General features: G+C 56.2%; 7 protein-coding genes across 16 annotated transcripts; 5 read left to right on the top strand and 2 right to left on the bottom strand.

The window, feature by feature from the left end:
- Positions 1-28,304: 28,304 nt before the first annotated feature.
- Positions 28,305-29,983, top strand: LOC311164229 (uncharacterized protein). The gene is made up of 2 exons (XM_084223592.1): positions 28,305-28,339; positions 28,826-29,983. The coding sequence occupies exon 2, from the start codon at positions 28,902-28,904 to the stop codon at positions 29,538-29,540; it is 639 nt and encodes a 212-aa protein (XP_084079718.1). The 5' UTR covers positions 28,305-28,339; positions 28,826-28,901; the 3' UTR covers positions 29,541-29,983.
- Positions 29,984-33,083: 3,100 nt separating this feature from the next.
- Positions 33,084-34,720, top strand: LOC311164131 (uncharacterized protein). Its single transcript, XM_084223465.1, has 2 exons — positions 33,084-33,149; positions 33,636-34,720. The coding sequence occupies exon 2, from the start codon at positions 33,712-33,714 to the stop codon at positions 34,348-34,350; it is 639 nt and encodes a 212-aa protein (XP_084079591.1). The 5' UTR covers positions 33,084-33,149; positions 33,636-33,711; the 3' UTR covers positions 34,351-34,720.
- A 3,117-nt stretch (positions 34,721-37,837) lies between these two features.
- LOC311164194 (uncharacterized protein) lies at positions 37,838-39,556 on the top strand. Of its 2 annotated transcripts, none has more exons than XM_084223542.1 (2): positions 37,838-37,932; positions 38,419-39,556. In XM_084223542.1, the coding sequence occupies exon 2, from the start codon at positions 38,495-38,497 to the stop codon at positions 39,131-39,133; it is 639 nt and encodes a 212-aa protein (XP_084079668.1). In that variant the 5' UTR covers positions 37,838-37,932; positions 38,419-38,494; the 3' UTR covers positions 39,134-39,556. The 2 variants fall into 2 exon arrangements, with proteins under 2 accessions (XP_084079668.1, XP_084079669.1); XM_084223543.1 differs by lacking the exon at positions 37,838-37,932 and adding an exon at positions 37,948-38,005.
- Positions 39,557-39,710: 154 nt separating this feature from the next.
- On the bottom strand, positions 39,711-45,136 carry CSAD (cysteine sulfinic acid decarboxylase; the record flags this gene model as incomplete). Its single annotated transcript, XM_084223571.1, has 14 exons — positions 39,711-39,884; positions 39,992-40,081; positions 40,578-40,629; positions 40,697-40,896; positions 40,981-41,062; positions 41,173-41,237; positions 41,311-41,427; positions 42,020-42,074; positions 42,151-42,230; positions 42,631-42,746; positions 42,849-42,955; positions 43,324-43,414; positions 44,073-44,199; positions 44,993-45,136. The coding sequence occupies 14 exons, from the start codon at positions 45,134-45,136 to the stop codon at positions 39,711-39,713; spliced, it is 1,500 nt and encodes a 499-aa protein (XP_084079697.1).
- A 2,464-nt stretch (positions 45,137-47,600) lies between these two features.
- Positions 47,601-55,539, top strand: ZNF740 (zinc finger protein 740). 5 transcript variants are annotated; one of them, XR_014616850.1, is made up of 8 exons: positions 47,623-47,647; positions 49,164-49,295; positions 50,430-50,516; positions 50,621-50,680; positions 50,824-50,938; positions 51,055-51,173; positions 51,263-51,680; positions 55,444-55,539. XR_014616850.1 is itself a non-coding variant. In XM_084223700.1 (7 exons), the coding sequence occupies exons 1-7, from the start codon at positions 47,753-47,755 to the stop codon at positions 51,353-51,355; spliced, it is 615 nt and encodes a 204-aa protein (XP_084079826.1). In that variant the 5' UTR covers positions 47,601-47,752; the 3' UTR covers positions 51,356-52,350. The 5 variants fall into 5 exon arrangements, 3 of the variants coding, with proteins under 3 accessions (XP_084079826.1, XP_084079825.1, XP_084079827.1); XR_014616851.1 differs by lacking the exon at positions 55,444-55,539 and adding an exon at positions 51,816-52,350; XM_084223700.1 differs by lacking the exon at positions 55,444-55,539 and having other exon boundaries at positions 47,601-47,761; positions 51,263-52,350.
- RARG (retinoic acid receptor gamma) lies at positions 53,105-61,358 on the bottom strand. Of its 4 annotated transcripts, none has more exons than XM_084223695.1 (8): positions 61,001-61,337; positions 58,473-58,618; positions 57,746-57,887; positions 57,201-57,355; positions 56,212-56,388; positions 55,436-55,640; positions 54,970-55,128; positions 53,105-54,305 (listed from the first exon to the last, which is right to left on the bottom strand). In XM_084223695.1, exons 1-8 carry the CDS (start codon positions 61,119-61,121, stop codon positions 54,130-54,132), a joined length of 1,281 nt encoding a protein of 426 aa, XP_084079821.1. In that variant the 5' UTR covers positions 61,122-61,337; the 3' UTR covers positions 53,105-54,129. The 4 variants fall into 4 exon arrangements, with proteins under 4 accessions (XP_084079821.1, XP_084079822.1, XP_084079824.1 ...); XM_084223697.1 differs by having other exon boundaries at positions 54,166-54,305; positions 55,546-55,640; positions 61,001-61,358; XM_084223696.1 differs by lacking the exon at positions 58,473-58,618 and having other exon boundaries at positions 57,765-57,887; positions 61,001-61,358.
- A 3,906-nt stretch (positions 61,359-65,264) lies between these two features.
- MFSD5 (major facilitator superfamily domain containing 5) lies at positions 65,265-67,249 on the top strand (the record flags this gene model as incomplete). 2 transcript variants are annotated; one of them, XM_084223539.1, is made up of 2 exons in its annotated part: positions 65,265-65,303; positions 65,909-67,249. In XM_084223539.1, exon 2 carries the CDS (start codon positions 65,933-65,935, stop codon positions 67,247-67,249), a length of 1,317 nt encoding a protein of 438 aa, XP_084079665.1. In that variant the 5' UTR covers positions 65,265-65,303; positions 65,909-65,932. The 2 variants fall into 2 exon arrangements, with proteins under 2 accessions (XP_084079665.1, XP_084079666.1); XM_084223540.1 differs by having other exon boundaries at positions 65,298-65,372.
- Between the last annotated feature and the right edge of the window lie 281 nt (positions 67,250-67,530).

Raw genomic sequence — 67,530 nt, 5'->3', positions numbered from 1 at the left:
GTCTTGCCTTTGCAGGCCTCCCTCTCCTTTCACTTGCCTGTCTTGTCTAGCCCAACCTTGCCATTCTTACTGACCCTTCCATGTGTTTTCCTTGTCCTTCCTACCACTCCATTAATTTCCATTTTCTTACTCCCCCACCCCCACGTTGGCCTCCTTACCCTTTTTTCCTGGACTCACCTTGCCTTGCCTAGCCCACCTTGCTGTTGCCTTGTCTTGCAAACTCAGCCCTGGTCTTTTCTTGCTCTGCTACCCCTCCCTTGCCTTTCATTCCCCTACACATCCATCCTCCACCATGAGCAGCTGTCCTAGATTGTAAAACAATGTGTATTCTATTTGCCATCTGTTAGAGGTGTGGCAGTTATCTTATGGGCCATTGACTGTCACTGAATGACTGATAAAATCACAGCATCCCATTGTGAGATGCTCTGCCAAGAAGGAGGAGCCAAGCATTCCCAACTGGATAAAATTAGAGATTTTGGGACAGCAGAGCAGCATTTCCACTGGATTCCCAGAGGAACAGCTGCCTCTTCCACTGGATCTTCAGAGGAAGACTACACCCTTTTCTACAGGATCACTGCTCCAACAGAACTACACCTGACATTCCAGGAGGGCTGCATCCACAATTCCAATTTGGCTGCTACCAACACCCCGACCCACTGGGTGTCAGGTTGTATTCTGATTCTGTCAGTGTGGTTTTGATTTACTGCATTGTTTATTTTTTTTTCTTTGTTATTTCTTTGTTATTCTGCTCCCATATCTTTGCCTGAGAGCCCCCCCTTAATTTCAAATTTATAACAATTTAGAGGGAGGGGTTTACATTTTCCATTTCAGGGGAGGCTCCTGTCTTCCTTACCAGACACCTGTCTTTCCAAACCAACACAGCAGCCTACTGCTTTCTTCCCTGGCCTTGCTTTGTTTTGCCATTCTCCTCTCTTGCCTTGCCTTGCCTTTCCTACACACCCCTGCACATCCTTGCCATTCCTGAGCATCCCTTGTTTTGGCACTCAATACCTCATTCTCTAGCCCTGGTGTTTTTAAGGCTATTTTTTAAATTAGTCCTATTGTCTGACTCAATTCTTTCATCACTGCCATGTTGCCTCTGGACTTGCTTTCCAAGGCCCCAAGTGGTGTTCCAGACACTTGTGTGAGGCACAGGATACATTTCCAGCCATCCTGTGGTGCCTTCTACCATTGTCAGCACATAAACTCTAGCCTTGGAGGGGTTGCAGCAGTGCGATGCCCTTGATCTGCCAGGCCACCCCGTACTTATATTTAGACCACTGCCCCCTAGACCACAGACGCTTTACCCACTTGGCCTTCTTGATCACAGTGCACATACCAGTCATGGGCTACCTGGGATATGGTGTCCATGGTTAGGTCCATCCCTCAGTCATGAGCCCTTTGGTATGTTGCATCTCCTTCCTGATGATCTGAGACATCATGGGCTCACCAAGGTAGAAATAACTGTCCCTTGTCTTACCAGTCCAGACCTACCCATGAAACTTTATTCTTGGCAGCCCAATACACCTGTTCATTGTTGTGATGCTGCTCATTAGGCAAGCTCTTAGCCACATGACAGACTTTTTCACAGTCGGTTTCTTTAGCCAGGCAGTGATGTCTTGCCACAGTTAGGCAGCCCAGATGGGTTTCCCTCTGCACTGCTTGAAATAGGAGCCTCCTTAAGCGAGGTCTCATAAGCTCTTGGAGGTCTTTTTCACACCCAAGATAGCTCAGCTACCTTAAAGGGCATAAAATCAGCAGGATGGCTTCTGTTGCAGTGTTGGAAACAAAAAGGTTTTAATAAAAGGCAAAATAACAAACAAAGAAAAACCGAGCCAGGTGCAAGAGGCCCTCCTGCCTCTGGTAAATCACCTCACAAAAGTGATTAGTTCCTTTGTTCTTTTCTTTTTGTAGTAAATTGCCCACGTGGGCCTTTTCGGCTCCTGTCCAATTAGCTTTCCTTAAGTTTGAGGTAAAGTCCCCCAGGTCCTATGAGATGCGTGTTTCACCTAATCGAGGAGAGAAACTTCTGGGCTTATTTCCGTTTTAAGGGGACAAAGGATAGTTTTGTCACTCCGTCAACAGGGGGCACATTAATACAAATGCCAACTCGCCTTTTTCCATCATGCCAGCCACTCCCATAGAGCATTTCTTACCATCCAGGAGCCAGTGTAGAGGTAGAGTGTTGGCCACTTCTCTTGCTCAGTGATATTCAAAGACAGCTGGACAGCTTTCAGCTCGGCAACCTGACTTGATCCACCTTGTGTCTCAAAAGTTTCCTCGAGTCTCCCAATAGCATAGACCCTGGTCTCCACTGGCAAGGCATGAAAAATGTTATAAATGATTGAATCCGCAGCCAAATTTTAAAAAAATTGACAAAGATTTATTATATTAATTACAAATTATCAAAAATCTGCCACAGCCAAGACAGCGTCAGTTCCGGAATTTGGCACTGGGTGAATCTGGATCCGACTGACAGAGTGCCAGCATTTCCCCGGTGGTTCACCCCAACCTTCTTGTATAGTCTGCTTATATACCCTATATTTTCCCTGAGGCCTGAATAACAGGATGTCCCTTGTGTTTCTTCATATGCAAAAGGCAAGCCTCCATGTCTGTATAGCTGCCTTTCACATGTACTCGGGTGGTGCCGGTGCTTCGGGATAACTGATGTAATCTGTTCCTGGTGCGTTTCTCCTGAAAGGCTTAATCATCTCAAGGAAGACGACGTTCGTCGCCCAGGAAGGCTTCATTCTTAAGCTAAGGACTTGATATTATCTTTAGCGTGGTCTGGGAATTGATTGAATAGAAATGGGACTATGTTCCCAGCCGGAGTGGTCAAGGGCATGCGGTGGATTCATGTAATATTTTATACAAACACATATTTACTTATAGCATGAATTTACCATACATTTATAACAATCCCTCCCCTTTTATTTCACCCATTTAATTCATGCTACTCTTTTGTCAAATTTTTAATTCCTACATCTTTACCCACCACCAGTAAGGGTTTCCCACTAAGGAAGCACCATTTACACTATCCGGTATTCCCCTTGTGGGATACCCTGATATACCACATAACTTGACCCCTTCTTGGTTTGTTCTTCAAATTTTGCCAATGCCTCTGCTGCACTGCTGGCATATTGTTTTCCTCCCAGTCGCATAATTTTGGATGTGTCGCCTCCCAAAGCTCCCTCCGAGTCTATGGGGACTATTGCAAGTTGCATTCCCTTGACCACTGAGTGAATCAGGCTGATAAAACAGGGTATCAGGCAAGGGAGGAATAGGACTCCAGCTACTGAACAGAGCACAAGAAATATTATTTTGTTCCACCATGCTCCATCAAATAATTTGTCCCACCATGAGGACTGTAATATAGAATTCCACTTTTGGAAGGGGACATGGGCCACCTTTTTGATCTCGGCCGCCAGACCTCTTATGGTCTCCCCATAATCATCAATCTCAATACAATATTCTGATTTCATTGAATTTTCCACACACTCCCCCCTCCTCGGCCAGCAAGTAGTCTAACATGATCCAGTTCTGGTACACAAAAGCCCGTACCTGGGTGTGCTGCCAACTTAATAGATCCAGGGCTTCGGAGGTGTGGTTTGAAACAATATCCATCACCGCTTGTAATCTGATCAGTCTGTTCAGTAAGTAAATTGGAGTCCTATACTCATAGCTTCCATCCTGGGCCCACGTGGCCGGCCCATAATAATCAATTATTCATGCCGCTGGCCACTCCTCCACCCCTTAGGTTTGTTTCCCACTTATCACCGGTATGATTTTCTTCAGACCTATCCTCTCTCTTCTCAGGGTCTTGTACAGTGGAGCCCCTAACAGGTTACTTTTTGTTCTGGGGAGAGTAAAGAAAACAGGTTGGATCATGCCAGGGTGCATGACCCTTTCCACCTCGAAGGTAATTCACTGTAAGCTTTTTTACCACATATCCAATAATTTCCATCTGGGGCTTTCCATCTCTCATTTATTTTCCCTGGGTCCTCCCAGTATTTTCTAACATTTTCCAGGGATTGGAAGGGGTTGGCTCCGGGACTTTTGACCCAGCACAATCACATTTTCTTATCTCATTTGCAATTGGTGTTGTTTTTGAGGCTCCAGTACCCCAAGGGAGGGGTTGGATGCCATGCTTTGCTTTTTGAGTCTGAATTCACCATCAGGGTAGATATACAGAGAGTATATCCCACCATCTCAGTGTATTCCTTCCCTTCCCGACTGACACAAATTGTGCTGATCACCCTCTGTTCCAGAATCCATCCCTTGGGTCTCTGTGCCAATCTTGAGACCCTCGGGTTATCCCACTTCAAGAGTTGCTCCGGAGCCAAACTTTCCCCTTTCCAAGGCCACTTCTCTGCCAATTTCAGCCCCCCGCAAATCCAACAATTTGACAAAACTCGTTCTGTTGCTATTTCTTGCACCAAATCAATGAACAAATTTCTGTCAGGGGAGGGTAACTCCCCCTCAACATATTGTCGTTCCAGTACCTCATACTGCTCGCTCAAGGTTTTTAGCCTTTCCTCTTCGATTTTCTGCCTCCTTAACTATGACTCCTTCCATTTCATTTCTTGAGTTATATCTTTCATTTTCTCCTCAGGATCCTCGTTATTTTTGTTTCTCATGAAACAGACCACCTTGTCATACTGTGGGCATACCCTTTCCTCATTTACTGAGGCCAGATCCAGTATAAGCGGGTCTTGTCCCCAAGAAGCCTTACTGTTAAATTTTGTATTTTCAGCTTCCCAATACATGCTCCCATTCATCACACATGTTCCCACCCTTGTGTTGTCATAACATAATGGATTTACCTGGTGGTAAGCTATGAACATTGATTCAGCCTAACCCCCGACCCACATGGTTCAATTGCACTGATTACAAATGGGATTCAGTTGCTGTCCTACCTCTTGTTTCTGCCTCGGATTCCTGGGAGCAATTGACTGTCCATTCCTCAGCCCAGCCTCGGGATCTACACACCAAGTCCCAATCTCCAATTCACACAATTTCACCCTTGTGCCATTCATCCAACAGTATCTGCCAGGTCCTCTGAGACATTCCTTGGGGGCTTGGTGTGCTGAGTGTAATAAATGGGCAGGAGACCCTTCTCCTTTTGATGCCTTTATTAAAAGTGATCAGCTCAGGACTCAGAGGAGGAGGAATGTGCAGCAGATTAGTCCCTTGAGGGGCAGAGCTGGAGATCCCGTCCTCACGAGAGTGCTAGGGTGTTGCCTTTTTTGTTGTAAGGCAAGGCGACCTGGTTCTATGGAGCAGCACGGTGGTCCAAACCAGCTCAGGACCATCTGGACCAGTGACACGCGTGGCATCAATGTGATGGACAATCAAAGGCCTTTATTGTCTCATATCATGGGGTTATATAGGTTTGGGGGTCTGCATTACATCACCTAGGGGTCTTGCATTACCTTCTATGGTTAGTAAGGGGTGGAACTTTACTAGGGTTAGTGGAAAGTTACTGGAATTGGGAGGATCACATTCTTTTGGCTTATCTCTTATCTTAGGGAATTGGGAGGAAAGGAATGTCTAGCTTTCCGTTACATCGCGTAATCTTCCGGGGCGCCTTGCCTTGACCTCTACACTAGGGTAATACCCGTGCTTTCTGCTGGCCAGTCCCGGGGTCCTCACTTGCGCTGTGGTCTTCTTCAGCTAGGGTGAGGGACGACCGAGGCTTCCAGCATTCCTGCAGGCTTGGGACTCTGTCCTTGATATCCAGACCCCGCTCTACTCTTAATTGAGTTGGCTCGTTGTTTTGGGGGGTTTATTAGACGAGTTTGGGGGTTTTCACCCCCGTTGCACCTTGGGTCTAGGATTCATTTACATGTTTTGATATCGCCCTCCCATCCCATCGAGAAACAGTCGTTTACCTGTCTCAGGCAAGGTGATACTGGTACAATACAGCGTTAACGACTACATTAGCATATTAATCTGTCAGGGCTGCCAGCACTTGGGAGACAGTGGGCTACGCCCAGCAGCTGTCCCTGCAGGGAAGGGACTCGGGGCCAGTCTCTTCCCCCCCCTTTGTCACCCCCGGAGTGCCCCCTCCCCCTTGGTACCCGTGCCCCATGGCGGGGGCAGCCCGCCGCTCCCGGGACGCTCCCGGACGGGCTGCTCCCCGCTGACACCACCCTCAGGGGCTCCCCCGGCCCCGCCGGGACCCGCGCTGGGGAGGGGCGGCTCCACATCATCCCCGGCCCCGGCGGGACCGCGCCGAAGGTGGGGGGTTGGCCCCCACCACACCTGGGCGGCCCCGCAGTCACTGAGAACAGGCAGCAAAAAGTACATTGTTAACAGAACATTACAACAACTTGAAATTATAAACTTTCAATAGGACTCCCACTTGGCAGTTCTGGGTTTTAGTTGTAAACTTAGCAATCTAAGAAAATGGATAACCTTTTTCTTGTTTATAACAGACCCCCCTTTTTTACTTTGATGGAGCTTAAACCCAAGCTCGCATCAACTTGCAATCTCGGACTTATGAACATCAAATTTTCTTTAACTTTTTGTATTGATTGTAAATCTCTTGAGCAGACTCATAATTCTGGTTACTTAACTTTGTTACTTTCTTTAGCTTTTTTAGGTTTAATTTTTTTTTCTTTTTTGAAAACCTTATGTTGGTTTTCACAGCAGATATTAATATTTTAATAAAGCAGAAACATAGTACAAGAAGCAATCTCCCAAATATACTCTCAGTGGGGAAAGTTACTGTTTCCCAAAAACCTTTTCTTAAATTCCACAGGCCATCCCACCAACTGGGATCAAGTGTAGGAGTTTGTTTTTGTTTGTTTTCATATGCTAGTTTTTTTATTTCATTTGAGATGTTTCTAATGATTGCATTCTTTGCTTTTAATACGGCCTGAAGCCTGATGATTCTGTTTAACATGAATACTGGGGTTTGAACCTGACTTTTACACTTTTGGATTCTCTTAATTTCTATTGCATTTTTCTTTTTGTTTGGTTTCTCTTAAATCTTTGTATATAGGGACTCCTGAACTTGATCTAGATTCTTTGGGTAACAAAAAGAGAGCTGGTTTCATCATCTTAATGGTGTAACTGTCGGCCCAGTCTTCTGACAATTTAGGGTGTGCTGCAGTCTCAGCGATCAAAACTAGGCGTTTAAGGTTTTCCCAAAATTTACTTAGTTCTTTCATTTCTCAAAAGGAATTTATATCTTTTTCAGTACACTCATAAAGTTCATATACTTCATGGTAGATACACTTGTCTTTTTTCCTTCCACTGACCTAAATTTACTTGGATCTTTTGGGATCCACTGAGTAGCGAAGTTTTTTTTCTGCTAAATACCTCTTACAAAACATTTTTATTATTGCTTTTCTTTCTGCCAGGTTTACTAAGCTTACTTCAGTAACCTTTTGTTTAAAATTCCAACGTTCTTCTTCTACAGGGCACTCTCCCCAGAGTTGCTGCCTAAAAGTGGCAGTATTCTAGGCCATCCAATACCTTTTCTCTTCCTTTTGACAAAAGACCAATTGGGAGAGGCTAACACAATCAGGGTAAAAATTACTGTGCACTCTTGACAAGGAGCTTACTTCTTCATCAAGGAGTTGGTAGCACTTACAGCACGGCCCTGCTGGGATTTCCAGACCACCAGCAATGCAAGCCATCATCACTACCCTTCCCAAGAGTCCGGTATGGGTCATCTCACACAGACTGCCCACCCGGCCTTGCCTCTTGGGGATTTTACTGAGAAGAAATCTCCAAGCCCCTGTGGAGTTCCTTTTACCCATTTCTGTTTAAGCCTCTCTTGGTCTGTTCCCTACTAATTTGGTCCATCCTGGGGAGGGTACTCTGTAGAAGATTAACCTAGAGCCTTTGATCTTAAGTTGGGGGAGCTTAACTACTTATTAACCGCTTTTTAACTTCTTACAACTTTTTGCTCAAACACAGAACCCTCCCAAAACCCCTTTAAGATATGCTATGGTTCAATACCAATCAATTTCCTTATACAGTCCATTAGTCTCTTTTTTATAACAGTATACTTGCAATATGGATGAATATTGTCCAGTGCCCAGAGGTGAGAGTGGTGGACTCTGGCCCAATGCCAGAAGAAGCCAATGCTGTACTCAGTCCAATGCCAGAGGATGTGAGGGAGAAAGTGATGTGGAATCTGGTCCAATGCCAGGTGTACCAATGCCAGGGGGTGAAACTGGTGTGGATTCTGGCCCAACTGGTGTGGATTCTGGAAGAAGCCAATGCTGTACTCGGTCCAATGCCAGAGGATGCGAGGGAGAAAGTGGTGTGGAATCTGGTCCAATGCCAGGGGGTGAGTGGTGTGGGATCTGGTGATGTGGGTCTAACTCTTCTGGTCTGCACAGTCGAGGCTGCAATTAGGAGTACCTGAAAGGAGCTTGTAAAAATAGGCATTAATGATCTACTAATTTTATGGTTTTATAAAAACTCCATCTCCTGGGCTAATGTTATGTAAAATTGGTTAATTTCTCTTTTTCCATAGCTTGCATCTTTCTCTGATCAACTTTTACATACTTTATATTTTGCAAGGAGCTGTATTTCTTGCATTTCTGTTATCTTATTTAACTCCAAGATGTTCTTTGGGAATTATCTCTTCTAGTACTTTTTCCCTTTTTTTTTTTTTCCCTTGTATCTTATTTACTGTTTTTCTTTATGATTTATCAGATCTTATCTATTCACCTTTTGTTTTTGTTTCTCACTTTCACTTGTAGCTTAAATACTGCTTTTCTACACTACTTTTAATCTCATTTGTCCACATTCACTCACTTTTCTACATTCACCATCACACATACCTTCACACTCTCAAGACACCGAGTGGATCTTTCTCTGGGCCTCCTGGAAGGCCCCTGACTCTGCTTGCCTCTGGTGCCTGTTCACCTGTGAGGCTGTCTGCCTGTCACTCACTCTCCAGCCTCGGCTCTCTCACACGCTTAGGGAATGCCAGGCTGGTTTGTAGGTCACACACACGCCTCAGCTAAAGCTCCACCTGCCCGGGGACAATAGCCTGGTTTGCAGGTCACCCTTTCTACTGCCCCCCCCCGCCCCTTCCCATCTGCTCGGGAAGTTGAGGTTGGTGCTTTGTGTTGCTTACCTTCACTCACGATGACATTACAATCATGAGGTACCTTTTAAGTTCACATCATCTGTTACTAGTTACTAGGTGTTGCTGGCCAGTCTCAGAGACCTCTATACTTGTGTTGTCTAACTCTAGATGCTTTGGGGCATTTTCTTTCAGCTTTCTTGACTGCCAGTATAGGGGTATTATGCTGTGACATACAGGGTTCCAAAATTCTCTCTTGCAACAGCTCAATATCAATGGCAAGCCCTTTCTTTCCTTCTAGGGAAATTGGATACTGTTTAACCTGTATGGGTGAAGTATCATCCTGCATTTTTATTGTGATTGGTTGAATGTCCAATAAGCCCCGCTTTCCCCCTTCAGCCTACACCTCGGGGTTTATCTCTGCAACATCTCCTTGGGATAACTTCATTATCTGTACCACCATCTTACCTTCTCTTGGGACAATCCCTACCCCCAAATGAACTTGTAGATCCCTTCTTAACAAACTTTTTTCTAGATTAGGCAGATAAATAAAATTTGCTTCACCCTGTCTTGAGTTACCAATTATTTTTACATCTTCAATCACTGATGCTCTAAATGGTTTCTCTTCAGCCCCTAACACTTCACAAAACTTTCTCTTAATTATCATACCTCCTGGTACTTTGTTGAGACAGGACTTACCTGCTCCTGTATCAACCAAAAATTTAAATTCCTCATTTAGGGGTCCCACCTCAAAGTTTACCAAGGGCTCCTCTAGATGTTGCATTGGGTCCCCTAAAGTATAGAGCCCTTGACACCCCTAATCATTCTCCTTAAGAATCCTTGCCTCCTCCTGGTGGTGGAACCGCCCATTCTTTTGTTACTTCCGATCTTGGGATATATTTGCTTGCCTTTACAATTTCTCTAGCTACTGCAACCATGATCTTAGCCTTGGTCTTTGCTCTTTCTTTTTCCTTCCCTAAATATACCTTCAGTGCTTCTCTCAGAAAGCCAACACCTCCTACCACTCCTCCCATAGGAACTTCCCTGAGAGGAAAAAGTCTCTCTGCCTTGGAGGCTCTGGATCGTGTACTACAGTATGGCCCATCTCTAGGCAAACTACTAACCAGAGAGATGTTAATATTACTTTTAATTTTCTCTAGGTCTGGAGATGTCTCTAGTGATAACTGAGGATGAATGGCAAGGAGCCATTCATGTCCCAACTAGGAGGAGGTAAAGGGACAGCAATAGGAGGGGGAGAAGAACCTGCATGCATGTTAAGCAGGGGTAGAGAAAGGGTGGAGAAGACAGCAGGTGGAGAAGATCCTTGTGGTGGTGCAGAAGCAGGTGGAGGAGCCAAAGAGGATGGTATAGGAGTGCTTACTCTTGGAGATGCCCGGGGAAGAGGATTATAAGGTGGAGGGGCACTCAGAGGCAAATAATCTAGGGGATCCCATCTCTTACTAGTTCCAGTCTCCCCTCCTTCATTCCCCTCTTTCTTCCTCTGCACCCTACAAATTCGCACACCTTCATCCTCTATGGCACTCTTCAGCCAGCAAGCTGCATACAATAATTGCTCAGGATCGGTATCCTCCCGAGCTGTCAGATAGTGGTTTAGCTGTTGACACATCCACTTGTCCCTCGTCCCACACCAAGGCCATCCTCCCTGCACCTCCAGCTCTGGCCAGACCTCTACACAGTAATGGATTATCTTAACTTTGTCTAATCCTTCCGTGGCCTCTATGGAATCCCATTTTTCCAACAATTCTTCTAAGGGACTATGGAGAGGTATATTCCTTAATCTTTGGCCTGTCTTCTTACTATTACAACCTCCCATTTTTTCTCACTCAATTCCCTCCGCACGCCCAGAGGTGGGGGCCCCCCTCCCTCTACACTACTCTTCAGAAAAATCTTGTTTGAGGAGCTTTCTCCACCAAACTAGATTTGCCTGACCCCTCCGGACTTTGGCCTAAAACAACTGCCTGATCTCTTGACTGCCCCTCTTAGGTCTTAGGTCTATCAGGACTTTAAACCACGAAACCCCTTGTTCGTGGCCCCGACGCCTTCGTCAGGTAACAACCGCCCAATGTCTCTAATCCATCGGGACTTATAAACAAACCCCGACCACCTTCGCCGAGATTTGTGCCTGACTCCCTTTGTCAGGATTTGATGTGCCTGCAGGACTTGTGACACTGCTCAAATCCCTTATCGAGCCTTACAACTTGCCTGACTTCCCTTTGTCAGGACTTCCAGGATGCATCCAACTCCCAACTCAATTCCCTCCGCAGGCCCGGAGGTGGGGACCCCCCCTTTACACTGCTCGAATTCCCTATCGAGCCTTACTGGCCTGACTCTCTTGGTCAGGATGCGTGCTACTCCTAACTCAATTCCCTCCGCACGCCCAGAGGTGAGGGCCCCCCCTTTACACTGATTGGCCTGACTCTCCTGGTCAGGACTCCTAAGATGCGTGCCACTCACACTCAGAATTTCCTCCGCCCTTCTATCACCCCGGGAGGCGACTTACTCACTCCAATTTCATTCACTTCCCTCCGGTCCCGGCCGGGTCCCTCGCGGGATACCAAAAACGCGGTACTAGGAGGTCCCACTCACTTCGAGAGTCTGAGCTGCCAGCCCTCATCTCATTCACACTCCACTCGCTCGCCCCCACTCCCACCGCCGGATGTTTCTCACCAATCCGACGCTCCTCTGCGTCACTGGTCCTGAGCCAATCTTCTCTGGTCCCGATAGCCAGCTATCCCAGAGGTCCTAGAGTGGGCGGCCGTCCCGATTCCTGGTGTCCTCTGCAGGTGTGGCTATCCTGGATGAGTCCCCAGCTGTAATAAATGGGCAGGAGACCGTTCTCCTTTTGATGCCTTTATTAAAAGTGATCAGCTCAGGATAGGGGCATTCGGCAGGTCTGCGGCTCCTGTCGCCGTTCCCAGGGTGACTCAGAGGAGGAGGAATGTGCAGCAGCTTTGTCCCTTGAGGGGCAGAGCTGGAGGTCCCGTCCTCATGAGAGTGCTAGGGTACCCGTGCCTTTCTGCCGGCCAGTCCCGGGGTCCTCACTCGCGCTGTGGTCTTCTTCAGCTAGGGTGAGGGACGACCGAGGCTTCCAGCATTCCTGCAGGCTTGGGACTCTGTCCTTGATATCCAGACCCCGCTCTACTCTTAATTGAGTTGGCTCGTTGTTTTGGGGGGTTTATTAGACGAGTTTGGGGGTTTTCACCCCCGTTGCACCTTGGGTCTAGGATTCATTTACATGTTTTGATATCGCCCTCCCATCCCATCGAGAAACAGTCGTTTACCTGTCTCAGGCAAGGTGATACTGGTACAATACAGCGTTAACGACTACATTAGCATATTAATCTGTCAGGGCTGCCAGCACTTGGGAGACAGTGGGCTACGCCCAGCAGCTGTCCCTGCAGGGAAGGGACTCGGGGCCAGTCTCTTCCCCCCCCTTTGTCACCCCCGGAGTGCCCCCTCCCCCTTGGTACCCGTGCCCCATGGCGGGGGCAGCCCGCCGCTCCCGGGACGCTCCCGGACGGGCTGCTCCCCGCTGACACCACCCTCAGGGGCTCCCCCGGCCCCGCCGGGACCCGCGCTGGGGAGGGGCCGCTCCACATCATCCCCGGCCCCGGCGGGACCGCGCCGAAGGTGGGGGGTTGGCCCCCACCACTCCTGGGCGGCCCCACAGTCACTGAGAACAGGCAGCAAAAAGTACATTGTTAACAGAACATTACAACAACTTGAAATTATAAACTTTCAATAGGACTCCCACTTGGCAGTTCTGGGTTTTAGTTGTAAACTTTGCAATCTAAGAAAATGGATAACCTTTTTCTTGTTCATAACACAGAGTGTTCCTCGTCCCCTGTTACAGGGACCACCTGGGTGCATTTTCTGCACTCCTCCGCGGAGCCTTCACCTCCGCCTCCTTTTTGGTCTTCAGTGCCCAGACTCGCGTCCCGCACATGACTAGGCTCAGGCCAATCAGGATTCCCACCAGGTGTACTCCTCTGCCTTTGCCTCCGCCCCCTGGGGTGCCACCAGCGGCGAGGAAGACCATCTTCGCGGCAGCAGGAGAACTCTTCAGGGAAGACGCCTTCGAACCTAGATGCATACCTCCTCTTAAAGGTGCCCCACCTGGATACCCAAATGGCATCGGAACTGCACGGGATTCTGATGGTTTTCTGGCACTCCACATCCAGAATCTCGGCTTGTGCCTGAGCTTTCCATGCACCCCGTTTTGGAAAATCCAAAACCACTCTTGTGAATCGAGTTCAATGATACCTAAATTTGTGGCTAAGGTTAGGATATGGTCAGTCAATTCAAGCTCCTGCTCCAAGCACTGGGTACACAACCCCTTTGGTCTTTGCACCCTCCTGCAATGAACCACGAAGACCCCCTGACAATATTTACATTTAAAATGTACAAACCGATAGCATACACAATCTGACAGTATACAACTTATCCGTTCGTTGATTGTCATTGATGAGGAGGTTGGAGTTTGACTTTCAAGTCGCAGGCGAAGAAGTGACCCTCCACTTGGGTGCTTCCTCCTGTAGTTCAGCCTTTTTCACCCTAGACGCGTGTGTCCAGCCTTTCTCCACTGTCCGAATAGCCATGTCTGTTTTCAGGAGCACAAGAAAAGGACCTTCCCAGTGAGGGGAGAGTGGCACTTCTTTCCACACTTTCACAAACACCTTGTCCCCCGGTTGGATTTTATGAATAGCAAACCCCAGAGGAGCACTCTGGGCTACTATTCCTTGCTTTCGGAGTTCCTGTAAGTTTCTGTTGATTGCAACCAGGTATGGTTGAATCTGCCCGTTCTCAAACCTGGGGTATCCCACCAGCATTCCATGCTTATATGGCATTCCATATAGCATCTCAAATGGTGAGAGCCCTGTGTCCGAATGAGGCATGGTTAGGATATTAAACAAAGCCAGGGGCAAACACTTCAGCCAGGACATCTTTGTTTCTAAGATTAATTTAGATAACTGTGTCTTCAAAGTCTGATTCATCCTTTCCACCTGTCTTGAACTCTGGGGGTGCCACGGGGTGCGGTACTCCCATCGGATGCCCAGCGCATCAGCCATTTGCTTAATAATCTTTGATGTAAAATTTGTTCCCTGAACCGAATCGACATAGTTCACTACCCCATATCAGGGTACAATTTCTTCTAACAATTTTCTGGCCACGGTCTCGGCTGCTGCTTGTGAGGTGGGGAAGGCTTCCACCTAATGAGTCAGTTTGTCAACAATTACCAGTACAAATTTGAACCTCCCCACCTTTGGCAGTTCCGTGAAATGAACTTGAATTCTTTCAAATGGTCGGTACACAAGGGGACGACTCCCCAGGGCAGCCTTTTTGGCCCTTGATTTGTTAATCTTTTGACAAACCAAACATCCCTGTACTCCTGTCTTGCCAGTTCATAGATTCCTTTGCACCCGAAAAATTTCAAGAATTGTTCTGCCAACGCCTGTGTCCCCCAGTGCATTCTTTGGTGCAATCTCCGTAAAATTCTTCTGGTAAAACCTTTGGACACCAATTCCCTTTCGTCAGGTAGTCTCCACCTACCTTCCTTCAGTTCACCTCCGATCTTTTCAAAACATTCAATTTCTTTTTGGGACAGCTGGGGAAGGTCGTCCTCCCTCCCGATCTCAGGGGTACTTACCACCATCAACGCTGCAGTTTTGGCCTCCTGATCTGCCAAATTGTTTCCCCTGGTTCGGAATTGAGTCCCTGTCTGATGCCCCTTCACATGGACCACTGCAATCTCTTCTGATCCCCTCAAGGCTTCTAAGATCTGCCTAATTAACTCCCCGTGCAGCAGTTCTTTTCCCCTCGTGTTGATCAATCCCCTCTCTTCCCAGATTTTCCCAAACGTGTGAACTACCCCAAAGGCATACCTCGAGTCGGTGAAAATCGTCCCCTTTTTCCCTTTCAATCCCTTCAATGCTCTCAAAACTGCATATAGCTCGCATGCTTGTGCTGACCAACTTGCATTCAGAGGACCTGCTTCAATTACATTCCCCGTTTTCCCATCCACAACTGCGTATCCAGACTTTCTTTTTCCTTCCACAATTCTGCTTGACCCATCAATGAACCATTTTCCCCCATCCTCTAATTCCTCTTCCTCCAAGTCCTCCCTAATTTTGGTTTGTAATTCAACAATTTCCAAGCAGTCGTGAACTAATTTTTCCGCGGCTTCTCCAAACAGAAACTGCGCGGGATTCTGCGCAGTCGCGATCCTTAATTCCAAGTCCTGTGAGTGAATCAAAATAGCCTCATATTTTAACAACCTTGCATCTGTGATCCATTTGTCCGCCTTTTGTTGTAGTATTCCCCTCACATTGTGAGGTGCAAATACTACCAGAGGTGCCCCAAAGGTCACCTTCTTTGCTTCTTCCACTAACAAAGCCACAGCCACAATCGCCTGCAAACATGTGGGCCAGCCCCTGCTGACCGGGTCTAAAAGCCGGGATAAGTACTCCACTGGTTTTCTGACCCCCACCCAGTCCTGCGTCAAAACTCCGTGTGCTGTGTGATTGCTAGTGTCCACAAACAACTGAAAAGGTTTCCTCACATCTGGGAGGCTCAGCACTGGAGCTGCTATTAGTGCCTCATTGACTTTCCTGAATTCTTCTTCGTCATTTTGTGTCCATTTGATTCAATCTGTGGTGAGTTTCTCATAGAGAAATTTCATCTTTTCACTGTAACTTTCGATCCATTGCTGGCAGTATCCTAACAACCCCAGAATCTGCCGTACCTCCCTTTTTGTCTGTGGAGGTGGCAGGGCAATAATTCCTGCCACCCTTTCTGGATCCAGCTTTTCCTTGCCCTTAGTTAGCCAATACCCTAAATACCTGACCTCCTGTTCCGTGAACTGCAACTTCGACTTTGAAACTTTCAACCCCTTTTCTCCTAAAAAATTTAGAAGCTCGATTGTGCTCACCCTTACCTCCTCCTCCACATGTCCAGCGACCAGTAAGTCATCACGTATTGTAAAAGCTTTGTCCCCCTGGTAAAATGACTTAAAACTTGTTCCAGGGCTTGTCCGAATAGATTTGGAGAATCGACAAAGCCCTGCAGCAGAGACGTCCACCTAAGTTGCTGCTTCCTGTTTGTCTCTGGATCTTCCCCCTGAAACGCAAAATAATCGCAGCTGTCCTCAGCCAGAGGACAAGTCCAAAAAGCGTCCTTTAAGTCAATTACACTGTACCAAGTGTCCTCCGGAGAGAGATCATTCAGCAATGCGTAAGGGTTAGAAACAATGGGGAGCAAAGCCTTAGTTCTCTGGTTCACAGCCCGCAAATCCTGCACCAGCCTGAAGCTGCCATCGGGCTTTCTGACTGCCAAAATTGGGGTGTTATGCCTCGACATGCACGGTTCCAATGTGCCCTTCTTCCCCTTCTTCACTAGTTCATCAATTACTGATTTCAAATCCCTCCTCCCTTCCATGGAGAGGGGATATTGCTTTACCCTTATGGGGTCTTCTGGTCTCTCAACTTCCACCCAGATTGGTTCTATGTCCAACCTCCCCGCTTCCCCAGGGACATACCACACCCTTGGATCTATCTTTTCCTCATCCAGACCCATGAGGCTGTAAAGCCTGACTTGGAGTCGAGATTTTTCAACCGCCAGCCCCACCCCCAGAGCAACCATCATATCCCGCCCCAGTAAGTTGAAGTCAGCGTCTTTTGCTTTTGAAATTCAGTACAGCCAAGGATTTCTTACAGACAAAAGCAGCCAGGACAGACAGGCCTGGCTGCTCTTGATCTTGTATGTGCCACCTCAAATATACACCTGGAACAGCCTGGCTACGTGCTTTGGTTCCTATGCAAAAGATCTGTCATTCTAGTCCCGGAGCCCAAGGGTGAAATGTGGATTGCGTGTCCAAAATTCAGGACTTGCCAGGATTGGTGGCAGACAAAAACTGCTGAGGACAGATAGGTCTAACCTCCCCTGGGCCTCCTGTCATGTGCACCTGAAATAGTGGGTCTACGTGCTTTCCTTCCTGTAGAAGAAAATGTCATTCTGTGTCACATTCATATTCTATGAAAAATCCCTTCACCCAGTGTTGAGAGTTTTTTGCAGGACAATGGACATATACAGCATATGCCAAATCCAGCCTTCCTAGAGACTGAGTAAGGTCACCATGCCCTTGAAGGACACGAAAGGAGAAGAACACGCTCAAAAGCGGACAGTTCAGGATGCAAAGGCAGACAAGAAAACCTCAACGAGACACATGAAAAAGGAAGACTAACTAAAATTAACTAAAATATTAAAATGCGTGCGTAAAAAGGATTTAACCAATCATGTATTAGCTTGAGGCGTGAACAATAGAAAACAGTATAAAAATGACTTGCTTTTTGTAATAAATTGGCTTCACTTGATCATATTGGTCATGGCGTGATGTCCCGTTACTGTTCCTCCGCAACCCAGGATTTTTCTCCTGGGAAGCTGAGAAGCCTCAGAGAAAAAGGAAAACAGGAAAACAACTTTATCTCATTTTCTTCTCCTCTGTTTTGGTCATGTGGAATGTGTTTGGAGATTGTTTACCAACAGGTGATTGTTTCATTGGTTTCTGCTGTGAATTGTTTCCACTCAATGGCCAATCAGCGCCAAGCTGTATTGGGACTCTGGAGAGAGTCACGAGTTTTCATTATTACCTTTTTAGCATTCAGTAAGTATCCTTTCTGTATTCTTTAGTATAGCATTCTTTAATACAATATAGTATCATAAAATAACAAATTAGCCTTCTGAGAACATGGAATCAGATTCATCATTCCTTCCTTCATCTGGGGGCAACACAAATACAATAACTCTTGTTCTGGAGCCCACAGATTGTCTGTGGCAAAATGTGGATTGCCTGTCCAAAATTCAATACAGCCAAGGATTGATCCCAGAAAAAGCTGCCCAGACAGACTGGTCTGGTTGGATGGGGCCTCTCCTGGGCTGCCTCTCATGTGCTTCTGAAACACTGGAGTCTGTGAAGGCGTTGAGAGCCCTTGCAGGATCAAGCAGGGCAGGGCAAGGCCAGAAAATACATGGAGAAAGGGGGTCTTGATTTCCAGCAAGGTAAAGCAAAGCGAGGGAAGGCTTCAAAGACAAGGCAAGGCAAGTGGTGGCTTTACAAGGCAAGGCAAGAGAGAGATAAGCAAGGCAATGAGAGTCCTAGTCCTAGAAGGACAAGGAAAGGCAAGGCTGGACCAGGAAAAATGGCTAGGAAATTCAAGGTGGTGGATGAGCAAGCAAGCCAGTGCTAGGCAGTGGAGGGAATGAAGGGCAAGAGAGTGTTCCAGAAGGGGCAACAAGCAAGGTGTGGGTAAGCAAAGCAAAGTAAAGGAATGGCAAGGAAATGCAAGGTAGGGTAGGAAGGCAAGACAAGGCAAGGCAAGGCAAAGCAAGGCAAAAAAAAAAAGCAGTTGGGAAGTCAAGGTGGGGAGTGGGTGAGGAAGTCAAGGCAACGCAATGGAGTGGTAAGACGGGCAATGGAAGGACATGGATGGATTCAGAAGACAAAGGAAGGGAAGGGATTGTCTGGAACTGCAAGGAAACAGGCCTAGCAAAGCAAGGCTCTAGAGTAGAGCAGTAGGCAGGTCAAGAGTAGTAGTTGGCATGCAAGGCAATGCAGGGCAAGAGAGGGTGAGCAGAGCAAAGCAAGGAAATCATGCTTCCAAAGCAAGGCAAGGTACATCATAGTACCCTCCCAGATGAAATATGCCAAGACAGACAGGTCTTTCTGGATTTGATCTTGCTTGGTTCACCTCTAATCTGCTCCTGAAACTCTGGGGTGTGGAGGCCCATGACCTTACTGGGGAGAAGGCAATGGTGGTGCCCTGGAGAGATGCCCTGTAGGCTCTGGGCATTCCCTACAGGTTGGGGTGGGGACAAAGGCTTCCCCCATGGTGCCCCACAGCACAATGTAAATTATCCCCAGTTCTGTCCTCCCCATTGGCCCATTGGCCTTCCCTACCCCTTTTACCCTCATACGTACATGTTCCAGCAAGTTCTTCACTCCCTATTCCACCCCCCACTGGCTCCTGTAACCCTGCCTGTCCACCCTGGCATCCCCTACTGGTCCCTTCCCTGTGTACTGCCCCTGTGCCCTCAGATCATTAGCCCTCTGATGCTCTGCTCTGCCCCCTCTTTCACTGGTCATCAGACCGCAACACTTCTGTTCCTGGACCCCTTCGGCATTGGACCCAAATAAACACTCACTGGAACCGCACACAGAAGACCCTCCTGTGTTTCCTTGTGGACAGCTATCCATTAATGTCGCTTTTGGGGAATTCAGGGTCTCCCAAATCCCAGCTGCCGTGGGTGCCCAAGACAGAGAAGTCTAATTAAGCACGACCTGTCTGGGCCCCTCAGGCAGGCTCCAGAGCCGCAGGCAGTCTTAGGAAGCTCAGCTCTTAAGTAAGATCAGCTCTTAATGATTATCAGCTTATTAGTGATTTCAGCTCTTGGCTTGCTAAGTGCCTTTGGCAGACACTGGGAGAGAGAGGAAAAGGCTGTGTGAGGTTCCACAGAGACGTCTTTATTGATGTCTTCTGTGAAGGGTCGGAGTGGCAGCTATTCTACCAAACTGGGCAGGAATACGGGATTCTAGAGGGTACAGGAGTTTTAGAAAACAGTCCAATAGTAAGGGTTGAGGCATAAGTGACCTATCATCTTATAGAGAGATAAGCAGGGGTCCGAAGGCAGAAGAGTGGCTTCTTAGGTCCAGTCATCATGACCAGGCATTTCCTATCTCAGGCTGCTGACTGCCATGGAGGCCTTGCAGGCCCTGTGCCTGCTACAATCCGTGGCGTGTTTGAGTGCAGCTTCTGTGGGTGTGTTGTGAGCCTGCCCAAATGTGATCTGCCCAAAGACACTTTTAGGGAAGGTAGCAGCACTTCACCACCTTGTTTTGCCTCTACACTGGGGCTGTATGAAGTCAATGCGACAATCAAGCAACAAGGCAAGAACTGGGAAAATGGGGTAAGAAAGTAATGGTGTGGGATGTGTGAACTGATCAAAGCAAGGTGCTTGAGGGAAGGAAGGTGTCTTGGTTTGGAAAGACAGTTGCCTGCTAAAGGAGACAGGAGCCTCCCCTGAAATGAAGAATGCAAACTCTCCCCACCACTCCGAATTGCTATGAATTTTAAATTAAGGGGCTCTCAGGTAAAAAATATGGGAGCAGGAAATAACAGTTCTTTAATAGGGAAGAAAAACAATAAAATGATAAGATAAAAACAATGCAATACACTAGAACAACACTGCCAGAGTCAGAACACAACCTGACACCCTGTGGGTCAGGGTGTTGGCAGCAGTCCAGTTGGAAAAGGGGCTGCAGTCCTCCTGGAGTGTCAGGCGTGGTTCTGTTGGAGCAGGGGAGTCCTGTAGGAAAGGGGTGTCTTCTTCCTCCGCAGATCCGTGGAAGTAGAAGCAGCTGCTGTTCTTCTGGGGAGTCCAGTAGAGAAGAGCTGTGTGGTGTGTCAGAATCTTCCAGGCTATATCTGTGTAGGAATGCCTGGCTCCTCCCTCTGGGCGGAGCATCTCACAATGGGATGCTATAGTTCTTATCAGTCATGTGGTGACATTCAATAGCCCCTTATCAGCAGATGTTCCCTGCTGAGGGACCTTGATTATGATCACTCAGGAAGAGAGATAAGGAGAATTGCCCACTTGACACCAGACAACTGCCATACAGATGGCAATAGAATACATCTTGCCTTGCAATCTGGAACAGAAGGGAATATAAATTGCACAGAGGGGTCAGAAAGGCAAAGAAAGCAATGTTCAGAAAGGACAAGTAAATTCAAGGTTGGGTAGGAATGGCAAGGCAAGGGAGGGATAGATAAAATGATGAGAGTCTTTTAGACAAACCAGCAAGGCAATGCATGCAAGATCTGTAAAAAATGGTTAAAGAAGTCTTTATGGGGAATGGGTGAGCAAGGCAATGCCAGGCAATGCAGTGGTAGGAATTGGAAGGGAATGGCATGGAAACCTAGAGAAGTCAATGGGAGGTTGGGGAATAGAAGGCAAGGCAAGGGATGGTGAGGAATTAAAAAGGAATGCAAGGTTGAGCAGGAAAAGCAAGGAAACGCAAGGGTGGGAAAGGCAAGACAATGAGAGTCCTAGGGAAAAATCATTGCGGAAGTCAAGGTGAGGATGGGTGAGCCAGGCAGTGGAGGGGAAGGAAGCACAAGGGGATGAATGATGCGGAGGGGTCAATAAGACATTGCAAGGTGTGAGTAGGCAAGGCAAAGGAAACTGAAAGGAAGAAAGGCAAGGCAAAGTCAGGCCAGGGAAGAAAATTTGTCATGTCATAGCAAGGTATGGGCATGCAGGGCAGCACAGGCTATAAAAGTGTTAAGCAGGGCAAGGCTAGGCAATAGATAGGTGTGCAAGGCAAGGAGTGGCCTAAGAGGAGTAGGCAATGAACAGCAAGGCCAGGAAAAATGAGGTAGAGAAGTCAGGGTGGGGGATGGGCGAGCAAGACATTAAAGTGTAAGGAAGAGCAAGGGAAACACACAGAGGGGTCATCAAGTTTTGGGAAGGGAAGGGAAGGGAAGGGAAGGGAAGGGAAGGGAAGGGAAGGGAAGGGAAGGGAAGGGAAGGGAAGGGAAGGGAAGGGAAGGGAAGGGAAGGGAAGGGAAGGGAAGGGAAGGGAAGGGAAGGGAAGGGAAGGGAAGGGAAGGGAAGGGAAGGGAAGGGAAGGGAAGGGAAGGGAAGGGAAGGGAAGGGAAGGTGGAAGGGAAGGGAAGGGAAGGGAAGGGAAGGGAAGGGAAGGGAAGGGAAGGGAAGGGAAGGGAAGGGAAGGGAAGGGAAGGGAAGGGGAAAGGGAAGGGAAGGGAAGGGAAGGGAAGGGAAGGGAAGGGAAGGAAGGGAAGGGAAGGGAAGGGAAGGAAGGGAAGGGAAGGAGGAAGGAAGGGAAGGGAAGGGAAGGGAAGGGAAGGGAAGGAAGGGAAGGAAAGGGAAGGGAAGGAAAGGAAAGGAAAGGAAAGGAAGGAAAGGAAAGGAAAGGAAAGGAAAGGAAAGGAAAGGAAAGGAAAGGAAAGGAAAGGAAAGGAAAGGAAAGGAAAGGAAAGGAAAGGAAAGGAAAGGAAAGGAAAGGAAAGGAAAGGAAAGGAAAGAAGGAAAGGAAAGGAAAAGGAAAGGAAAGAAAGGAAAGGAAAGGAAAGGAAAGGAAAAGATTGGCAAAGTCAAGCAAGGAAGGGGTAAAAAGGGCAAGCCAAGGAAAGGCAAATACTGTTTATTGCCCTACATGCTCATCCCCCACCTTCACCTACCTAGCTCTTTCTTCCCTGGCCTTGCCTTTCTGTTGCCTGCCCCTCCTTAGATTTGCCTAGCCTTGTCTACCCCAACCTTGCATTCCCCTATTGAAAACTCACTGCCCCAATTTGTTCAGTTATGGAGTTGATCTCCATCTTCTGAAGGTAGTCTCCTGGAAGATGCAATTTGGCATGACATTTCCCCTTCTCAAAGGTGGTCTTCTGAAATTTTTGGCAGTGCATTTATTTTGGACAAGATAAGAAAATATGCTGTATCTTGATGTACAGCTGATCTAGGGCCCTGGGCAGGTAATTCCCAGTAACACAACCTTAGTATGGGTTCAATCCCATGGCGCACATAAGAGTCGTTTACTTACCCTATTTTGCTACAGTTCGGCAGAAAAGAAAGAAAAAAGAGAATAAATAAAGGGTTCATGGGTTGAGATAAGAACTGGGAGAAAAACACTCTAAGGGTGAAACAGGTTCAAATTTAAAGGCATAAAGTAAATTTATTATTACCAGAGTCGGAGGGGGACAAGGAAAAGTAAAATAAGCCCTTACAGTACCTTTTTTCCCCCTCCCTCCTTCCCACCAACAGCACTGGGATACAGGGCACATGGGTTTTGGTCAGTTCATCACTCAAGATATTCTGTTTGCTCAGGGAGAGGAGTCTTTTTTCTGCTTTGCCGTGGGGCCCCTCCCATGGACAAACAGTTGTCCCAAAACCGTTGTGACATGGGTTACTTGGCCTTGGGGTGCAGTCCTCTAAGAATAGGCAGGTATAGTTTGGAAGCAAGGGCCCTCTCTCTCTGTTTGGGTCTCTTACTGGATTACAGCCTTCTCTGGCATCCACCCGCTCCAGCGTGAACACTTTTCCCACAGGCTGTGAGTGGATCTCTGCATCCCCTGTGGACTGTGTGCATCACAGAGGGACAGTTTGTTTCACCATCGTCCTCACCATGGCCTGCAGAGGAATCTCGGCTCTGGCACTTGGAGCACTTTCTCCCCCTCTTTTTCCACTGACCTTGGTGCTGTCATGTTGTTTTACCTCACATGTCTTCACTTCCTCCTCTTCTCTGTCTAGAAGAAAAACTGCTGCCCGCAGGTACTATTGCCAACAAGTTCCACCAGTTCAAAGATTCCTGCAGGATCCTGCAGTGCTGTTGGAATGTTGGGGGACACAAGATAGATGATGGACTTAGGACCTGGTTAACATAAGAGATTTGATAACAGGATGCCTTGGCAAAAGCAAACAGAACTTTGAAAATTAGACCTAGATTGCAAGAAGATTAAATCAAACGGGTTTACCAGAAAAAGAAAACCCCATGAAACTCTGCAAGCAAGAGATGTTGTTATATGCATAAGTTTGTGTATGTGATTTTAACCTAGTCATTGTAGTACATGTTACTAGTCTCCCTAAAATCGTATATAAGCGTTTGTATCCCACAATAAAATTGGATTCTGATCACCGAGTTAGTGTCCCCATCTCTCTCCATTGCTGACACAGCGCTAAGTTGATTTTGTCTAGGTTCTGGGTCAGGGAGTTGCTTGTTGTGCTTCCACTGTTGGCCATGCTGCCCTGCCACCATCACAGGCTGCCATGGCACTGGCACTAATTAACCCCTCTCCTCATGCAGGGTGCTGGGAAGGGGAAGCTGCTGCCACCATCCCTGCCCTTTACACCAGCAGCACGGCTGGCTCGGGGCAGCCAGGAAGGCAAATTTCGCCACAGGCCCTGCTGAGATGGCGGTGGCTGCAGCACATTGCTGCGGGCTGCACCAGCATGGCCCCAGCAGCAGGGTTTCACCACCCCTGGGAAAAAACTGTGCAAACACTGTTTTGATTTTCTTCTTAAATATGTCATCACAGAGGCATTTCCAACCTCTTTAATTGGGCCAGCAGCATGTCCATCTTCACAGCTATCAGAGATTGGCTATGTCAGACATGGTGGAAGCTTCTAGCAGCTTCTCAAAGAAGACACCCTTGTGGCCCCCGCCTCTCCCCTGCGCCAAAAACCAGGCTGTACCAAACCAAGATATCTCCATCCTTGTGCCCCAACCCTGCTGTCCTTGTTGCCATCCCATCCCCTCCTCCCCATCCTCATCCTGGTGTCCCCATCACGATATCCCTAACCCCATTCATGTGTCCCAACCCCCACACATGTGTCCCAACCCCATCCAGGTGTCCTGATGCTCATCCAGGTGTCACTGTCCCTATGCCCCCCGCTTCCCCCTCACACCACATGCTTCCTGAGGTGCCTCTGGAACCGGCCAGGGTTCCAGAAAGTGTCCTCACACTCAGGGCAGAGGTGGGGCCGCTCTTGGCCATGGGTATGGTGGTGCCGCTGCAGGTTGGAGCTGAAGCTGAATCTCTTCCCGCATTCCCTGCATACGTACGGCCGCTCCCCGGTGTGTGTTCGCTGGTGCTACACCAGTGCCGAGCTCTCCCTGAAGCGCTTCCCGCAGTCCCTGCAGCCGAAGGGCTTCTCCCTGGTGTGGATGCGCTGGTGCGTGGCCAGGTTGGAATTCTGGCTGAAGCCCTTCCCGCAGGTGCCGCAGGTCAACAGTCACTCCCCAGTGTGGGTGATGTGATGCCGTGCCAGATCCGAGCTCTGGCTGAAGCCTTTCCCACACTCCCCACACATAGTGGGGTGCAGCCCAGCCCCTTCTGGCCTCAGCAGCTCCTTCAGGGGATTTGGTGCCCCCACAGGGGGCCTGGGGGTCTTCTGGTGCTGCTGGACCAGGCCAGGATGGGCTGTGCAAGAGGGAGGTGGGCACCGGTAGGGCAAGGACAGGGGCCTGGGGCCCCTTGCCACCTGCTCCATGCCAATGACAGCTGTCCTTTCCGACTGGCACCTGCTCCAAGCCCTCTGTCTCATCTTGGTCCCACTGGTACATTCATCCTTCTTCCCATTTTCCATCCTCTCTTCCCCTTTTCCATTCCTTTTCCACATTCTCCATCCTATTTGTACCTGCTCTATTCCCACTGTTCTTTCCCAATCCTCTTTCTCACCTTTCTCCAGCTCCTCTTCCCTTTTCCTATCCTCTTTTCTCATCCTTATCTGCTGCATCACCTTTTTGCATTCCCCATCCCCTCTTCCCCTTCTCCACCTCCTCCGAGCCTTCTCCTTCCCGTTTCCCCCTTCCTCATCCCTGTTGCCACCTCCTCCCTCCCCTTTCCTACCCCTATCTCTATCATATTCCAAAGCCAGAGTTCACTTCCCCCCAGCTCCCCATTGCCACCCAGAATAGGGTCTGGGATTGGGGTGCAAGGGGGGCCAGGGAATGGAACAGACATCGAAGTGGCATCACCCTGTGGTAGTGCCACCAAATTCCCTCTGGAAACCAGAGATGAAGTTGGGGTACCAGGAAAACCCCCTGCACCCCAAAATCACGACAGCCTCATGCCATGGGTTTGGGGTAACCCTGCACTCCAATACAGGGACGTCCCCACATGTGAGACTAGGAACTTCTCACACCCCAAAATCAGGGCACCCCCATTCCATGGGATTGGGACATCCGTGCATCTAAATATGGGGCCATTCCCATGCCATGAGAATCCTGCACCCCAAATCAGGTGATTTCGACCTTGAACTATGGGATTGCAGTGCTGCCACATCCTGGGATCAGGGTACCCCTATGCCCTGGGATTGGGGTATCCCATTCCATGTGAATGGGACATTCCAGTACACCAACACTGGGACACCCCCATTCCATGGGAATGACATATCACTGCACCTCAGGACTATGGTACCCCTGTGCTGTGGGATCAGGCCAGCACCTTACGCTGGAATTGGGACAGCCCCATACTCTGGGAATAGGCACTCCACACCACAGGCATAGGACAACCCCACAAACCTGAGATTCCCATATGCTGGGATGGGGGAACCCCCACACTCCAATATCGGTGTACAACATTCCATGGGACTGGGACACCCCTGCATCCCTGGGGCACCCCCAGACCCTGGAACTGGTGTACCCCCAGGCAACAAGAATGTGACATCCCTGTATCCTGGGGCATGGGAAATGGGAATACCTTGGTACTGGGATGCCCCACACAATGGAAGCAGGATACTCTCACATCTCTGTCCCCCCTTACTCTGGAATTGAGGTACCCCTGTGCCATGGGAATGGACCACCCCAACATTCCTAAGATTCCCTTACCCTGGGATGAGGTCACCTCCATACTCTGGGATTGCGGTCCCTCCACACCGTGGGACCACAACATCCCACATCCCAGGGACCCCCTGGGACCCGAGTCCCTCCCTCAGGTTTGAGGTCTCCGTGTATCATGGGGGCAGGGTCTCCCCCACTGCAGGTCCCTAGGGGACCCCAAAAAAGCACCCACCCGCACCCTCCACGATTCCAGGGGGCCCCCTCACAACCTCTTACCGTGGCCAGAGGCCTCTTTTGCAGGAGGTGGAGAGGTCTCTTCTGTGGGGCGGCTGGAGCAGCGGGGATTCCCGGGGATCCGTGGGGCCGGGGCGGGGGGCGGGTCTCGGGGGGCCGAAACTCCCCCAGCCGCCGTCCCCTGGACGGGAGGGCCCAGCCGGGGGGGAGAGAGGGGGCAGGGAGAGAACTGGGGTGACCCGAGGACACCCCTCGTGGGAGTCGCTGCCACCCTCAAGGGAGGGATCCGGCCTGCCCGGAGCCCCTCCGTGCCTCTCCTGACGCTGGGGTCACACACACAGTGACATGATCTCACTGCCTTCGTCCCATCCCACAGCCCTTCCCATTCATCCCATGGAGGAACCCCTGTGTCTGGGGGGCTCGCTTCCTCTCGCCCCTCCTCCCGCAACTCAGCAATCGCGGGGGCTCTGGCAAGGGGAAGAGATTAAAAAAAAAGGACAAGGCCGGGGTGAGGGGAATTGCTCACTCCCAGTTTGGGGCGGATGTCCCCGGTGGCCACTCACCGCTGTTGGGGAGCACGGGGGGCTCAGGGGGATCGGACGAGGCCGGGCGGAGGGAGGGGCTCCCGCGCGGCCGCCAGTGCCGCAGCGCGCTGAGAGGGGGAGGAGGCCTCCGACACCCCCAAATCCGTCCAGGGCGAATCGCCCCCGGGAGGGAGCCCACCCCCCCAAAAAAGGGGGGAGGAACAATAAGGACCCTCCTACCATCGGTGGAGGGATGGACTTGGGGGAGTCGGGGGAGGGGTGGCCAGGTCAGGCTGGTTGGGGGGGACACTGGGGGGACGCTTTGGAGACGTTGTGGTTTGGGGACGCTGGGGGGTGTGGGGGATACACAGGGATATGTGGGCTACTGACCGGGGGGATTGGGCGATACTGGGGTGACTGCAGAGACTGGGCAATACTGGGGTGTCTGAGATAATCGAGAGAATGGGGAATTGGGGGATTCTGTGGGAATTGGGGGTTACTGGGGGGATTGGGGAATACTGGGCGGGCTGGGAAACTGGGCAGACTGGGAAATTGGGGGGTTACTAGTAGGCCTGGGGGCCACTGGAGGCTGCAGGAGAACTGGGAAGGCCGGAGGTGAGTTGGTGGGATACTGGAGGGACTAAGGACTTGCAGGGACTACTGACGGATTACTCAGAGTTACTGGGGGGAACTGGGGGAATGGAGGAGCTGGAGAATACTGGGAGACCTGGACCATTGGGAGGACTTGGGGGACTGGGAGTACCAGGGGATTGACGGAGGAGACTGGGGGATACTGGAGCTTTGAGGGATTGGGGGTTACTGGGAGAGGTACTGGAAGTGACTGAAGGATTGGGGGCATCGAGGATTATTGGGAGATACTGGAAGCACCTGGGGCAGTCGGGGCTGGACACTGGGCCCAAGACTCACTCCCCGCACCCCCGAACCGCCCCCGGAGCCCACAAACGACGCTCCTGACTCCGCTCCGGAAGACCCCGGCCGCGCCCCGGGCAGGGCGCGCCCCGTCCGTTCGGAGCGACGGGGCTCCGCCCCCTAGGAGGGCGCCGCTCCCGCTGCCGCGGCAGCCGCTGTGGCGGGAGATTGAGGCCACGCCCCCTCCGCTTCCCGGGAACGGAACCCCCGCGGCAGGAACGGAGCGCAGTGAGAGCGGGGCGGCGGCGCGGGGAGAACAGGGGGCCTGAGGGAGAGAACCGTGGGAATCCGGGCTAGCGGGGTACCAAGGGCGCCGCGAGATCGTGGGGACCCGGAACAAAGGGCACTAGCCACACGGCGGGGACATCGGGAGGGACACTGGGGGAGCCAGGACGGTGTGGGGGCACTGGGGTGACACTGGGGGTACCAGGCGCAGGGCAGGATGGGAAGGCCCTGGGGGGACCCAGCCCCAGGGTTGGAGGGCCACTGGCGGGATACTCGGCAGTCTCAGGCCCTGGGCAAGCTGAGGTGCCCCAGGCGGAAGCTGGGAGGGTTCAGCCCCGGGGCAGGGAGGGGCACCGGGGACACCGGGAAAACCCTCGGCGTGGGCGGTGACCCGTCTACCCCCAATTTATGGAGCACAGAGTGACCCCTTTCCACCAACACCCCCAATTTTTGGGGCCCAGGGTGACCCCCTTTTTCCCCTCTTTTTAGGCTGCGTGGCGATTCCTTTCTCCCAGCCCTTGTGTCCCAGGAGTGACCCCATTTCCCTGCGGGGTTTTCTGCCCCGATGGCGAGGGACGAGCGGGCGACGCTGCTGGAGGTGGCCGAGGCGCTCACGGAAAAGCAATTCCAGAACCTGAAGTACCATCTGGAAAACGATATTCCTGCTGGCCTTATAAGCCAGGCATCGCGCCCCGAGGTGTGCCGGATCCTCCTCCAGCTCTTCCCGGGGAATTTCCTGCGTGTGACCGCCGGGATCCTGCGGCAGATCGGCCGCCTCGACCTCATCCAGCGCTTCCAGCTGCCTCTGGACGAGCAAATCCCGGAGGGAACCCCCAGGCAACCTAACGGGTATACCCCCAACGTGATGGGGGACCCGACTTTAGGACATCATCCTGGAGGGATTCCAGCTCCACCTGTGAATCCGCGACGCTTGACGGAGAAGGATTTGATGGCAGTCGCTCGAAGATTGGGAAAAGAATGGCAGGAGGTGGGAATCCTGCATCTAGGGCTGGAGCGGAGCCGGCTGGAGCAGATCCAGGAGGAAAATCCTGGCAATTCCGTCCTGTGGGGTTTCGAGATGCTGCGGGAGTGGCAGCGGCGGGAGGGACATGAAGCCACGGCCTCCCGGCTCCTAGCCTGCCTTGATGGCGCCCGTCTTGATCCCAATATCCTTGACTTCCTCCAGAACCTCCAGGGGAATTGAAGGACCCCCAAACTCCATTTTTGGGGGAGGGGAGCGTGAATTCAAATTACTATAAAATGGAGAGCATTAAATGCTGTTTTATTCCATGAGTGTGGAGTTTTGTGATCAAGCACCAGGAACATCCATCTTTACTCCTGATTTAAAGATCCCAGAAAGAAGTCTAGGCTCTACTCCACTTCTTCAGGGATGGACACAGCAGGTTTTGCAGTACTTTCCCAAGAGTTTTTTGGGTACTCACAGATCCTCTTCCATACAAATTCCAGCCTCTGGAGTTTCAAGAAGTCATGGGACTGTCAGGAGAGTCACAAGGCTACTACATCCTGATCCCAGAATCCACAACCTCCTCTGGAGCTTCCAGGGGAATTAAGGGACCCCCTAGACCCCAAACCCTATTCTGAGGGTGGGGCTATATCAAATAATTATCAGATCAGGACCATTAAATGTCGTTTTATTCCATAAGTGTGGAATTTTGGGGTCATTGCAATTTAGGATGTGGAGAAGAAATCAAGGCTCTGCTGCTCTTCCTCGGGGATGGGGGAAGGTTTTAGGGTCTTTCACAGGGGTTTTTGGGAGTGCTCACAGATCCCATCCCAATTCCTGTATCTCATCCAGGAAGAAGTCCAGGTCCTGGCGGGTGACAGCAGGATTGGTGATAATCTGCCGGAAGAAGTTGACGTGGGATCCTTGGGGTTGGTATCCCACCATCATGGAGCCCCTCCGGATCATCTTTTCCTTGATGGCTGGGGCCACCTAGGGGGAAACACCATTTTGGGAGGATGTTGTTTTTATTTTTGAGTGATTTCTTTGGGGATTTGGAAGGCTGCTGGTGGTGGGGGGAATTTGGAGTTCAGGGCTCACCTTTCCCAGTTTGTCCCAGAATTCCAGGGAGTTCTCCTGGCCCCGCAGGCTGGGTGGGATGAACCAGAAGCAGAGGTTGATAAATTCTGGCTGCAGAAAGAGGAAGAGGAAAGAGATCATGGCCATTCACCCAATTCCCAGAATCTGATAGAGAGTCAGACTTCCAGGAATTCAGCCATGTGTATTTAATTGTCTGGGGTCAGAACCTGCAGGATTTAATCCTCCAGGATTTAAACCTCAAAAATGGAAACTTCCAGGACGACTAAAACTCCAGGATTTCAACCCCTGGGATGATTTAAATCTGAGGAATTCCAACCTCCAGGATTTCAGATTCTGGAGTTTAAAACTCTGGGATTTGTCCTCAGGGATTTAAACTTCCAAGATTTCAATTTCTGGGAAAATTCAAACCTCTGAGATTTCAGCCTCTGGGATTGAAAACTCTGGAAGTTAAACTTTGGGGATTCAAAATTTTGGGATTAACCCCCTGGAAGATAAACCTCCAGGATGATTTAAATCTGTGGAATTCCAAGCACCAGGAGTCTTAGGTGTCCATATGCCCCATCCCACATTCCACCATCACCCTTACCTCCATCACCAGCTGGAATCCCTCCCTCCTCTTCACCTGCTCCAACAGATACCTGGGGGGAGCAAAGGGGTGAAGCCAAGTTTGGGAGGGTGGAGGGTCCCCCTGATCCTGGGGCTCACCGAGTGGCACTGAAGGCCCGCTCCACGCGCTGTGCCAGCCCCCGGGTCCCCACGGCTTTCCAGAGGATCCAGAGCTTGAGGCCATCGGCGCAGCGGCCGCACTGGGGGCTCTTGTCCCCTGTGTCCAGGGACACGTTGTAGAACTTGTCCCGCTGGAATAGGTAGGAGGCCCCCACGCCATGGCAGCGCTGCAGGAGCCCCTGGGAGGGGCAGGAGGCACCAAAATCCCACATCCCAGGGACCCCCTGGGACCCGAGTCCCTCCCTCAGGTTTGAGGTCTCCGTGTATCATGGGGGCAGGGTCTCCCCTATTGCAGGTCCCTAGGGGACCCCAAAAAAGCACCCACCCCCCTCCACGATTCCAGGGGGTCCCCTCAGAACCTCTTACCGTGGCCAGAGGCCTCTTTTGCAGGAGGTGGAGAGGTCTCTTCTGTGGGGCGGCTGGAGCAGCGGGGATTCCCGGGGATCCGTGGGGCCGGAGGGGGGGTCTCAGGGGGCCGAAACTCCCCCAGCCGCCGTCCCCTGGACGGGAGGGCCCAGCCGGGGGGGAGAGAGGGGGCAGGGAGAGAACTGGGGTGACCCGAGGACACCCCTCGTGGGAGTCGCTGCCGCCCTCAAGGGAGGGATCCGGCCTGCCCGGAGCCCCTCCGTGCCTCTCCTGACGCTGGGGTCACACACACAGTGACATGATCTCACTGCCTTCGTCCCATCCCACAGCCCTTCCCATTCATCCCATGGAGGAACCCCTGTGTCTGGGGGGGCTCGCTTCCTCTCGCCCCTCCTCCCGCAACTCAGCAATCGCGGGGGCTCTGGCAAGGGGAAGAGATTAAAAAAAAAGGACAAGGCCGGGGTGAGGGGAATTGCTCACTCCCAGTTTGGGGCGGATGTCCCCGGTGGCCACTCACCGCTGTTGGGGAGCACGGGGGGCTCAGGGGGATCAGACGAGGCCGGGCGGAGGGAGGGGCTCCCGCGCGGCCGCCAGTGCCGCAGCGCGCTGAGGTGGGGGGAGGCCTCCGACACCCCCAAATCCGTCCAGGGCGAATCGCCCCAAACCCGCCCCTGGGAGGGAGCCCCCCCCCCAAAAAAAGGGGGGAGGAACAATAAGGACCCTCCTACCATCGGTGGAGGGATGGACTTGGGGGAGTCGGGGGAGGGGTGGCCAGGTCAGGCTGGTTGGGGGGGACACTGGGGGGACGCTTTGGAGACGTTGTGGTTCGGGGACGCTGGGGGGTGTGGGGGATACACAGGGTTATGTGGGCTACTGACCGGGGGGATTGGGCGATACTGGGGTGACTGCAGAGACTGGGCGATACTGGGGTGTCTGGGATAATCGAGAGAATGGGGAATTGGGGGATTCTGTGGGAATTGGGGGTTACTGGGGGGATTGGGGAATACCGGGCGGGCTGGGAAACTGGGCAGACTGGGAAATTGGGGGGTTACTAGTGGGCCTGGGGGCCACTGGAGGGTGCTGGAGGAGTGGGGAGGACTGGGGTGAGTTGGGGGATACTGGAGGGACTAAGGACTTGCAGGGACTACTGACGGATTACTCAGAGTTACTGGGGGGAACTGGGGGAATGGAGGAGCTGGAGAATACTGGGAGACCTGGACCATTGGGAGGACTTGGGGGACTGGGAGTACCAGGGGATTGACGGGGTAGACTGTACGGGGGAGAATGGGGGATACTGGAGCTTTGAGGGATTGGGGGTTACTGGGAGAGGTACTGGAAGTGACTGAAGGATTGGGGGCATCGAGGATTATTGGGAGATACTGGAAGCACCTGGGGCAGTCGGGGCTGGACACTGGGCCCAAGACTCACTCCCCGCACCCCCGAACCGCCCCCGGAGCCCACAAACGACGCTCCTGACTCCGCTCCGGAAGACCCCGGCCGCGCCCCGGGCAGGGCGCGCCCCGTCCGTTCGGAGCGACGGGGCTCCGCCCCCTAGGAGGGCGCCGCTCCCGCTGCCGCGGCAGCCGCTGTGGCGGGAGATTGAGGCCACGCCCCCTCCGCTTCCCGGGAACGGAACCCCCGCGGCAGGAACGGAGCGCAGTGAGAGCGGGGCGGCGGCGGGGGGAGAACAGGGGGCCTGAGGGAGAGAACCGTGGGAATCCGGGCTAGCGGGGTACCAAGGGCGCCGCGAGATCGTGGGGGCCCGGAACAAAGGGCACTAGCCACACGGCGGGGACATCGGGAGGGACACTGGGGGAGCCAGGACGGTGTGGGGGCACTGGGGTGACACTGGGGGTACCAGGCGCAGGGCAGGATGGGAAGGCACTGGGGGGACCCAGCCCCAGGGTTGGAGGGCCACTGGCGGGATACTCGGCAGTCTCAGGCCCAGGGCAAGGTGGGGTGCCCCGGGCGGAAGCTGGGAGGGTTCAGCCCCGGGGCAGGGAGGGGCACCGGGGACACCGGGAAAACCCTCGGCGTGGGCGGTGACCCGTCTACCCCCAATTTATGGAGCACAGAGTGACCCCTTTCCACCAACACCCCAAATTTTTGGGGCCCAGGGTGACCCCCTTTTTCCCCCCTTTTTAGTCTCCGTGGCGATTCCTTTCTCCCAGCCCTTGTGTCCCAGGAGTGACCCCATTTCCCTGCGGGGTTTTCTGCCCTGATGGCGAGGGACGAGCGGGCGATGCTGCTGGAGGTGGCCGAGGCGCTCACGGAAAAGCAATTCCAGAACCTGAAGTATCATCTGGAAAACGATATTCCTGCTGGCCTTATAAGCCAGGCATCGCGCCCCGAGGTGTGCCGGATCCTCCTCCAGCGCTTCCCGGGGAATTTCCTGCATGTGACGGCCGGGATCCTGCGGCAGATCGGCCGCCTCGACCTCATCCAGCGCTTCCAGCTGCCCCTGGACGAGCAAATCCCGGAGGGAATCCCCAGGCAACCTAACGGGGATACCCCCAACGTGATGGGGGACCCCACTTTAGGACATCATCCTGGAGGGATTCCAGCTCCACCTGTGAATCCCCGACGCTTGACGGAGAAGGATTTGATGGCAGTCGCTCGAAGATTGGGAAAAGAATGGCAGGAGGTGGGAATCCTGCATCTAGGGCTGGAGCGGAGCCGGCTGGAGCAGATCCAGGAGGAAAATCCTGGCAATTCCGTCCTGTGGGGTTTCGAGATGCTGCGGGAGTGGCAGCGGCGGGAGCGACATGAAGCCACGGCCTCCCGGCTCCTAGCCTGCCTTGATGGCGCCCGTCTTGATCCCAATATCCTTGACTTCCTCCAGAACCTCCAGGGGAATTGAAGGACCCCCAAACTCCATTTTTGGGGGAGGGGAGCGTGAATTCAAATGACTATAAAATGAAGAGCATTAAATGCTGTTTTATTCCATGAGTGTGGAGTTTTGTGATCAAGCACCAGGAACATCCATCTTTACTCCTGATTTAAAGATCCCAGAAGGAAGTCTAGGCTCTACTCCACTTCCTTAGGGATGGACACAGCAGGTTTTGCAGTACTTTCCCAAGAGTTTTTTGGGTACTCACAGATCCTCTTCCATACAAATTCCAGCCTCTGGAGTTTCAAGAAGTCATGGGACTGTCAGGAGAGTCACAAGGCTACTACATCCTGATCCCAGAATCCACAACCTCCCCTGGAGCTTCCAGGGGAATTAAGGGACCCCCTAGACCCCAAACCCTATTCTGAGGGTGGGGCTATATCAAATTATTATCAGATCAGGACCATTAAATGTCGTTTTATTCCATAAGTGTGGAATTTTGGGGTCATTGCAATTTTGGGATGTGGAGAAGAAATCAAGGCTCTGCTGCTCTTCCTCAGGGATGGGGGAAGGTTTGGGGTCTTTCACAGGGGTTTTTGGGAGTGCTCACAGATCCCATCCCAATTCCTGTATCTCATCCAGGAAGAAGTCCAGGTCCTGGCGGGTGACAGCAGGATTGGTGATAATCTGCCGGAAGAAGTTGACGTGGGATCCTTGGGGTTGGTATCCCACCATCATGGAGCCCCTCCGGATCATCTTTTCCTTGATGGCTGGGGCCACCTAGGGGGAAACACCATTTTGGGAGGATGTTGTTTTTATTTTGAGTGATTTTTTGGGGATTTGGAAGGCTGCTGGTGGTGGGGGGAATTTGGAGTTCAGTGCTCACCTTTCCCAGTTTGTCCCAGAATTCCGGGGAGTTCTCCTGGCCCCGCAGGCTGGGTGGGATGAACCAGAAGCAGAGGTTGATAAATTCTGGCTGCAGAAAGAGGAAGAGGAAAGAGATCATGGCCATTCACCCAATTCCCAGAATCTGATAGAGAGTCAGACTTCCAGGAATTCAGCCATGTGTATTTAATTGTCTGGGGTCGAAACCTGCAGGATTTAATCCTCCAGGATTTAAACCTCAAAAATGGAAACTTCCAGGACAACTAAAACTCCAGGATTTCAACCCCTGGGATGATTTAAATCTGTGGAATTCCAAACTGCAGGATTTCAGATTCTGGTGTTTAAAACTCTGGGATTTGTCCTCAGGGATTTAAACTTCCAAGATTTCAATTTCTGGGAAAATTCAAACCTCTGAGATTTCAGCCTCTGGGATTGAAAACTCTGGAAGTTAAACTTTGGGGATTCAAAATTTTGGGATTAACCCCCTGGAAGATAAACCTCCAGGATGATTTAAATCTGTGGAATTCCAAGCACCAGGAGTCTTAGGTGTCCATATGCCCCATCCCACATTCCACCATCACCCTTACCTCCATCACCAGCTGGAATCCCTCCCTCCTCTTCACCTGCTCCAACAGATACCTGGGGGGAGCAAAGGGGTGAAGCCAAGTTTGGGAGGGTGGAGGGTCCCCCTGATCCTGGGGCTCACCGAGTGGCACTGAAGGCCCGCTCCACGCGCTGTGCCAGCCCCCAGGTCCCCACGGCTTTCCAGAGGATCCAGAGCTTGAGGCCATCGGCGCGGCGGCCGCACTGGGGGCTCTTGTCCCCTGTGTCCAGGGACACGTTGTAGAACTTGTCCCGCTGGAATAGGTAGGAGGCCCCCACGCCATGGCAGCGCTGCAGGAGCCCCTGGGAGGGGCAGGAGGCACCAAAATCCCACATCCCAGGGACCCCCTGGGACCCGAGTCCCTCCCTCAGGTTTGAGGTCTCCGTGTATCATGGGGGCAGGGTCTCCCCCATTGCAGGTCCCTAGGGGACCCCAAAAAAGCACCCACCCCCCTCCACGATTCCAGGGGGCCCCCTCAGAACCTCTTACCGTGGCCAGAGGCCTCTTTTGCAGGAGGTGGAGAGGTCTCTTCTGTGGGGCGGCTGGAGCAGCGGGGATTCCCGGGGATCCGTGGGGCCGGAGGGGGGGTCTCGGGGGGCCGAAACTCCCCCAGCCGCCGTCCCCTGGACGGGAGGGCCCAGCCGGGGGGGAGAGAGGGGGCAGGGAGAGAACTGGGGTGACCCGAGGACACCCCTCGTGGGAGTCGCTGCCGCCCTCAAGGGAGGGATCCGGCCTGCCCGGAGCCCCTCCGTGCCTCTCCTGACGCTGGGGTCACACACACAGTGACATGATCTCACTGCCTTCGTCCCAGCCCACAGCCCTTCCCATTCATCCCATGGAGGAACCCCTGTGTCTGGGGGGGCTCGCTTCCTCTCGCCCCTCCTCCCGCAACTCAGCAATCGCGGGGGCTCTGGCAAGGGGAAGAGATTTAAAAAAAAGGAGAAGGCCGGGGTGAGGGGAATTGCTCACTCCCAGTTTGGGGCGGATGTCCCCGGTGGCCACTCACCGCTGTTGGGGAGCACGGGGGGCTCAGGGGGATCGGACGAGGCCGGGCGGAGGGAGGGGCTCCCGCGCGGCCGCCAGTGCCGCAGCGCGCTGAGGGGGTGGGAGGCCTCCGACACCCCCAAATCCGTCCAGGGCGAATCGCCCCCGGGAGGGAGCCCACCCCCCCAAAAAAGGGGGGAGGAACAATAAGGACCCTCCTACCATCGGTGGAGGGATGGACTTGGGGGAGTCGGGGGAGGGGTGGCCAGGTCAGGCTGGTTGGGGGGGACACTGGGGGGACGCTTTGGAGACGTTGTGGTTCGGGGACGCTGGGGGGTGTGGGGGATACACAGGGATATGTGGGCTACTGACCGGGGGGATTGGGCGATACTGGGGTGACTGCAGAGACTGGGCAATACTGGGGTGTCTGGGATAATCGAGAGAATGGGGAATTGGGGGATTCTGTGGGAATTGGGGGTTACTGGGGGGATCGGGGAATACCGGGCGGGCTGGGAAACTGGGCAGACTGGGAAATTGGGGGGTTACTAGTAGGCCTGGGAGCCATTGGAGGGTGCAGGAGGACTGGGGAGGACTGGGGTGAGTTGGGGGATACTGGAGGGACTAAGGACTTGCAGGGACTACTGACGGATTACTCAGAGTTACTGGGGGCAACTGGGGGAATGGAGGGGCTGGAGAATACTGGGAGAACTAGACCATTGGAGGACTTGGGGAACTGGGAGTACCAGGGGATTGACGGGGGAGACTGGGGGATACTGGAGCTTTGAGGGATTGGGGGTTACTGGGAGAGGTACTGGAAGTGACTGAAGGATTGGGGGGCATCGAGGATTATTGGGAGATACTGGAAGCACCTGGGGCAGTCGGGGCTGGACACTGGGCCCAAGACTCACTCCCCGCACCCCCGAACCGCCCCCGGAGCCCACAAACAACGCTCCTGACTCCGCTCCGGAAGACCCCGGCCGCGCCCCGGGCAGGGCGCGCCCCGTCCGTTCGGAGCGACGGGGCTCCGCCCCCTAGGAGGGCGCCGCTCCCGCTGCCGCGGCAGCCGCTGTGGCGGGAGATTGAGGCCACGCCCCCTCCGCTTCCCGGGAACGAAACCCCCGCGGCAGGAACGGAGCGCTGTGAGAGCGGGGCGGCGGCGCGGGGAGAACAGGGGGCCTGAGGGAGAGAACCGTGGGAATCCGGGCTAGCGGGGTACCAAGGGCGCCGCGAGATCGTGGGGACCCGGAACAAAGGGCACTAGCCACACGGCGGGGACATCGGGAGGGACACTGGGGGAGCCAGGACGGTGTGGGGGCACTGGGGTGACACTGGGGGTACCAGGCGCAGGGCAGGATGGGAAGGCCCTGGGGGGACCCAGCCCCAGGGTTGGAGGGCCACTGGCGGGATACTCGGCAGTCTCAGGCCCGGGGCAAGCTGAGGTGCCCCAGGCGGAAGCTGGGAGGGTTCAGCCCCGGGGCAGGGAGGGGCACCGGGGACACCGGGAAAACCCTCGGCGTGGGCGGTGACCCGTCTACCCCCAATTTATGGAGCACAGAGTGACCCCTTTCCACCAACACCCCCAATTTTTGGGGCCCAGGGTGACCCCCTTTTTCCCCCCTTTTTAGGCTGCGTGGCGATTCCTTTCTCCCAGCCCTTGTGTCCCAGGAGTGACCCCATTTCCCTGCGGGGTTTTCTGCCCCGATGGCGAGGGACGAGCGGGCGACGCTGCTGGAAGTGCACCAGGCGCTCCCGGAAGAGCAATTCCAGAACCTGAAGTACCATCTGGAAAAGCAAATTCCTGCCAGCCTTGTGCTCCAGGCATCGCGCCCCGAGGTGTGCCGGATCATCCTCCAGCGCTTCCCGGGGAATTTCCTGCATGTGACGGCCGGGATCCTGCGGCAGATCGGCCGCCTCGACCTCATCCAGCGCTTCCAGCTGCCTCTGGACGAGCAAATCCCGGAGGGAATCCCCAGGCAACCTAACGGGGATACCCCCAATGTGATGGGGGACCCCACTTTAGGACATCATCCTGGAGGGATTCCAGCTCCACCCATGAATCCCCAACGCTTGACAGAGAAGGATTTGATGGAAGTCGCCCAAACACTGGGAAAAGAGTGGCAGGAGGTGGGAATCCTGCATCTAGGGCTGGAGCGGAGCCGGCTGGAGCAGATCCAGGAGGAAAATCCTGGCAATTCCGTCCGGTGGAGTTTCCTGATGCTGCGGGAGTGGCAGCGGCGGGAGGGACATGAAGCCACGGCCTCCCGGCTCCTAGCCTGCCTTGATGGCGCCCGTCTTGATCCCAATATCCTTGACTTCCTCCAGAAACTCCAGGGGAATTGAGGGACCCCCAAACTCCATTTTTGGGGGAGGGGAGTGTGAATTCAAATTACTATAAAATGAAGAGCATTAAATGCTGTTTTATTCCATGAGTGTGGAGTTTTGTGATCAAGCACCAGGAACATCCATCTTTACTCCTGATTTAAAGATCCCAGAAGGAAGTCTAGTCTCTACTCCACTTCTTCAGGGATGGACACAGCAGGTTTTGCAGTACTCTCCCAGGAGTTTTTTGGGTACTCACAGATCCTCTTCCATACAAATTCCAGCCTCTGGAGTTTCAAGAAGTCGTGGGACTGTCAGGAGAGTCACAAGGCTACTACATCCTGATCCCAGAATCCACAACCTCCTCTGGAGCTTCCAGGGGAATTAAGGGACCCCCTAGACCCCAAACCCTATTCTGAGGGTGGGGCTATATCAAATAATTATCAGATCAGGACCATTAAATGTCGTTTTATTCCATAAGTGTGGAATTTTGGGGTCATTGCAATTTTGGGATGTGGAGAAGAAATCAAGGCTCTGCTGCTCTTCCTCAGGGATGGGGGAAGGTTTTGGGGTCTTTCACAGGGGTTTTTGGGAGTGCTCACAGATCCCATCCCAATTCCTGTATCTCATCCAGGAAGAAGTCCAGGTCCTGGCGGGTGACAGCAGGATTGGTGATAATCTGCCGGAAGAAGTTGACGTGGGATCCTTGGGGTTGGTATCCCACCATCATGGAGCCCCTCCGGATCATCTTTTCCTTGATGGCTGGGGCCACCTAGGGGGAAACACCATTTTGGGAGGATGTTGTTTTTATTTTTGAGTGATTTTTTGGGGATTTGGAAGGCTGCTGGTGGTGGGGGGAATTTGGAGTTCAGGGCTCACCTTTCCCAGTTTGTCCCAGAATTCCGGGGAGTTCTCCTGACCCCGCAGGCTGGGTGGGATGAACCAGAAGCAGAGGTTGATAAATTCTGGCTGCAGAAAGAGGAAGAGGAAAGAGATCATGGCCATTCACCCAATTCCCAGAATCTGATAGAGAGTCAGACTTCCAGGAATTCAGCCATGTGTATTTAATTGTCTGGGGTCGAAACCTGCAGGATTTAATCCTCCAGGATTTAAACCTCAAAAATGGAAACTTCCAGGATGACTAAAACTCCAGGATTTCAACCCCTGGGATGATTTAAATCTGTGGAATTCCAAACTGCAGGATTTCAGATTCTGGGGTTTAAAACTCTGGGATTTGTCCTCAGGGATTTAAACTTCCAAGATTTCAATTTCTGGGAAAATTCAAACCTCTGAGATTTCAGCCTCTGGGATTGAAAACTCTGGAAGTTAAACTTTGGGGATTCAAAATTTTGGGATTAACCCCCTGGAAGATAAACCTCCAGGATGATTTAAATCTGTGGCATTCCAACCACCAGGAGTCTTAGGTGTCCATATGCCCCATCCCACATTCCACCATCACCCTTACCTCCATCACCAGCTGGAATCCCTCCCTCCTCTTCACCTGCTCCAACAGATACCTGGGGGGAGCAAAGGGGTGAAGCCAAGTTTGGGAGGGTGGAGGGTCCCCCTGATCCTGGGGCTCACCGAGTGGCACTGAAGGCCCGCTCCACGCGCTGTGCCAGCCCCCGGGTCCCCACGGCTTTCCAGAGGATCCAGAGCTTGAGGCCATCGGCGCGGCGGCCGCACTGGGGGCTCTTGTCCCCTGTGTCCAGGGACACGTTGTAGAACTTGTCCCGCTGGAATAGGTAGGAGGCCCCCACGCCATGGCAGCGCTGCAGGAGCCCCTGGGAGGGGCAGGAGGCACCGAAATTAATGAGGGGGCCTGGGAGGCATCGCAGAGGCAGGAATTCAGGATGGGGGGTACCTACAGAGCTGTCACGGAGCAGGAATGCTGAGCACTGCAGCCCCACCATCAACAGCTTGTGGGGGTTCCAGGTCACCGAGTCAGCTCTGGTGTGCGGAAATAGCAGAGTTTGGGGGGGCCCTGTGAGGAAAACGGTGTCCCCAAAAGCTCAGAGGGGGGGTGGGAGTCTTTTGCAGGGGCAGGGGCAGGGACACACCTGTGGATGCCGGCAAGGAGATGACGGAGTCGGGGGGACAGGAGGGCGCTGCCCCCCCATGCTGCCTGTAGGGAAAGCGGGATCAGCACCCACAGGGGGACCCCCGAGCCCCCCCCAGCCCAGCTGCCCCGAACTCACATCCACATGCAGCCACAGCCCATGGCGGGCACAGATGTCGGCAATGGCATCCAGCGGGTCGAAGGCGCCCAGGACAGTGGTGCCACTCGTGGCACACACAAAGAGGGGCTCCGAGCCCTGGGGGGGTTAGGGAGTCGTCTGGGGGTATTGGAGGGTTCAGGGGGGCATGGAAGGGGGTAGAGGGCAGGGGAGCACAGGGAGTCAACGGTGGCTAGGACGGTGGCACAGAAAAAGAAGGGACTCCGAGCCCTGGGTGGGCATTTGGGGGGACTTTGAAAGGGCTCAGGAGGTAGGTTGGGGGGGGGGGTGCTTGAGGATACAGGGGGACATTGGGGGTACAGGAAACGGGGTACAGAGGACTTTGGGGCAGACAGGGGACTGACTTTAAAGGGGGACAGGAGGCCCGGGGAGGACAGGGGACATTGGGTGCATTGAAGAGTTGAAGGGACAGTGTGGGGGCATTGGAGGAGATTTAGGTTATTTGGGGGGACATTGAGGAGATCTGAGGAGATATTGGGGGGACATTGGGGGACATGGGGGGTAGTTTGTGGGCATGAGAAAGGCTTTGGGAACATTGGAGAGGCTTTGGAGACTTAGAGGGTGGCACACGGACTTTGAGGGAGCTTTGGGAACACTGGGAAGGCCATTGGGGAGACTGCAGGGGCATTGGGGAGTTTGAGTGGTTTTGAGGTGTGCAGCCTCTCCTGACCTCAGCTTTCACCCTCTGGATCTCCTTCTCCAGCTCTTCTGGGATCATCTTCCCCCTGAAGGGAAGGGATAGGGGTGGATACATGGAGGAACCCCCTGACCTGGGGTCCCCTGGGACCTCCAAGCACCCACCTCTTGTCTGTCCGCACCAGGTGAACATTGTCCGTGCCAATTCCCAGGAGAGCAGCTCCTTTTAGGATGGAGTAATGGCTCTGGGCAGGAAAACAGGACCGGGTTTGGGGGGATCCCAGGAACCAGATTTGGGGTAACCTCAGGGACCACACTTGGTGTGACCCCATTGATGAGGTTTTGGGGTGACCCCATTGATCAGGTTTAGGGGAACCTCCAAGGATCAGCTTTGGGGTGACACCAGGATTTGGGATTACCCCAGGTGACCCCTGGGTGATGTTTTGTGGGGACCCCAGGGATCAGATTTGGAGTGACCCAGGGGATCAGGTTCGGTGTGACCTCAGGGGGTCCCATTTGGGATGATCCCAGGGATCAGGTTTTTGGGGCAACCCCAGGAATAAGGCTTGGAATGACCCCCATGGATAAGAGTTGGGATGACCCTGAGTATTAGGTTTTGGGGTGACCTCAAGTCCCCATTCCCACCTCCTGGGATGCAAACAGGCCCAGGCGAGGCAGGCCCCAGTTCCCTCTGCTCCGGCTCTCCGGGAAACGCCGGAATCGCGCCACGTTCATGGCCAACATGTTGGACATAGAGCCCCCTGCCCAGGACAGGGACCTCCGTTTCACCCCCAGGGCACCATCGACAGGCTGCCAGGGGGAGAGGGGGCACAGGGATACCCCTCAGGAAGGGTCCGGGATACCGGGAGCAAAGATCCCATCGCCGCTGCTCCACCCCACGAGCTCCCGGAGCTTGGCCAGCACCTGCTCCTCCATCAGCACCAGCACTGGGGCCACTTCATACGTGTACCTGGAAGGGCCCAGCAGGAGTCGGGTGGTTCCCCTCCCCCTGGAACCTCAGAACCCCAAACAACTTCCCCCGGAGCCTCAGCACCCCAAAACCCTCCCCCCAGAACCCCCCTCCATCAGCACCAACACTGGGGGCTAGATCAGGGGAGTCAGCACAGGGTTTTGGCAGGTCCTTTCTCATTTGGGCTCCTCAACACCTCCAAAACCCTCCCTCCAAACTTGAGCACCCCAAAATCCTCCCCCAGCACCTCCCACTCCATCAGCACCAGGGGCTCCTTGCAGGTGGATCTGGGGGAGGGGAGGGTCACGGCAGGTTTTTGAGGGTTCCCCCCACCCACCAGCCCCTCTTTGGGGGTGTCGGAGGCTCACGGGCTCGTGTTGAGGGTCTCGGTGAGGAACCGGCCAGCCAGGGCGTGGTGGTCCAGCCCCGAGAAAAGCTGGTTGAAGAACCGGGGGTGACCTGGGGGAACACGGGGGGGGACAGAGGGTGGTCAGCGGAGGACATGGTGGGGGGGACAGAGAGACATGGGAGGGGATAGGGGGAAATGGGGGGGAACATGAGAGGGTTGGGGATGGCATATGGGGGGTGGGACACGGGAAGATAAGGGAAAGACCTGGGAGGTTCAAAGGGGTCGTGGCAGGGTCATAGGGAGATTGGGGAGACAGGAGGAGGACATGGAGGGAAGAATGAGGGAGTGGGAGGAAAGGGGAAAATGATGACAGGGGGGATATAGGGAAATCAGGGGGGACACAAGAGGGACTTGGAGGATTGGGGGACATGAAGGATCAGGGGTGAGTAGGGAGGGAACAGAAGGGACATGAAGGGACATGGGGGAGTTGGGGGTACATGGCGGGGGGTGGGTCAGGGAGTGGATGCGGGGGGAAATGGGGGGGCACGGGGGAAGTCAAGGGAGACACAGAAGATCAGGGGGACACGGGGGGGAACATGGCAGGGGCCACAATGTTTGACGCTGGGAGGCACCAGGGGCCACACTGGGAACCGCTGGGCTGAAGTGGGAGGCGCCGTGCCAAAAGGAGTTTGTGCAGGGCTAAACTGGGAGGCACCGGGCCTGCCCTGGGGCTGTACTGGTGTGCGCTGGTGTGCACTGGGAGCGCACCAGTGCGGACGCTGAAGCGCAGCACGTCCCGGCAGCGCTGCAGGAGCCGCTCCCGCCCCTCCCCGTCACTCCGCAGCTCCAGATCCAGCAGCTCCCGCAGCTCCTGCGGCTCCTTCCAGTCACACACCTGCGAAAGCGCTGGGAATGACTGCGAGGGACCAGGAACGGGACTGGAAACCGCAGAGGGAATGGGCTGGGAATGATGTTGAGAATGGGACTGGGAATGGAAATATGACTGGGAATGGGAATGGAACCAGGAACCAGAATGGGAATGGGACTGGCACCGGAACTGCGGAAAGAATGGGGAACGGGAATGGGGCTGGAAGTGGGACTGCAAATGGGACTGGAAATGGAAACAAGATTGGGAACGAGACTGGAAATGAGAATGGGACTGCAGCTGGGACTTACTCTCATTCCCAACCCCAGACCCACTCCCAATCCTGTTCCAAGTATAAGATTGGCAAGGGGGCTCGGAATGGGAACGGGTCTGGAAATGGGAACTGACTGAGAATGGGACTGGGAATGGGACTGGCTGTTGGAACAGGGCTGGAAACAGGACTTGTATTAGGAACAGGATTGGGAATGGGACTGGAACTGGGTTTCAGAATGGGAATAGGACTGGGAAAGGAGCAATATTGTGACCCCACTCCCTTCCATGTCTGCTTCCCAGTCACATGCCTAGGAATGACTGGGAATAGGATTGTGAATGACTGGGAATGAGAATGGGAATGGGACAGGGCAGGGAATGACTGGGAATAGGACATGCAATGGGGACGAATCAGCGACGCACCCGCTCCCAGGGGGCTCCTTCCAGTCACATACCTGTGGGGACAGGAATGGGAGTGGGATTGAGAATGGACTGGAAACAGAAATGGGATGGGATTGGGGACCCCGCCTCCTGAGTGCTCCAGTGTCCCAACCTTCTGTGTCACATCTGTGTTCTTCCGCACGCCCTCCTCCAGCAGGATCTGGAACACTTCCTGCAGGAATTCCTCCCCAGCAGCCGTGTCCAGTCCAGGACATTCTAATAGGATGCTGTCCCCAGCACCAGAGGGCTCAGCCATGGCAGGAGAACACTGGGAGACCCCGAAATGCAGTGGGAGGGATGCTGGGCTTGGCAGCAGATGACAGGATGGGGGATCCCAGGCTGAACTTCTCCTAGAAGGAGATAATCCTGGGATAAAATGATCTCGGGACAAAGATCCCCTGGGATAAGGTGGTCCCAGAACGAGGTTATTGTTGGATAGGGATCTCCTGGGATAAGGTGATCCCAGGCTGAGCTTTCCCCTGGGATGAGGCGCTCCTGGAATAAGGCTCTCTCAGGATGAAATTCTCCTGGGATATAGTGATTCCAGAATGATGTTCTTCTGGAATGAGGTAGTTCTGGAACAGGATGGTTGCAAAATTAGGCGTTCCCAGGATGGGTTTCTCTGGGCATCAGGCTCTCTGGACTCACCTCTCACCTCTGCCAGCTGGAATTTTCCAAGATCAGGTGCTGCCAGGACCTGGTTCTCCTGGGATTAGGTGATCCTGGGACCAGGTGATCCCAGAATTAGGTGCTCCCAGCAGAAGCTTTTCCTGGGATCAGGCTCTCCTGGATCAGGCTTTCCCAGCTCCTCTCTCTTCCCTCCCCAGGATGGAATTTTCCTCTGGTCACGTCACCAGGGGAGAGGGAGCAAAGTCCAGGACTCGGGAAGGAGCCCCGGAGGGTTCTGGGGACAAGGGGCAGGGTTAGGACTGTGTCCCTGGTCTGTGGGAAGAGTGGTGACCCCATATGACCTCCCTCTCCCAGTGTCCCCAAAACCCATTCCCTGTGTGGCCCCCACCCATTCCCAGGGTCCCCAAACTTATTCCCACTGTCCCCCCTGCCCCCAGTGTACCCCCCACCTGTCCCTAGTGTCCCCCCACCAGTGTTTGACGTCCCCGTTGTCCCATGTCCCCATACCCATTCCCTGTTCCCTTCATTTCCAGCGTACCCCCAATCCCAGTGCCCCATTTCCAGTATCCCCCTCAATTCCCAGACACCACGGGGAGGGCCAGTACCGGCCCCGGGGAGCGGGGCGGGGGGCAATAAAGGGGGCAGAGGAAAGGGGCGGACCAGCCCCCAAAAAGAGTCACGGGGGAGACCCCACATGAAGGGAGAAGGAGCTCAAAGCGGGGTTGTAGTAGGGGGTCCCCAAGGGTGTGTGGCGAGTGGGGGCAGCGGGGCGGGGCGCCGGCGGAGGATTGGCGGGTGGGACGTGTCGGTCCCGCGACCGGGGGGGTTGGGGGTGGGGTCGGGACGTAGTGGGTCCCGCTCGCGGTGAGTCAGGGGGATCGATGGGGGGTGCGTCCCTCCCCGGGTGGGTCCCTCTGCTGGGGAGGGTCGGGGGCTCTCGGAGGGGGTCCAGGCCGCGCCGTTGCCATGGCAACCCCTGCACTATGGCGGCGTAGCGCTCGCCGTCACGTCGCCGCTTTGCGCATGCGCACTATAGCCTGCACTTCCGCCCGGCGCTCGGCGGCCCCGGAAGCGGCGGCGGGGGCGGGGGTTTCCGGTTCCGGGTGGCGGTGGCGGGGGGGCGGCGGGGCCGGGCTCGGGCGGTCGGAGCGCGGAGGGGCCGCGGCAGGTACGGATCGGCCCCCCCGTGACACCTCCCGCGAGACTCTCCGGCGCCCTCAGGGCCGCCCGGACCCTATGCGGCACCGGGGGGCCGTTCCCACGGGGGATGGGGGGAGGGGAACGGGCTAGGGGTGGGAGGGGGGATGGGGAGGGATTGGGGGAAGGTCTCTAACGAGAGAGGCGGCCCCGATCTCCGGTGCGGCCCCTCCCGGCGTGACCCTTCCCAGGCTTTTCCCCGGTTGTGACCCCTCCCCGGGACACCGCCGCTGGGACCCCCCCGGTATCTCCGCCCTGCTGTCCCTGGGGTCCCCCCGGTGTGTCCCACCCCCTCTGTGCCATCCCCCTCCCCTCTCACCCCCGGGTGTGACCCCCCCCTCCGAGACTTGGTGATCCCCCCCACCCTGTGTCACCCCCCGAGCACTCCAAGCCCTGTAGGTTACCGACACCCTCGGGATCCCCCAGAACCGTCCCCACGCCCACCTCCCGCTCCCCAGAGTCACCCACCCCTGGAACCCCCATTTTCCCCCTTCCCCTGGAACACCCCTCTATTTCAGGAATGTCCCCCCCCCAGTGCCATCCTGTCCTGGGACACCCCCCCACATTACTCCCACCCTGAGGTCCTTTTCAGGCCCCTCTCTGCCCCCCTCTGGGGCCCCCTCTGACGCCGTCCGGGTCCCCCTCTGCCCCCCCCCGACCCCCCCTCTGTCCCTCCCCCTCTGACCACCCCCCTGCCCCCCCCGACCCCCCTCTGACCCTTTTCCCGCTGTTCCCCCAGGCGGATCCCCCTGGATTCAGCTCCGTCCCCGCAGATCCACCACCCGCCCAGCTCGGGGGGTCCCGGCTTTGGGGGGGAGCCCGGCCCTGTCTCCCCCCCCTTCCTGCCCCAGTGGCCCCCTCGGGAGGAGGAAGAGGAGGAGGAGGAGGAGGAGGAGGAGGAGGAGGAGGAGGAGGAGAAGGAATGGCGGCGCCGTGGCGGGTACTGGAGCCCGCCCAAAAATCCATAAAAATTTACTGATCCCACCTTTTCTTACCCCAAACGAGCTTTACCTGGGCGAGAAGTAAGGCCAAAGGCTCCCACAGCATGGCTCAGGTAATGAGCCCCCACCCCCTGCATCCTGACACCCCCAGACACAGGAATCTGGGGGAACAACGGCCCCAAAAAATGGGAAAAGGGAAAGAAGAGGGGAGAGAGGTGGAGCTTCCCTCCCCCTGCTCCAGGGTGGGGGGTGCCTCCCCATCCCCCCATCCTGCTCCAGGGGATATCACAGGATTATCCCTGTTTCCTCAAGATTATGCTGATTTTCCCCAGAAATACCCTGAATTTTTCCCTTAGCCCTGAGGGCCTGTGAGGCCTCAAAAAAAGAGATTCAAGCTGCCCCTCCACATGTGGACTCATCCCAAACTTCCACAGTATTATCCCAAATTTTTCCCCTGATTATCCCAGTTTTCCCCAGGATTTCCCAAATTTCCTCAGTAGCCTTTAGGCAGGTTGGTCATTCAGTAGATGGTTTGGGGCTGTCTTTGCCTCCCCCCACCTTCCCCTCCCCACTTTAGGGGTTTTTCCAGAGTTATTCCTGAATTCTCCCTGTTTCTGCTGGAATTGTCCCAGTTTTCCCTGGGATAATCCAAATTTTTCCCAGGATTATATTGAAATTTCCTGTTATCCATTAGATCATCTCTTGGCTGGAAGAAGTTTTTCCAACCCCAAACACACCCTGGGGTCTTCCCAGAGTTACCCCAGGATTATCCCAGTTTTCCCTGGTATTCTCTCAAAATTTCCTCACATTTATCCTGAATTTTCCTTGTGATTATCCCAGTTTTCATCAGGATTTTCCAAATTTCCCCAGTAGCCTTTAGGTCCTGTCAGGCCTCAAATTTGGGGTTCAGTTCCCCCAAACCGTCCTTCTTTGGGGCTCCTAACATAATTATTGAGGAATTACCCCAGATTTTCCCCATAATTCCCCATTTTTTTCCTGGGTTTATCGCCTAATTTCCCATTAACCCTTAGGTCCCAACAGGCCTCAAAAAGGGGGCTTCATCCTCCTCCATTCCCAGTTTTGGGGCCTTCCTAATTTGCCATGGGATTATCCCACTTTTCCACAGGATTATCCCAAAGTTGCTGCATAATTCCCTTGAATTTTCCCATTTGACCTTAAATCCTCATTGGGCTGAAAGAAGAGGGTTCAACACTCTCTGTTCCATTTCGGGGTCTTCCCAGAACTATTGTGGGACCATCCCAAATTTCCCCTGACATCATCCCCAAAGTTTCCCCAGATTATCCCAGATTTTCTTCATGATTATCCCAAAGTTTCCCAAGGATTATCCCAAACTTCCCTTGAGATCATTCCAGAGTTTCCCCAGATTATCCCAAAGATCCCATCAGGGCCCAGAAGTAGGGGGCTGCTGCCCCCCACCCTCCCCCCCCCACCTCCAGGGTGCCCCCCAGTGTTCCCAGGCTGGGGGCTGATCCTGGGGGTCCCTCCCTGTTCCAGGCGAGTCTCCTGGCCTGCGAGGGGCTCTCGGGCGTCTGCCTCGTCCCCACCGTCGCCAGCAAGAAGATGATGCCCAAATCCGGCGGGAAACAGGATGGGAACCGGGAACGGGGCTCCAGCCCCGACCTCCTGGTACGGAGTGGGATGCCCTGGCTGGGATCTGGCACCTTCCATGGGGGATCCCACCTTTGAATGGGGGATTTTGCCCATAATTTGGGGGTTTATGCCATCAGTTTGGCTTTTCCTACCTTTAATTTGGGGGTTTCTTGCTTTAATTTGGAGTTTTCCACCTTTAATTTGGGTAGTTTCACACTTAATCTGGGGGTTTCCACTTGAAACTTGCTTTTTCTATGTTTAGTTTCTTTTTTTCCAGCTTTTTTGGTGGGGTTTCCAACTAATTATTTTCCTGCTTTAATTTGGGCTATTCTGCCCCAAATTTGGCATTTTCCACCTTTAATTTGTCTCTTCCTCCCTGAATTTGAATTTTTTCTCCTCAAATTTGAGGTTTTTTCCATTTAGTCATCTGTTGTATTGCAGTCATCCTTTTCTATATTTTATTTGACCTTTTCATCTTCTAATTTGGCTTTCTCTTGCCTTTTTTTGGCTTTTTCCTCCTTTACTTTTCCTGCTTTAGTTTCATTTTCCAACTTCTCATTTGACCTTTTTCTGCTTTAATTGAGTTTTTCGTCCTTTCATTTCCCATTTCTGGCCCTTACTTGATTTTCCTTCCTCCCTTCACTCGTCCTTTGCTTTCTTTTATTGGACTTTTCCTCCTTCATTTGGATTTTTCCTCTTTTATTTATTCTTTTCCTGTCTCGGATTTTCTGTTCTAATTCCATTGTTTCCCCTTCAATTCCATTATCCCCCAACCTCCCCATTCCCTGCTCATCCTGAACCCACTCTCCCTAATATCCTGCCCCGATTTACCCTCTCTAATCCCCCCCCCCCACCACAATTCCTGCTTGCCCAATCTCCCCTTCCCAATCTCTCCTCCCCAATTCCTGTCCCCTTCCCAATTCCTGGTCCCTCCATCTCCCTTTCCCAAATGCCCCCTGATTCCTTCCCCCTTCCCAAACCCCCCAATCCCCCCATCCCAATTCTTGCCCCCCAATCACCCCTTCCCGAACCTCTCCCTGCCAATTCCTGCTCCCACAATCCCCTCTTCCCAATCCCCCCTCCCCAATTCCTGTCCTGTTCCCAACCCCTCCCAATTTCTGCCCCCCAAACCCCCCTTTCCAACCCCCACCCCATTTCCTGCCCCCCCAGTCCCTCCGCCAGGACCCCGACAAGCCCCGTGCCCGCAAGGACGAGGATGCTCCTGAGGCCTCCAACCCCAAGAAATCCATGAAAAAGGCAGGTCCCCTCCCCCAGCGGGGGGTCCCCCCTCGATTTTGGGGTCTGGGGGGGGTCGGGGGCCATCTCGGGGGCCGCTGACACCCCCTCGCCCCCCCCGGCAGCGCCGCAAGCGGGTTCCCGGCGCCGAGGGACCCCCGAGCTCCTCCCGCCGAGGATCCCAGGTTTGCCGCCGCGCCACACGAGGAGGAGGAGGAGGAAGACAATCTCCCAAACTCCGGCAGGCGCAGGACGGCCGGGGGGGGGGATTTGGGGGGGGCTGCTGGGGGTCCCCCCGGCTCTGAACCCCCAAATCCCCCCATTTCAGATGGTGGTGATTGAGCAAAACGGCTCCTTCCAGCTCAAGAACTTCATCTGTGACCACTGTTTTGGCGCCTTCCGGAGCAGCTACCACCTCAAACGGCACATCCTCATCCACACTGGTAATGAACCCTCGCTAATGAGCAGCCCCCCACCCCCTCCCTCCACCGCTAATGAACCCTCGTTAATGAGCAGCCTCCTCGCCCCCTCCCTCACTAATTCCCGGCCGGAATTCCAGGGGAGAAGCCGTTCGAGTGCGACATGTGCGACATGCGCTTCATCCAGAAGTACCACCTGGAGCGGCACAAGCGCGTGCACAGCGGGGAGAAGCCCTACCAGTGCGAGCGCTGCATGCAGGTATTCCCGGAGAATTCCCGTGGGAATGGGCGGGGCCCCCCGGCATCCCCAGCGCCACCGCCAGACCTGACCTCGCCTTGTCCCCGCAGAGCTTCTCCCGCACCGACCGGCTGCTCAGACACAAGCGCATGTGCCAAGGCTGCCAGACCAAGACCCCGCCCGACTCCCAGCTCCTGCTGTGAAAATCTGGGAATACCGGGAAGTTCAGGGGGTGCGGGAGGGGGGTGTTTCTTCCTGCACGCCCCCACATCACCATGCTCTGCCTCACCTGGATTTCTCACCCCTCTAAGGATGGGGAAGAACACGAGTGCTGCCAGCATGAAAAAACTCGGATCGTTCCTGCCCTCCAGCCTAAAAACTTGGATTATGATCCCAAAATTCCTCCTGGAATCTTCAAGTGGCCCCCGCCATCGTTATACCCCTGAATCCACCCCGCCCCCTCTTATGAAAGACTGGGAACCCCCAAACTGCCTGAAATCCCGGTGGATCCGGGATACCTGTGCACAGGTAGGAGGGTCCCGCTGGGAACAGCGGCATCAATCCCTCTCTTCTTTGGGAAAAGGAGGAAAACTGAAGATGTTGGGGGAGGCCTCAGCTTGCAGAGGGGTGCCCCCCCCTTTTTTTTTTTTTTTTGGAAAATAGGAAAAAAGGCATTTGGGGGCCCCCCCTTGAGCGGCGCATCCTGTGGGACACTCAGCAGCACTTCCCATTTCCTCTGGAACTCCTTCAGATTTTGGGGGCTTCCCCTACTTCTGCATAGTTTTGGGGTGCTGCCTATGTCCCCCCATGCTGGGAGGTCTGTGCTCTAGGTGGGGACAAGGAAGGGGGGGCAAGGGGACCCCAGTTTCCAGGAAAACCCTGTTCCAAGGGCAAGGAAAAGCCCCAGATCAGGGGCGAGGTGAGGGGGCAGGAGCAGCCCCCAAAGGCCGTACGGTGGGTGCCTGCCTGCTCTTCCCCCCATTTTGGGGGGGGGTGATCCCTATCCCCCCATCACAGACTGCTCCAAGGGGCAAGAGAGATGAGTTTGTGCCCTCCCCCCCCCCCCATTTTTGTGCTCTGAACCCCCTTTCTGGGCCTGCAGGAGTTTTGGGAGGAACCCAGATTTTGGGGACCTCTCCCAATGACACTTCAAGAAGGACTTTGGCTCTGCTGAGCCCATTCCCCCAAATTTGTGGGGTCCAGGGGGGCAGTTGGGGGGCTCTGGCAGGGGTTGGGGTACTGGGCGAGGTTGGGGGATTCTTGTGGGGGAAGGTGGGGGGAGGGGGGAAACTCCATGGCCCCCCACCTGTGAGGGCTCCCAGCCCCCTCACCCCCCCGGCTTCATTTTTGGGGTGTTTTGTTGGGATTTAGGGTTTAATACAGTTATTTTGCTATGGGGGGGAGGAAATGGGGTGCAGCCCTGGGGGGGTGGGGGGGGTGGGGTCACTTTTAAACTGTAGATTTTTCTAAGGGTCCCCAAATTTTGTGTCCCCCCCCTTTCCACTGTGTCCCTCCAGTGTCCCCCTCCACTGTGTGTCCTCCCTCCTCCTTTAGGGTTTATTTAAATAAAAATGTGGGTTTTTGCTTTTTTTAACCCCAAATTTAAGTCCTTTGGGGGACTGAGGGTGGACCCCAGAACCCACTCATGCCAAACGTAGTCAGGGGAGGTTACATTAAATTTTAAACCGGGGAGGGGCACAGAGGTGTCCCTTCTTTATAGCTAGGGGGGTCCCCGGGTGACCCCCTTATTCTAGGGGATCCCCCCAATTGGGGAGGGGTCCCTAGGTAGCCCCTTTGTCCCTGGAGGACTCTCTAAGTCAGAGGGGACCCCAGGTGCCCCGCCCCATACCCCAGGGGTGCCCCCTCACCTCAGCGGGGGTCCCAAGGTTCCCCTCTTCCCCCAAGTCCCCTTTGCAGCCCCCCTCCCAAATTCATGACCCCCCGCAAAGTTTCCATAACTTTATTTTGCAAAAATAGAAAAGTCCCGTGTCCCCCCCCAGCGCGGGAGGGGGCGGGTGGGCTGTAAACATGGCAGGGGGGCCCCCAAAAAGGGGGAAGTTAGCAGGGTGCAGCAGCAGGGGGGGGAGGGCCTGTTCTGAGGGGGGCCCGATGTAAACGCAGAGGAATAAATAGGGGTGAAAGTGCAGCCCCCGGGGGGGGGGTACCCCTCTGTGTAGTGTAACAGGCTCCCCCTGAGGGCTCTGCACCCCCAAATTTGGGGGAACAGTTGTAGGGGGGGGCCAGTAAGGCCAGACCCTACAATCCAGCCAGGCTGGGGGTAACAGAGATTTGGGAGGGTAGTTGGGTCTGGGGGGACCCCCAGAATTTTGGGGTCACCCTATGGCTTGAGCCCACCCCGAAATGGGGGGGGTTGTGGGGGTCACCTTGTGTCCCCCATCTTTGGTCTCTGTAGTGTTTGGGGGGGCACCGGGGGAGGGCAATTTTAGGGTTTCCCTCCTCACCCCAACAGCATCAAAAAGCAAAACCGACAAGCAGCCCCCCCCGCCCAATATAAACGGTACCCCCCCCCCCCCCCCCTCCGATTTGGGGCGGGGGGTAGGATGTCCTGAGGGAGAATGGGGGTGTTGTTCCCCTCCCCCAAATCCACCCTGTGTCCAATAAATAAACCGTGGGGGGGCACCATGGGAGTGTCAGGCATTAATTTGGTGGGGAGGGGCTGGGGCCCCCAACTCCCCCCCCTCACAGCCCCCCAGTACAAGGGGGGTGGCAGCAGGGTCTGAGGGGGCTTTGGCGTGAAGCTGAGGTTTGGGGGGTGCCCCCAGACTCCCCCAGCTTAAGGCAATAGCTTTGCTCTGTCAGTCTCGGCCCCTTCCCCAAATTTGGGGGGGGGCACTTTGGGGAGCTCCCCCTCCCCAGAGCAAGAGGGAGAAGGAAGGCAGCTTCCCTGGAAGGCAGCTCTGAATGTCCTACCCCACTGGGGACGGGTTTTGGAGATCACCCCCATCTGGGGGGGGGGCTATGGGGATGGGGGGTGGCCAGGGGGACTGTCCTGGGCAGCAGGAGGGTCTGGGGGTGGGGGGGGGGCATCCCCCCCCACTTCGGTGAAGATTTCGGGGTTCTCCAGCATTTCCCGGATCAGGGGGGGCATCGGCCCCGGGATCTCCGTGCGCAGGGTGATGGCTCGTTCCGCCCCTGGGGGAGCCAAAATGTCAACACCCCTGAAGGCCATGGGCCCCTCCTGAGAGATTGAATCCCCTTCAAAAAAATGAGCTTCAACAACCTCTCAAATTTCAACCCCCCCCCCAAACCCTGAACCCCCAAAACCTTGGACCCCTCCAAGACCTTGAAGACCTCCAAAATAAACTTCAACCACTGCAAAGCCTTGACAAGCCCCACAAGAGATTGAATCCCCCTCTGAGGCTTTGAATCCCACCCAAAAATGAACTTCAGTGCCCTCCCAAATTTCAACAATCCCCAACTTCTAAAACCCCGCAAAAGCTTCAACGCCTTCAAAACCTTGAACCTCCCCAGATACCCTGAAAACCCCAAAATGAGCTTCAAGCCCCTCTCAAAACCTTGAAACAACCCCCCAGGACCTTCAGCTCTGCTTCCCTGAGACCTTCAAATTCTGTGGTGCCAGAGGCAGGTTTGGGGGTGTCCTGATGGGTTTTGGGGTCCTGGAGGGGTCCTGGGAAGGTTTGGGAGTTGCCCCCTTTGGTGGTGACTTTGAACAGCGTTAAGGAAGATCACTGTGGCTAGGGGGTTTTGGGGGGGTCCCAAGGGGGTGTGGGGGGTTCTGGGGTCCTGGCAGGGTTGCTGCACTTTGGGGGGCCCAGGGGATCTGGGGGTTGCTCACCCTTGGTGCTGATGCCACGCAGGTCAGTGATTTTGAGCAGCATCCGGGGGAAACGCTGTGGCTGCCACGGGCGCCGGCGCCGGGCGTAGACCCGGAGAGCCTCGAGCAGCGGCTCCTGCAGCCGCTCCACGCGCCGGGGCTGCTCCAGCTCCATCCGGTCTGGGGAGAGAGAGACACCACCGGCATAGATATTGTCCCCGTTTCCTGTGTCCCCATGTCCCCACGTGCCTGTCTTCTGTCCTAGAGATCCCCATGTCCCCCCAGTATGCCCTCATGTCCCCACCTCCGCAGTTTAGCAGCCACAACTCAGTCCCATGTCCCCATGTACCCCCACCCGCTGTAGCCCTGATACGCCCCCACAATGTCTGCCAAAACCTCACCCCACAGATAAGGCAGGTGGCACTGAGCAGCCTAGGCTCAGTCCCCTGTCCCCGCCATGTCCTCACAATGTCCCCCATGTCCCCACCCCCACAGATGAGGCAGATGGCACTGAGCAGCCCAGTCTCGGTGTCATCGAGCTGCAGTGGCAGCAGCTGCCCCGCGAAGGCGAACACGAGGTCGGTGAGGGGCCCGAACCCCGCGTTGTGCATCTGGGTCCGAGTCAGCGTCAGCCCGTCTGAGAATGTCATCGTGTCGTGCTCCGGCGTGTAGCGGGTACAGATCCGCAGCATCTGCAGGACAGGGACCCCAAAATCACTAAGGGGCACCAGAACACATCCAGGGACACCAAAAATCCTTCCAGGCTCACCAAAATCACCCAAGGGCAATAGAATCCACACAGGGACGCCAAAAATCCAAAGAAGGGCCTGAAAATATCTCCAGGGACACCAAAAATTCACCCAGGGTCAGCCCATCCCATCACTGCGTCCTGCTCTGGAATGAAGCAGGTGCAGATCCACAGCATCTGCAGGGCAGGGACCCCAAAATCCACCCAGGATGTGCCCATCCTGGAGCAGTCGTGTCCTGTTCTGGCTTTGCCACAGGACAGACACAGCACCGGGGTGGGGTGGGGGGGTCAGGGTCAGGGACACCTCAAAATAACCCAAGGTCACAAAAAACACCTAAGGGACTCCAAAGTTTCTCACCAAGGGATCCTCAAACCCACCCAGGCCCTCCCAGGAGACCTCCTAGCCCCTCTCCAGAACATCTGTCTGTGAGGTGGCGAGGTCAGGACCATCATGGGCCATCCCAAGCCCCTTCAAGGAGCCCCTAACCCCCCTGAGGCGTCCCCCCAAGCCTCACCAGGATGTCAAGGCAGGCAGCCTTGAGCAGAGTGATCTGGTCAGCCATGCTGAGCCCCGTGAAGCCCGGGAGCCTCTTGGCAAACTCCACAATCTTGATGATGCACTTGGTGGCCAATTCGCTGAACTTGTCCCACAGCCCCAGGTCCAGCTGCACCCGGTGGTCAGCACTCGAGTTCTGGGGGCATGGGGGGGGCCACAGCTGTTAGGGGATTGTTCAGGAGCCCCTGGAACCCCCTGGAACCTCTGGGACCCCAACTGCAGCACCCTGTACTTGTCCCACAGCCCCAGGTCCAGCTGCACCCAGTGGTGAGCACTTAGGTTTTGGGGGATGGGCTCAGTTATGGGGGTTCAGGGTGGATTGGGACCCCCTGTGACCCCAACCCCCAGCCCCAGGTCCAGCTGCACCATGTGGTCAGTGCTCAATTTATGAGGGACACAGGCTCAATTATGGGGGTTCGGGACCTGCTGGGACCCCCTGGAAGCTGCTGGCACTCAGCGATCCCCAGCCCATGAACCCAACCCCAGCCCCCAGGTCCAGCTGCCGTCCCTTACTCAGCAGTTGAGTTTTCAGGGGTCAGGGCATGCAGAGACCACACTCTGAGCTTCAGCGTTAGGGTCCTTCCCATAAGTAACCCCCCAAACACCACCCACAACCCCCAGTGCTCAGTCCCAGAGGCCCCCTCCCCCGAACTTGTCCCTTGCCCCCCCCAGTGCTCAGCACTTATGCTTTGGAGGGGTCAGGAGGGAACAGGGACCCAATTGTAGGTGTGAGGACTGGGGTTGGGGTCACCCCCAAAGGGACCCCCAAAATCCCCTGGGGACAGAAAGCTGCTGCCCCACTCCCCCTGAACATGTCCCCAGCCTCAGCTACCCCCAGTGCTCATGTTTGGGAGGATCAGAAGGGAGCAGCAACCCTGCCCCAGATCCAAGGGCTGGGGGAGGGTTGGGGTCCCCCCTTGGTCCCCTCAGACCCCCAGCCCTGCTCACCGTGGTGTACTTGCCCAGCTGGCCCAGGGAGGGGAAGGTCTCCTGGTGGGCTCTGCTCACCCTCCGCACCAGCTCGGCCAGCTCGGGGCTCAGCTCATCCCCCCCCAAATCCTCCTTCACCTCCTTCTTCCTCTTGTTCCGGTCGTTCCGTACGGCTGGGGGGGGTGGGATTGAGGGTTGGGGGCATTGGCGTGCCCCCTCAGATCCCTCCCAGGTGAAGTTTCCTCCCCCCTCCCCCAAAAATCCCTCCATGGGACAGGAACATCCCCACCAAGAGCATCCCCAGGACCCTGGGACCCCTCAGCAAAGCTTTGGGGAGGGGGTCTCAATTTTAGGCAACTCCCCCGCAGGACCAAGGGGTGAAAGCCTCACACCCAGCAGGGGAAAGCCTCACACACACAGTCCTCTCCACAGCCCCAAATCCTCCCCAAACCCCTCCCAAGAACAGGAACATCCCCAGGCCCACCGGGACACCACCAGGGCCCCTCGGCGATGTTTGAGGGGGTCCCCAACTTCGGGGGACCCCGGCCCAGACCCCCTCGCACCTTCCTTGGACATTCCGACCTGGAAGCACTTCTGGAGGCGGCAGAACTGGCAGCGGTTGCGGGTGACCTTGTCGATCTGGCAGTTGCGTTCCCGGTGACACGTGTACACCATGTTCTTCTGGATGCTCCTCCGGAAAAACCCCTGCAGTGGGAAAACGGCGGGTCAGGGGGGTCAGGGCACCCCCAAACTGGGGACACCGCTATCACACCCCCAGGGATCCCAGTAAGGCTCCCCAGCGCTTGGGGTGGAGCTCCTTGGTGGCTTCCCAGTATCCCAGGGTGGGGCACAGGGCTTGGGGGGCTCCCATTCCCCAGGGGATGCCAATTGGCCTGGGAAGGGGTCCCCATCCCCCAGGCACGGTCCCACTCGCCCCACAGGGTCCGTGATGTCCCCAAGTGTCCCCATTACAGCTCCCCAGTGCTTGGGGGATTCCCCCACCCCCAAGGGGTCACCATACCCTGGGTGGATCCCCACTGCCTGCAGCAAGCCCCTCTTCCTGGGGCAGGTCCCCAGTGTCCCCAAGACCCCCCCTCCTCCAAGTGCTGGGTCCCCACTGCCCCCCGCTCTCATCACAGGGTCCCTACTGCCCCCCCTGCCAGGTTTCCACTGTCCCAGGGGGTCCCCCCTGCCCCAGGGAGGTTCCCAGTGCCCCCCCGCCCCAGGGTTTGCACTATCTCGGGGGTCCCCCTGCCTGGGGGGGTCCCGGTGCCCCCGGCTCCCTCGCACCTTGCAGCCCTCGCAGGAGCTCACTCCGTAGTGGTAGCCAGAGCTGCGGTCGCTGCACACGAAGCAAGGCTTGTGCACGCGGGGGGGGGGCGGTGGCGAGGGGGGGGCCGTGTCCCCCAAAACCCGCCCAGGGGAGGGCTCCAGGGCTGGGGGGGGAAAAGGTGGGGGGAGTTAAACAGACCCTCTCAATCCCTCTCACAACGGGGGGTAGGGGAACTGAAGCACAGGGGGCTTCAGTGTGATTTTGGGGGTCTCGCTGTCACCTCCACGACCCTAAAACCTGAGTTGCAAATCCCCGAAGTCGGGGCTGGGGGGCTGGAATCCGAGGCTTCCACCATGGGTGGAGGACGTATCAGCGTTCACCCTCTCCCTCTCGATCCCCAACACCTGGCGTGGGGACATACCCAGCTTCCCCAAACCCCAAAATCCGGGAGAAGGAGGTTCCCCAACCCCCTGAAATCCCCCCCGCGCAGTGCCGGGGGTGACACAGGGGGGGAGGGAGGAGGCCCCCGGCGCGCAGCCCGGGCGGCGATGGGGGAGGGGCGGCTGGTTTCAAATTTTTTTTTGGGTAGGTTTTGTGTGTTTTGCTAAAAAAAACCCAAAATTGCTGAAATTGAGGAAATTCCGGCCTCGAGCGGAGCGTTTGTAACCGCGGGGGAAAGAGGGAGCGAGGGGAACCCCGCCCAGCGCATGCCACAGGCACCCCAAAATAACCCGGGGTGGGGGGCGGAGGAGGACCCCACCCTAAAAACGGGGCCGAAAATGGGGACCACACTCCGCCCCCCGGCACGGGGACTCAACCGTGCGCACCCCAGGTTGGGGGAGGGCTGGCTGTGAGGCCCCCCCCCCATCAATACAAGGGATTCCCCGAGGAGGGTTGAGGCAGGGAGGGGGTTTCATGTGCGGGGGTGCACATTTGGGGGACCCCACTGTGCGTGTTTTCTCCTAAAGTTTGATTTTTGAAGGGGGAGGAACCCAAATTAAAGCATCCACCCCCCAAAAAACAGCACCCCAAAAACATCCGTGGGGACCACGACTCTGTGCGGCCCCCAATTTTTTGGGGTCTCCCTGCTCCAACGGGCGGTCTCCCTTCAGGCCGTAAAGTGGGGGAGGTGGGAGGAAGTTCCTCCGCCCAGAGTGGAATTTGGGGGGACCACGGGAGTTCCCCCCAAGACCCGGGAATTGACGCCCCTCCCGCCCTGATGAGAAGGGCCCCCTCGCCTCCGCCTCCGCGCCAAGTGGGGTTCGGGCGGGTTTGGGGCAGCCCCGCAGGGGTTAAAGTGCCACATTGGCAGCGCGGGGGGGACGCGGGGGGACGCGGGCGCGGCCACGACTGGAACCAGTTAGGCCGAGGAACTGGGAGGGGGGAGGACACAGGAGGGGGCAACGCACCACTGGCATAGGTGGAAGGGGGGAAATTAGGAGCGTTTTAGGGGATTCTCTCCCCTCCCACCCTGTTTGTGCCCAGATGTACATGGGAGGGCTCCTGTGGGACCCCCAGGACCGCCCTCGTGGGCCCCCCCAAAACCGGGTGCCTCTTTTTACCCTCACAAAGGGGTCTGCGACCTCCCTAAAAGAACAAGGTTCGGGGCCCCGAGCCCCTCCAAAGCAGGGTCCAGGGCCCCCGACCCCTCCAAAAGTGGTCCTGTGTGGTCCACGTCCCTGCGCCCTGCCACTACCGGGTCCCCATTTCTGCCCCCCAAAGGGCTCCGGGACACCGCGACCCCCCCAAAAAAACAGGCTCCAGGTCCCTCGGGCCCCCAAAGGGGCTCCCCCAGTGCGGTCCCCGTGTCCCTGTGTCCAACGCAAAACAGGCTCGGGACCCTTCCCCCCCAACCCCGGTTCCCTCCTGGGGAGAATTTGGGGATGTCCCCCCCCCTGCACACTCACCCCCCCCCCCCCGCGCACACGCCCCTCGGCCACCCCTCGCGTCATTCCCGCACACGCCCAGGCCGCTCCGGCACCCACGCGCGTCACCCCCGGGTCACCCTCACCCCCTCTCACGCGCGTTCACACCCTGGGACACGCTCGCACCCGAGCTCCCGGCACACCCACGCACCCACCCGCAAACACGGGGCCAACCCCACGCCCGCCCCGACCCGCCGGCTCCCGCACACGGGCACTCGCTGGCACACACGCTGGCACACTAGGGCTCACTCTCGGGACCCCTCCCCACGGCCCCGACCCCCCCGCGCTCCCCACACCCACTCGCAGCCGCGCCCCCGCCCCTCCCGCGTAGTCACCCCCGCGGGGGCACAGCCAGCGCACGCTTACGCTCATTTGCACACGCACTCGCACGTCCAGAGGGTCTCCCGGGCACCCCTCGCACCCACTTGCGACACGAACACCCCCCACGCACCCACCGCACCCCCGCACTCGCTCTCACACGCGTTTGCACGCTCAGTTCACACCTGGCCGCGCTTCTCCGCCCCCCCCTCACCCCCACCCCCACACCCACTCGCGAACCCTCCCAGCCCTCGGGCGCTCCCGATCTCCCTCACCACCCTCGCCCCCAGCCCCCCAGGTACCTCTGCGGGCGGGGCCCCCGCAGCCGGCGGGCACCGGGACCCTGCGCAGAGCGCAGCCCCCGCGGTTCGTCACGTCGTGCAGCCGCCGCGGCGCAGCCGCCGCCTCCACACAGCCGAACATGGCGACTCGGGCCCCCCCGGGCCCCTCGGGCCCGCCGCGATCGGTCGCGATCGGCCCGGTCCCGATCGGCCCCGAGCGGCCCCGGAGGGTGCGGCTGAGGGGGAGGGGCTTGGAGGCGGGGCCTGCTTGAGGGGCGGGGCTTGAACACGCCGGGGCTGGAATGCGAGCGGGGAATGGGGCGGGGCCAGAGCGGAGGGCGGGGCTTTGGTGAGAGGAGCTGAACGGCATGGGGAAGGGGCGGGGCCTGGAGGGCGGGGTCATTTGGAATGTGAGTGTATGTGGGCGGGGCCTAAATGGGCGGGGCTAAATTGGGAGCAGGGCCGGGGCTGACATGGAGGGGCTTGGAAGGGGCGGGGCCTTGGGTGGCCGGGCTGAGTAGGAATGGGGCGTGGCCTAGGGATGGGTGGGGCGAAGGCGGGCCCCGGGGTTGCAGGGGCGGGGCTGGACTTGAATGGGGCGCGGTCTGAGGGAGGGGCGGAACTTGTGGGGCGGGGCTGGATGGGGAATGGGCGGGGATTGGAGCAGAGGGCGTGGCCTGGGGCGCGGACACACGCCGTGTCGCCTACACACGTGTCACATATGTCACACGGTATCTGACGTGTTTGTCCCCTCCGTGTGTCCTCCTTCCCTGGGGGGCACCTAGGCCCCGCCCCCTGTCTTCTCCAACCCCTCCCACTCTTCCCAGTCCCCGTGTCACTCCCTCCCCAGTCCCTCCCAATTCCACCCCGTGCACTCCCAGTCCTCATGTCATCACACGTCTCCCCAGTCCTCCCAGTTCTTCCAGTCCTTTCCAGTTCCCGTGTCACTAACCCAGCCCTTCCCAGTCCCTCCCAGTCCCCTTGTCACTCCTCAATCCGTCCCAGTCCTACCAGTTCTCCCAGTCCCCTGCGCCATCTCCCCAGTCCTTCCCATCCCCTTGTCATTTCCCCCAGTGTGTCCACTGTGGATAGGTGTGTGTCAGCATGTCCAGGTGTGTGTGAGCATATCCAGGTGTGCACAGGTGTGTGTGAGTGTGTGCAGCTGTGTCTGGGTGCGCAAGGGCTGTGCCAGCACCGCCTGCCCGACTGCATTTCTGGGGCTCTGCAGGAGTAACACACGTGTACACAGGATCATTGCACGGCTCACGCACCTGCACACGGGATCATTGCATGTAACACACCTGCACATTGGATCACTGCACGTGTCACACACCTGCACATGGGATCACTGCACGTGTCACACACCTGCACACAGGATCGCTGCACAGGTCACACACCTGTATAGGGGATCATTGCACATGTCACACACCTGTTCATAGGATCACTGCACAGGTCACTGTGCATGTCACACACCTGCACATTGGATCACTGCACGTGTCACACAGCTGCACATGGGATCACTGCATGTGTCATACACCTGCACATGGGATCATTGCACGTGTCACACACCTGTTCATAGGATCACTGCACAGGTCACTGTGCATGTCACACACCTGCACATGGGTTGATCACATGTAAAGGCATGTCACAAACCTTTACACAGGATGGTCACGTATCACTGCACGTGTCACACACCTTTACATGGGATGGTCACATGTCACTGCATGTGTCACACACCTGTACATGGGATGGTCACATGTCACTGCACGTGTCACACACCTGTACACAGGACGGTCATGTGTCACTGCCTATGTCACACACCTGTACATGGGATGGTCACATGTTACTGCACATGTCACACACCTTTACCCAGTGTCTAGCAAGCACACACATGTCTGGGCACGGGGACATGTGTGCGGGGTGTGTCCCTGCATGTCACATGCACGCACACATGTGTCCCCATGCCTGGACGCGTGTGTAACCCCCCCACCCCCGCCTCTCTTCCATGCCGGGAAAGGGGAGGGGAGGGGAGGGGCTGGAGTGGGGGAGGGCAGGAATGGGCTCATGGAAAAAGTTTTGGGTGGAAATTCCTCTCCCTGCCCCTCCCCCACTGCAGCTAAATGGCCCCTTTGTACGGCCCCGGCCCCGCCCCCGCCACGCTGGGACCCCCCCCCCGTGTGTCTTGCCCAACCCCTGTGTCCCCCCGTTTGTCCCCCCATGTCTCCCCAAAGCCCCCATAATTCCCTGTGAGCCCAAATCATGTCCCCTGTGTCCCTCATGTCCCCAACCTGTGTCTCCCCAGTAGCATCCCCCTGTAATCCCTATGCCTTCCAAGTCACCATAAACCTGGGTCCACCCAATCATGTTGCCTCATGTCTTTCGTGTCCCCTATGACCTCCATAACCCCCTGTCCCCAATGTCCCACGTGTCTCCCCACAGCCCCCATGTCCCTTATGCTGCCCAGTGTCCCATAACCCCTTCCTCCCCCCAGTTGTGTCCCCTGTCCCCCACATGCCCTGTGGCCTACCATGTCTCCATAATCCCGTGTCCCCAACCGTGTTCCCTATGTCCCCTGTGTACCCCTACGTCTCCTGTGCACCCCTACGTTCCCTGTGTCCCCACAGCTGGGTTCCCCATGTCCTTGCACATCCCCATGTCCTCCATCTCCAGAGCATCCCCCGTGTCTCGTGTGTCCCTGTCATGTCCCTGTGTCCCCACATTGCCCCCAAACTCATGTTCCCCGCCCCCAGTTTCCTCCATGTCTCCCGTGTCCCCTGTGCCCACCCATGTCTGCTGTGTCCCCCCATGACCCCGGTGCCCTCCTGTGTACCCCGTGCCCTCCCCCCGTGTCCCCTGTGCTCTCCCGTACCCCTTGTGCCCACCCGTGTCCCCTGTGCCCTCCCATGTCTCCAGATCCCGTGTAGCCCCCACATTCCCCCTATGCCCAGCTCCTGCCCATGTCCCCGTGTCCCCGCCACCCCCCCATGTTCCCCGTGTCCTCCATCTCCAGAGCATCCCCCGTGTCTCGTGTGTCCCTGTCATGTCCCTGGGTCCCCACATTGCCCCCAAACTCATGTTCCCTGCCCCCAGTTTCCTCCATGTCTCCCGTGTCCCCTGTGCCCCCCCATGTCCCCGGTGTCCCCATGTCCCCTGTGCCCCCCTCCGTGTCCTCACGTCCCCGTGTCCCTCACCCACGGGTGCTGCCACGTGCCCCCCCCCGCTCCCCCGCTCAGCCGCTTTGACCGGCAAATCCCCGGGGGAGAAGGGGTGGGGGGGAAGGAGGGCCGTGGGTTGTAGAGGGGGGGCGGCTTGGCCATGGGGCTGGGCTGGCCGCGACCCCGGCCCCGCCGGCGCGTGGGAACTTCCCCGCGCTGTCACCCCCCCTGTCACCTCCCGCCCTGCTGCGCCCCCCCTTTCTGCTCCCCGCCCTGCCCCTTCTGCTCGGCACCCCCCTGCTGCCCCCAGTGCCACCCCCCGCTCTGCCCCCCGCCCTGCTGCGCCCCCCCCTGCTGCTCCCTGCCCTGTCACCCCTCCTGCCACCCCGCCTGGTGCTCCCCACCCCCCTGTCCCCAGTGTCACCCCCCACCCCAGTGCTTCCCCCAGTGCTACCCCCTGCCCTGCTGCCCCCAATGTCCCCCCCTGCCCTGCCACCTCCCTCCCTGCCCCCCCCAGTGCCACCCCCCTCCCTGCTGCCCCCAGTATCACCCCCCGCCCTGTCGCCCCCCCTGCTGCGCCGCCCCCGCCTGTCCCCAGTGCCACCCTCCGGCCTGTCCCCCCCTGTGTCACCCCCGATGCTGCCCCCCCCCGCGCCGCGCCCCCCCGCGGCCCCGCCTGAGCCTCAAGTGAGGGGGGCCCGGCCCCCCCCACGCCGCAGCACGGACCCCCGTAAGGGGCGGTGAGTGAGGGGCGGGCAGGGCAGCCCCTGGTACCGGGACACGGAGAGGGGGTACGGGGCGTACCGGGGGGGTCACTGGGGGGGTTTGCTCGGGGGTTTGCTCGAGGCTCTTCGCGCGAACTCTCTGAGGGCGGGGGTCCTCCCGCGGCGTGTCTGGGGGCGGCTCTTTGGGCCGGGGATGCCACAAACCCCCGCGGGGGGTACGATGGGGGGCACACGGGCGTCTCTGCAATCCCCCGTGCGCTGTCTGTGGGGTCCCTCGGGGGGTCCCCGCGGGTCTCTGGGGGTCTCTGTGGGCACCTGGGGGGTGTGGGGCGTGTGCCCTGTGTCACGTGAAACGGGCCAACATGGCGGCGCCCATGGGACCGGAAGCGGAAGTGGCTCGGCAGAGGCGCCGCGGGGCGGCTGCGACGCCGGCGGGGACCGGGGGTACGAGGGGGGCCCTGAGGAATCCGGGGATTACCGGAAGGGATGGAGGGGCTTCGGAAGATCTGAGAGGTCTGGGAGGTCTTACGGGGCAGCTCTAGGGTCGGGGGGGGTGGCCTATGGGAGTGGAGGGGGCGCTGTGTGGCGCTGTAGGGGGTATATGGGGGGGCTTAAGGAGGATTTGGGGTGCGAGGGTGCTGTGGGAGGGTGTGAGGGCTCTGTGAGGGTCTTATGGGGAGTCTGTAGAGGTCCTCTGTGGGGCCCGTGGAGGATCTGGAGCGTGAAGGGGGGTAGGGGCTTTGGGGGGTATGGAGGTCTGTGGGGGGTTGTGGGGAACTCTGTTGGGGGGTATGGGGGTCTGTGGGGGTTTGGGGTCTGTGGGGGTTCTGTGGGGCCTGGGGGGGGTCTGGGTGGGCCTGGGAGGGGTGGTGCAGCCTGTGGAGGAGCTGTGGGGGACTGTGTGACGTATTAGTGATGCTGGGGGTCCCTGTGGGGTGGGGGGTCCCTAGAGAACCCGTGGGCTGTCTGGGGAATTTGGGGCACCTGTGTGGTGCCTCTGGACTCTCCCAGTTCCTCCTAGAGCTGATCTCCCTTTTTCCATTCCCCAGGCCCTCCTGAGCCCCCTCCCCACCATGTTCCTGCTGCCATGCTGTGCCCTTGCCCTCCTCCTCCTCACCTGCCTGGCTCTGGAGCCGCCCCCGCGCCGCCCCCCGCCCTCCAACCCCGCGTTCCGCGGCTTCCAGCGGCGGTTCCTGCTGGGATACCTGCCGGCGCTGGCCGCCGACTGGCTGCAGGGCCCGCTGCTCTTCCAGCTGCTGCACAGCCGGGGCTTCCTGCGCAGCCAGATCGCCGCCCTCTACTCCTGCGGCTTCGCCTCCAATGTCGCCTTCGGCCTCGTCTCCAGGGTTATTGTGGATCGGCTAGGCCGGAAGAAGTCCTGCGTGCTGTCCTCAGGACTGTGCTCCGTGTCCTGCCTGCTGCAGCTCTCCCACGATTTCTTGGCCCTGGCAGTCGCCCGGGTCCTGGCGGGGCTCGGCACCTCCCTGCTCTTCTCCGCCTTCGAGTCCTGGTACCTCCACGAGCACCTGGAGCGCCACGACTTTCCTGCCGAGTGGATTCCTGACACCTTCTCCCGCGTGGCGCTCTGGAACAGCGGCCTGGCCGTGGCAGCGGGCCTACTGGCCTGGCTGCTGACCGAGGGGCTGCCGCTGGGCCCCGTGGCCCCGTTCCTGGTGGCCGTGCCCTTCCTGGCCCTCTCGGGGATCTTCGCTGGGAAAAACTGGGATGAGAACTATGGCAAGAGCCGGCCCTGCGGGAAGGCCTGCGGGGAAGGCCTTCGGGGCCTCATGTCCGAGCCCCGGGCGCTGCTCCTGGGGCTGGTCCAGGCCCTGGTGGAGAGCATCCTGCTCATCTTTGCCTTCCTTTGGACGCCTGTCCTGGAGCCGCACGGGATCCCGCTGGGACTCGCCTTCTCGGCGTTCACGGCCGCCAGCGCCGCGGGCTCGGCGCTCTTCCGGCGCGGCGCCACCGGGAGGCTCCGGCTGCAGCCGCTGCGGCTCCTGCCCGGCTCTGTGCTGCTGCTGGCCCTGGCCCTCGTGCTCCTGGCCCTGCCGCTGGACCCCCCCGGTGACTTCCTTGCCGTGCTGCTGCTGCAGCTCTCCTGCGGGATCTACTTCCCGGCCATGGCGTTCCTGCGGCGCCGGCTGGAGCGTGGGGGGGACGCGGCGGGCGGAGCGCGGTGGCTGCGGCTGCCCCTGGGCCTGGGGGTGGCGCTGGCGCTGCCGGCCCTGCCCGGGGACCCCGCGGGGACGCGCGGCGTGTTCGGGGCCGCGGCCCTGGCGGCGCTGGTGGCGCTGGGGGCAGCGGGGGCGGTCCTGGGGACTAGCCGTGGGGACGAGGGGCTGAGGGTGGGGGACGAAGGGCTGCTCGAGGGGGACACTGGGGAGTGACAGGAGCACTGCGACAGGGACACTGGGACAGCTCAGCAGTGACACCTGGCTCTGATGGGGACACTGGGGCAGTTTGAGGGGGTGACCAAGGTGTGACAGGAACACTGGGCTGTGACGGACAGGGACACTGGGACAACTCGATGGGGACACCAGGGTGGGACAGGGGCACTGGGACAGCTTGACAGGGACATAGGGATGTAATGGGGATGCTGGGGTGTGACAAGGACATCAGGACAACTTGGTGGGGACACTGGGGTGTGACAGGGTCAGCAGGAGTGCTC

Source organism: Fringilla coelebs (assembly GCF_963513975.1).
Source record: "Fringilla coelebs genome assembly, chromosome: 30".
Classification (NCBI taxonomy): Eukaryota; Metazoa; Chordata; class Aves; order Passeriformes; family Fringillidae; genus Fringilla; species Fringilla coelebs.
This window is presented reverse-complemented; position numbering and strand designations above follow the sequence as displayed.

Bases quoted from the DNA above. Each gene is read 5' to 3' on its own strand.
- LOC311164229 (XM_084223592.1), top strand. From the start codon at position 28,902: ATGGCGAGGGACGAGCGGGCGACGCTGCTGGAGGTGGCCGAGGCGCTC.
- LOC311164194 (XM_084223542.1), top strand. From the start codon at position 38,495: ATGGCGAGGGACGAGCGGGCGACGCTGCTGGAAGTGCACCAGGCGCTC.
- LOC311164131 (XM_084223465.1), top strand. From the start codon at position 33,712: ATGGCGAGGGACGAGCGGGCGATGCTGCTGGAGGTGGCCGAGGCGCTC.
- ZNF740 (XM_084223699.1), top strand. The intron at 49,296-50,429 runs GTACGGAGTGGG...CTGCCCCCCCAG, and splicing joins GCTCCAGCCCCGACCTCCTG to TCCCTCCGCCAGGACCCCGA. The intron at 50,517-50,620 runs GCAGGTCCCCTC...CCCCCCCGGCAG, and splicing joins CCAAGAAATCCATGAAAAAG to CGCCGCAAGCGGGTTCCCGG.
- RARG (XM_084223696.1), bottom strand. From the start codon at position 61,349: ATGCCGTTCAGCTCCTCTCACCAAAGCCCCGCCCTCCGCTCTGGCCCC. The intron at 57,888-61,000 runs GTACCTGGGGGG...TTCCCACTGCAG, and splicing joins CGGGGGCCCCGCCCGCAGAG to GGGTTTTTCCGGAGGAGCAT. The intron at 56,389-57,200 runs GTGAGCAGGGCT...CCATGCCCCCAG, and splicing joins AGCTGGGCAAGTACACCACG to AACTCGAGTGCTGACCACCG.